Source organism: Hemiscyllium ocellatum, chromosome 31 (genome assembly GCF_020745735.1).
Source record: "Hemiscyllium ocellatum isolate sHemOce1 chromosome 31, sHemOce1.pat.X.cur, whole genome shotgun sequence".
Classification (NCBI taxonomy): Eukaryota; Metazoa; Chordata; class Chondrichthyes; order Orectolobiformes; family Hemiscylliidae; genus Hemiscyllium; species Hemiscyllium ocellatum.
This window is the reverse complement of record NC_083431.1, coordinates 55,481,052-55,553,140: the sequence shown is the minus strand read 5'-3', so window position 1 is coordinate 55,553,140 and position 72,089 is coordinate 55,481,052.

Sequence of the window (72,089 nt, the reverse complement as noted above, 5' to 3'; positions counted from 1 at the left end):
ACCAGATGCCATCCTCTTCCGTGCTTGTTTCTGAGTGTGTCTGTATTTCGATGTGTGTGCGTTTGTGTGTGTATTTATGTAACTGCATGTACATTTCTGTTTTTGTGGCCATGTGAATCACATCATTTTTATTTGAAATCACTTTCACTGTCAGAGACTGCCAGCATCGTCCAGTCGATGGAAGGAGCTCAAATACATTTCAGCTTGTGTGTCTTCATGCAATGTGACTTTACGACTTGACGAAGAAACTTATTCTTAAGAGGCAGCTATCATCAATGCACACGTACAGAGTGTCATTATGAATTACTGAATTCCATTTCAGCATCTAAGGTGATGTCAGGTCATCCTGATAGTTCATGTCAAACCAATGGAAATCCACTCCTTTTCTCTCAGCCTGTAGAGACTCTCTCCCATGTCAACCTGCAGGGCCTTCATATTATTTGGAACCATTCTTGAAGTGCACGCTTTGACCCACCACTAGTTGTCTGACTGCAGGAATCTTAAGATGCCTGAAGCAAATTTGCAAGTCGCATGCTTCCGTTCCATAGACATGCCCGAGAAACATTTGTGTGATGATTTGGGGACTCTCCTTTGAGGTGACACAGAATTCAAGAATTTGTCATGTCTCCTCCAAATATCATTACTCCAACTGGGACACTCTCATCCACATCTCAATTAAACTTAACAATCCCAGTATGAACTGAACAATATGCCTTTTCACCCTTCACTCTGTAATTTCTAGGACCACAAAACTCCTTGCAAGTGCATCTGTGACTCTCAGACACTCAGATTCTCTTGGTTTGTCTGGCTTGAAGTAAAGACACTGACTATTGTTATGACAAAGTCTGCTGTCGGAATTGTGCAGTAAGAAGCCATAATTTATTAGTCATTTCAATAGATCACATACTTGTGGATGAATCATCTCAGTTTCTAAATAAAATGAATTTAACATCACTGGAGCACATTAATAAATTGTAAAACCTCAGCTAATTTAGATTGGTGAAAGGGTATTTTCTGCTATAAAAACACCCTTTGATTTGAACATTGCCAATTGGTGGAGAATGCTAAGAATTGTGCTGATATCAGAATTGATGTGCAGGTGCCAGTGTTGGACTGGGGTGGACAAAGTTAAAAATCACACAACTCCAGGTTATAGTCCCAACAGGTTTATTTGGAAGTACTAGCATTCAGAGCACTCCTCCTTCATCAGGGAGTTTTGTAGCAGAATCATAAGACATAGAATTCATAGCAAATGATTGCAGTGACATCCAACAAACAATATATTTAACAAACTGAGGTTACTGATAAATCTTTCATCTGTTAGAATGGTTTGCAGATATTGGTTGCTGAATATGTAAATCCCAGAATTTTTTAAAGTCACATTCTTAAGATAACTTAAGGTTTTATATAAAAATGTGACATCTCAACTCAGACAATGCATTATAGATGTGAGGTTAGAGTCTGCCTGTATCCCTATTTTGAGTCAGACTGGTTCTATTTCTAAAGTGGAATAATGCCTGCCTACATATTTTATGCTTTTTGAGCAAAATAGAATGTGTCCGTAAATACAATTCTGCAAATTATATACACAGACACATTTCTTCCTTCCTTCATTCCTCCATTTCTTCATTCCTTCCTTCATGCATTCCTTCCTTCATTCCTTTATTCCTTCCTTCCTTTATTCCTTCATTCTTCCCTTCCTTCATTCATTCCTTCAGTCATTCCTTCAGTTCCTCATTCGTTCATTCATTTCTTCCTTCATTCCTTCCTTTATCCGATTCTTCCTTAATTCATCCCTTTCTTCATTCCATCCTTCACTCCTTCCTTCATGCATTTCATACTTCATTCCTTCCTTTCTTCCTTCCTTCATTCTGCCTTTTCTTCATCCCTTCCTTCATTCCTCTATCATTCCTTTGTTCATTCTTCCTTCATTCATTCCTTCTTTACTTACATCATTCATTCCTTGTTTCATTCCTTCCTGACTTACTTCATTCTTTCCTTCTTTCATTCATTCCTTCCTTCATTGCTTCCTCCATTCCTTCTTTCATTCCATCCTTCATTCCTTCTTTCATTCCTTCCTTTGTTCCTTCTTTCATTCCTCCCTTCCTCCTTCATTCCTTCCTTCTATCCTCCCATCCTTCTTCCTTCCTTCATTCCTTCCATCCTTCCTTCATTCCTTCCTGCATTCCTCCTTTTTTCCTTCCTTTATTTCTTCCGAGCTTCCTTCCTTCCTTTCTGTCTTCCTTCCTGCCTTTCTTCCTTCCTGCCTTTATTCCTTCATTCTTGCCTTCCTTCACTTCTTCCTTCCTTCTCTCCATCCTTAACTCCTTCCTTCATTCATTCAATCATTCCTGTTTCCATCGTTTGTTCATTTCTTCCGTCCTTCATTTCCTTCCTTCCTTCATTCATTCATGCCTTCTTTCCATCCTTCGTTCATTTCTTCCTTCCTTCAATCCTTCATTCCTTCCTTTCTTCCTTCCTTCCTCCCTTCCCTTATTCCTTCATCCCTCATTACCTTATAACATCTCCCACTTAATGTAGACTCCTACTTCTTTATGATAGGAACCTTTCTCGCCAGCAGATGCCTAACACGGCTGGATTTGTTTTAGGCCTGTGGGTATGATCAGTCAAATGCACAAAGCCCTGTCAATTAACTTCTCTCCCTTACCAATTATTGCCTTTCACTGTTATCTGATTAATTAAAGGATATACAAAGTTTTTGTAAACATTTCTTATAAAGGAAGCCACTTTGTGACAGTACAGCAGAGTAGCCTGATAGGACTCTTGAAGAGCTGTTATCCTGTTCTGCTGAGTTGTTAGAACCTAGTTAGTTTAGCTTTTAATTATCAGTGTTATGTTGTAATAGTGATGCTATTGCTAAATAAAGAGGATGCCTAAAATTAAGCCAAAATGTCTGTAAGAGGCTTTTTCTTATTATTCCAGATTACCAAACAGTACGATTTCTGGGATGAACCAAACAGGTAGATGAGAATAAATCGGTTGATGTGGTGTATTTGGATTTCAGTAAGGCATTCGATAAGGTTCCCCACAGTAGGCTTTTGTACAAAATCCGGAGGAATGAGACTGTGGGATATATAGCAGTTTGGATCAGTAATTGGCTTGCCGAAAGAAGACAGAGGGTGCTGGTTGATGGGAAATCTTCATCCTGGTGTCCAGTTACCAGTGGTGTACCGCAAGGATCGGTGTTGGGTCACTGCTGCCAATCATTTTTATAAACGACCTGGATGTGGGTAGAAGGGTGGGTTACTAAAGTTGCAGACGACACTAAGGTCGGTGGAGTTCTGGATAGTGACGAAGGATGTTGTAGGTTACAGAGAGACATAGATAAGCTGCCGAGCTGGGCTGAGAGGTGGCAAATGGAGTTTAATGTGGACAATTATGAGGTGATTCACTTTGGTCAGAGTAACCGGAATGCAACGTACTGAGCTAATGGTAAGATTCTTGGTAGTGTAGATGAGCAGAGCGATCTCGGTGCCCAGTATTTTAGCGTTTATTGGTGGAGGAATCGAGTTCCGGAACCATGAGATTATGTTACAGCTGTACAAAACTCTTGTGTACAGTTCTGGTCACTGCATTATAAGAAGGATGTGGAAGCTTTGGAAAGGAGGAGATTTAATAAGAATTTTCTCAATAGCAGAAAAAATTCTATGAGGAAACGCTGAGGGACTTGAGGCTGTTTTTGCTAGAGAGAAGAAGGTTGAGAGGTGACTTAATAGAGACGTATAAGATAATCAGAGGGTTAGATAGGGTGGACAGGGAGAGCTTTTTCCAAGATTGGTGACGGCGAGCACAAGGGGGCATAGCTTTAAATTGAGGGGTGATAGATATAGGACAGATGTCAGAGGTAGACAGGCCAACAAGAGGTGAGGCTATACCGGATTTGGTTCTAGGTAATGAACCAGGCCAGGTGTTAGACTTGGAGGTAGGTGAGCACTTCGGGGACAGTGACCACAACTCGGTGACTTTTACTCTAGTGATGGAGAGGGATAAGTGTGCACTGCAGGGCAAGAGTTATATCAGGGGGCAGGGAAATTATGATGCGGTGAGGCATGACTTAGGATGCGTGGATTGGAAAAATAGGCTTCAAGGGAAGAACACAAATGATATGTGGAACAGCTATTGGGTGTCCTTGATAAGTATGTACCAGTCAGGCAGGGAGGAAAGGGTCTTGTGAGGGAGCCGTGGTTTAATAAGGAATTGGAATCCCTTGTGAAAGGGAAGAGGGCGGCCTATGTAAAGATGAGGCGTGAAGGTTCAGTTGGGGCGATTGAGAGTTATAAGGTAGCCAGGAAGGAATCGAGTTCCGGAACCATGAGATTATGTTACAGCTGTACAAAACTCTTGTGTACAGTTCTGGTCACTGCATTATAAGAAGTCTCTCGGAAGACTTCGCGACGGCTGGTGGGTAAGTTTGGTCGTTTATTTAATAGTTAAAAATTTAAAGTTTTCCTTTAAAAAAGCGGTAGCAGACCCGGAAGGCGCGCTAGGTTACCTGGGTAAGGTTTTTTTCTCTCTCCCCTTATTTAAACGCACAGGCGAGTCACCCGAGGCACTACACGAGTAGTGCCTCCCACCCTTCCACCTCCTCTAACCTAATAATAAGACCAATTGTGACTAGCGGGTAAGTGCTGCATTTTCCTTGTTTGTTTCTTTAGATTTAGTTGTTTTTTGTTGTTTTTTTAAGGAAAGCTTACTTTTAGAGGGATGGCAGTGCAGAGAGGGCAATGTTCCTCTTGCAACATGTATGAGGTGAGGGAAGCCATCAGCGTCCCTGCTGAGTACACTTGCAAGAAGTGCACCCATCTCCAGCTCCTCCAAACCCGTGTTAGGGAACTGGAGCTGGAGTTGGATGAACTGCGGATCATTCGGGAGGCAGAGGAGGTCATAGATCAGAGCTATAGGCAAGTAGTTACTCCGAAAGTTCAAGATAGATGGGTGACAGTGAGGGGGAGTGGGAGGAGGAAGCCAGTGCAGGGACCCCCTGCGGTCATTCCCCTCAAGAACAAGTATACCGTTTTGGATACTTGTGGGGGGGATGACTTACCAGGGGCAAGCAACGAGGTTCAGGCCTCTGGCACGGAGCCTGGCCCCGTTGCTCAGAAGGGTAGGGTGGAGAAAGGTAGAGCAATTGTTCTTGGGGACTCGATAGTGAGGGGTACAGACAGACGGTTTTGTGGGGGCGACAGGGACTCACGTTTGGTATGTTGCCTCCCAGGTGCAAGGGTACGTGATGTCGCTGATCGTGTTTTCCGGGTCCTTAAGGGGGAGGGGGAGCAGCCCCAGATCGTGGTCCACGTTGGCACCAACGATATAGGTAGGAAGAAGGGTGAGGATGTAAGGCAGGCTTTCAGGGAGCTAGGTTGGAAGCTCAGAGTTAGAACAAACAGAGTTGTAGTCTCTGGTTTGTTACCCGTGCCACGTGATAGAGAGTCGAGGAACAGGGAGAGAGAGCAGTTAAATGCGTGGCTACAGGGATGGTGCAGGAGGGAGGGATTCCGGTTTCTGGATAACTGGGGTCCTTTCTGGGGAAGGTGGGACCTCTATAAAAAGGATGGTCTACACTTGAGCCTGAGGGGCACCAGTATCCTTGGGGGGAGGTTTGCTAGTGCTCTTTGGGAGGGTTTAAACTAACTCCGCGGGGGCATGGGAACCAGGACTGTAGCTTTAGGGTACAGGACCTTGAGTGTAGGGAGGTTAGGAATAATGCAGCGATCTCTAAGGAGGGTGCCTGTAACCAGAAAGGTGGATTGAAGTGTGTATACTTCAATGCCAGAAGTATAAGGAATAAGGTAGGTGAACTTGCAGCGTGGGTTGGTACCTGGGACTTCGATGTTGTGGCCATTACAGAGACGTGGGTAGAACAGGGACAAGAATGGCTGTTGCACGTTCCAGGGTTCAAATGTTTTAGTAGGATCAGACATGGGGGTAAAAAAGGGGGAGGCGTGGCATTACTTGTCAAAGACAGTATCACAGCAGTGGAATGGACGATGGAAGAGGACTTGCCATCTGAGGTAGTTTGGGCTGAGGTTAGAAATAGGAAAGGTGAGGTCACCCTGTTAGGTGTTTTCTACAGGCCTCCTAATAGTCCTAGAGAAGTAGAGGATAATATTGCGAGGATGATTCAGGAAAAGAGTGAAGGTAGCAGGGTGATTGTTATGGGGGACTTTAACTTCCCAGATATTGACTGGGAGAGCTATAGCTCGAGTTCATTAGATGGGTCGGTGTTTGTACAATGTGTGCAGGAGGGTTTCCTGACACAATATGTCGACAGGCCAACAAGAGGGGAGGCTATATTGGATTTGGTTCTAGGTAATGAACCAGGCCAGGTGTTAGACTTGGAGGTAGGTGAGCACTTCGGGGACAGTGACCACAACTCGGTGACTTTTACTTTAGTGATGGAGAGGGATAATCGTGTGCCGCAGGGCAAGAGCTATAGCTGGGGGCAGGGAAATTATGATGCAGTGAGGCATGACTTAGGATGTGTGGATTGGAAAAACAGGCTTCAAGAGAAGAACACTAATGAGATGTGGGGAGTGTTCAAGGAGCAGCTACTGCGTGTCCTCGATAGGTATGTACCAGTCAGGCATGGTGTAAAGGGCCTTGTGAGGCAGCCGTGGTTTAGTAAGGAATTGGAGTCCCTTGTGAAAGGGAAGAAGGCGGCATATGTAAAGATGAGGCGTGAAGGTTCAGTAGGGGCGATTGAGAGTTATAAGGTAGCCAGGAAGGAGCTAAAGAGGGAGCTAAGAGAAGCGAGAAGGGGACATGAAAAGTCTTTAGCTGGTAGGATTAGGGAAAACCCAAAGGCTTTCTATAGGTATGTCAAGAATAAAAGGATGACTAGGGTAGGTATCGGTCCAGTCAAGGATAGTAGTGGGAAGTTGTGTGTGGAGGCGGAGGAGATTGGAGAGACATTAAATCAGTACTTTTCATCAGTATTCACTCAGGAACAGGACACTGTTGCTGATGTGAATATGGAATCACAAATAATTAGAATGGATGCCCTGGAAATATGCAGGGAAGAGGTTTTGGGAATATTGGAAAGGATGAATATAGATAAGTCTCCTAGGCCTGATGGCATTTACCCCAGGATCCTATGGGAAGCTAGGGAGGAGATAGCAGAGCCATTGGCCTGGATTTTTATGTCGTCGTTGTCAACAGGAATAGTACCAGAGGACTGGAGGATAGCGAATGTGGTCCCATTGTTCAAGAAAGGGAGTAGGGATAGCCCTAGCAACTATAGGCCAGTGAGTCTGACTTCAGTGGTGGGCAAAGTCTTAGAGAGAATGGTAAGGGATAAGATTTATGAACATCTGGGTAGGAATAACGTGATCAGGGATAGCCAGCATGGTTTTGTGAAGGGCAGGTCGTGCCTCACAAACCTTATTGAGTTCTTCGAGAAGGTGACCAAGGAAGTGGATGAGGGTAAAGCAGTAGATGTTGTGTATATGGATTTTAGTAAGGCGTTCGATAAGGTTCCCCATGGTAGGCTAATGCTAAAACTTCGGAGGTATGGCATTGAGGATACATTAGAGGTTTGGATTAGGAATTGGCTGGCTGGAAGGAGACAGAGGGTAGTAGTTGATGGATTATGTTCATCTTGGTGTGCAGTTACTAGCGGTGTACCACAAGGATCTGTTTTGGGACCATTGCTTTTTGTTATCTTTATAAATGATCTAGAGGAAGGACTTGAAAGCTGGGTAAGCAAGTTTGCGGATGACACAAAAGTCGGTGGAGTTGTGGATATTGAGGAAGGAAGTGGCAGGTTACAGCGGGATATAGATAAGTTGCAGAGCTGGGCGGAAATGTGGCAAATGGAATTCAATGTAGCTAAGTGCGAAGTCGTTCACTTTGGTAGGAATAACAAGATGATGGATTACTGGGCTAATGGTAGGCTACTTGGTAGTGTGGATGAGCAGAGGGATCTTGGTGTCCATGTACACAGATCTCTGAAAGTTGCCACCCAGGTAAATAGTGCTGTGAGGAAGGCATATGGTGTACTGGGCTTTATTGGCAGAGGAATTGAGTTCCGGAGTCCTGAGGTCATGTTGCAACTGTATAAGACTCTGGTGCGGCCTCATCTGGAGTATTGTGTGCAGTTTTGGTCGCCATACTATAGGAAGGATGTGGAAGCTTTAGAACGAGTGCAGAGGAGGTTTACCAGGATGTTGCCTGGAATGGTAGGAAAATCTTATGAGGAAAGGCTGAGGCACTTGGGGCTGTTCTCATTGGAGAAGAGAAGGTTTAGGGGAGATCTGATAGAAGTGTATAAGATGATTAGGGGTTTAGATAGGGTAGATACTAAGAACCTTTTACCGCTAATGGAGGCAGGTGTTACTAGGGGACATAGCTTTAAATTAAGGGGTGGTAGGTATAGGACAGATGTTAGGGGTAGATTCTTCACACAGCGGGTTGTGAGTTCATGGAATGCCCTGCCCGTATCAGTGGTGAACTCTCCTTCTTTATGGTCATTTAAGCGGGCATTGGATAGGCATTTGGAAGTTATTGGGCTAGTATAGGTTAGGTAGGATTCGGTCGGCGCAACATCGAGGGCCGAAGGGCCTGTACTGCGCTGTATCCTTCTATGTTCTATGTTCTATGTTCTATGATCTAAAGAGAGAGCTAAGAGCAGCAAGAAGGGGACATGTAAAGTCCTTAGTTGGTAGGATTAGGGAAAACCCAAAGGCTTTCTATAGGTATGTCAGGAATAAAAGGATGACTAGGGTAGGTATCAGTCCAGTCAAGGATAGTAGTGGGAAGTTTTGCATGGAGGCGGAGGAGATTGGAGAGACACTAAATCAATACTTTTCGTCAGTATTCACTCAGGAACAGGACACTGTTGCTGATGTGATTATTGAGTCACAAGTGATTAGAATGGATGACCTTGAGGTATGTAGGGAAGAGGTCTGGGGAATACTGGAAAGGATGAAAATAGATAAGTCCCCTGGGCCTGATGGCATTTATCCTAGGATCCTCTGGGAAGCTAGGGAGGAGATAGCGGAGCCATTGGCCTTGATTTTTATGTCGTCATTGTCTACGGGAGTAGTGCCAGAAGACTGGAGGATAGCGAATGTGGTCCCCTTGTTCAAGAAGGGGAGTAGGGATAGCCCGAGTAACTATAGGCCAGTGAGTCTCACTTCTGTTGTGGGCAAAGTCTTAGAGAGAATTGTAAGGGATAGGATTTATGAACATCTGGATAGGAATAATGTGATCAAGGATAGTCAGCATGGTTTTGTGAAGAACAGGTCGTGCCTCACAAACCTTAATGAGTTCTTTGAGAAGGTGACCAAGGAAGTGGACGAGGGTAATGCATTAGATGTGGTGTATATGGATTTTAGCAAGGCGTTCAATAAGGTACCCAATGGTAAGCTAATGCGAAAACTACGGAGGTATGGCATTGAGGGTGCATTAGAGGTTTGGGTTAGGAATTGGCTGGCTGGAAGGAGACAGAGGGTAGTAATTGATGGTATAGGTTCATCTTGGAGTGCAGTTACTAGCAGTGTTCCACAAGGATCTGTTTTGGGACCATTGCTGTTTGTCATTTTTATGAATGACCTAGAGGAGGGGCTTGAAAGCTGGATGAGCAAGTTTGCGGATGACACGAAAGTCGGTGGAGTTGTGGACAGCGAAGAAGGATGTGGCAGGTTACAGTGGGATATAGATAAGTTGCAGAGCTGGGCAGAAAGGTGGCAAATGGAGATCAATGCAGCTAAGTGTGAAGTCATTCACTTTTGTAGGAGTAACAAGAAGATGGATTACTGGGTTAATGGTAGGCTACTTGGTAGTGTGGATGAGCAGAGGAATCTTGGTGTCCATGTACACATATCTCTGAAAGTTGCCACCCAGGTAAATAGTGCTGTGAAGAAGGCATATGGCGTACTGTGCTTTATTGGTAGAGGAATTGAGTTCCGGAGTCCTGAGGTCATGCTGCAGTTGTATAAGACTCTGGTGCGGCCTCATCTGGAGTATTGTGTGCAGTTTTGGTCGCCATACTATAGGAAGAACGTGGAGGCATTGGAACGAGTGCAGAGGAGGTTTACCAGGATGTTGCCTGGTATGGTAGGAAGATCGTATGAGGAAAGGCTGAGGCACTTGGGGCTGTTCTCATTGGAGAAAAGAAGGTTTAGGGGAGATTTGATAGAGGTGTACAAGATGATTATGGGTTTAGATAGGGTTGAGAACCTTTTTCTGCTAATGGAGTCAGCTGTTACTAGGGGACACAGCTTTAAATTAAGGGGTGGTAGATATAGGACAGATGTTAGGGGTAGATTCTTTACTCAGCGGGTTGTGAGTTCATGGAATGCCTTGCCAGTAGCAGTGGTGGACTCTCCGTCTTTATGGTCATTTAAGCGGGCATTGGATAAGCATATGGAGGTTATTGGGCTAGTGTAGGTCAGGTCGGCTTTGGTCGACGCAACATCGAGGGCTGAAGGGCCTGTACTGCGCTGTATTTTTCTATGTTCTATGTTCTAGGTAGTTTCTTTACTCAGAGAGTAGTAAGGATATGGAATGCTTTGCCTGCAACGGTAGTAGATTCACCAACTTTAAGTACATTTAAGGCGTCATTGGACAAACATATGGTCGTACATGGAATAGTGTAGGTTAGGTGGGCTTCAGATTGGTATGGGGGAAATAAAATGACAGCAGATGGTGGAAACCAGATTCTGGAACAGAGTCTGCTAGAAAAGCACAGCAGTTCAGGCAGCATCCGAGGAGCAGGAAAATCGACATTTTGAGCAAAAGCCCTTCATCAGGAATATAGGCAGAGTATCTGAAGAATGGAGAGATAAATGAGAGGAGGGTGGGAGTGGGGAGAAAGTGGCGTAGAGTACAATAGGTGAGTGGGGGTGGGGATGGAGGTATAGATCAGGGTGGGAGAAGGTAGCAAAGAGTGCAATGGGTGATTGGGGATGGAAGGAAGGTGATAGGTCAGAGAGGAGAGTGGAGTGGGTAAGTGGAAAGGACGATAGGCCGGTAGGACAAGTCATGGGGACAATGCTGAGCTGAAAGTTTGGAACTGGGGTGAGGTGTGTGAAGGGAAATGAGGAAATTGGTGAAGTCCACATTGATGCCCTGGGGTTGAAGTGTTCCGAGATAGAAGCTGAGGCATTCTTCCTCCAGGCGTCGGGTGGTGAGGGAATGGGGGTGAAGGAGGCCCAGGACCTCCATGTCCTCGGTGCAGTGCGAGGGGGAGTTGAAATGTTGTGCCACAGGGTGGTGTGGTTGATTGGTGTGGGTGTCCCAGAGATGTTCCCTAAAGTGCTCTGCTAGGAGACGTCCAGTCTCCCCAATGTAGAGGAGACCTCATTGGGAGCAATGGATACAATAAATGATCTTGGTGGATGTGCAGGTAAAACTTTGAGGGATGTGGAAGGCTCCTTTAGGGCCTTGGAATAAGGTGAGGGAGGAGGTATGGGTGCAGGTTTTGCAATTCCACTGGTGGCAGGGGAAGGTGCCAGGACGGGAGGGTGGGTTGTTGTGGTGGGGGAGAACGGGAACCTGACCAGGTAGTCACAGAGGGAACGGTCTTTGCGGAAGGCCGAAAGGGCTGGGGAGGTAAATATATCCCTGATAGTGGGTTCTGTTAGGAGGTGGTGGAAATGTCATCGGATGATTTGGTTTATGCGAAGGTTGGTGTGGTGGAAGGTGAGCACCAGGGGGGGTTCTGTCCTTGTTACAGTTGAAGGGGTGAGTATTGAGGGCGGAGGGATGTGGACGAGATCTGTTGGAGGGCATCTTTAACCATGTGGGAAGGGAAATTGTGGTCTCTAAAGAAGGAGTCCATCAGGTGTGTTCTGTGGTGGAACTGATCCTCCTGGGAGCAGATATGGCGGAGGTGGAGGAATTGGGAATACGGGATGGCATTTTTGCAGGAGGTAGGGTGGGAAGAGGTGTAATCCAGGTAGCTATGGGAGTAGGTGGGTTTGTAAAAAATGTCAGTGTCAAGTCGGTCGTCATTATTTCTGAAGATGAGCCTGTGGCACTCGATTTCCCAGACAGTAACAATGGCAGATATTAAAAATTAGTTAATACAGAGGGGCGTAATCTCTTGTTTGACAAGTGAGTCAAAGAATATCAGAAGTAGACCAAAAGCTAAGATCACAATCAGATCGGCCGTGATCGCATTGATGACAGAGCAGGTTCAAGGAGTAAATGGCCCATCTTGCTGCTGAAATGTATTTTCTGGTATGTCAGCATTGTTGAGTAGCTGAGTGAGAATAGGGTTAGTGAAGTAGAAGACAACAGATGTAAATGCAGTCAGAGATCATTGTGACAGATTGGAGAGAAACTTAAAACATGAGTTCAGGAAATGTATGGACAATGCTACATCTCTCTATCTATCAGAAAATGTAGGATTCTCATTAAAATGCTTGAGTTTAATTGTAAAATACATCTCACTTCAGATTTACACATGATGCCACAAATTCTAACAATTGAGCCTCAATCACAACAGAAGTTGCTGGAGAAACTCAGTAGATCTGGCAGTGTCTGTGGAGAGGAAGCAGAGTTAATGGTCATCTCCACAGATGCTGCCAGAACTGCTGTATTTCTCCAATAATTTATTTTCGTTTCAGATTTCCAGTATTCACATTTTTTTGTTTTATTTAAATGGAAACTCCATATTGCTTTTGATTATGCACGACATGGTAGCCTTCTTTTTATTCAGTTGCTGCATCCTTTATTTTCATTTCCAATTCACTATAACCTAATTTAACACCCAGATATGACCAGTTTCTGGACAGAAAGTCTGTGATGTCACCATCACATCATCAAAGCTGCATTTTCAGTTTCAGCTTTAGCTTCTGTGTATTTAGGTCTCTGTCAGTCCATAAGCCTCTTTCTCAGACACGAGACCTTACCTTGTTCTTTTGTTCCAACGCTGCTTTTTTTTTCACGCAGTTTGAATTCTCACTTCTCTTATCTGTCACTCTCCTCTCGATCCTGCACCTCACTCTGGGTGTCATGACGTATTGTGCGTATGTTAGAATGAACGAACTGCATTTTTCCTCACGTCGAATAATCACCACATTCCCCTTTGGTTCTTACAAGAATAGACTGTGCAAGAAAGAGAAAAGAACATCTCTTGTAACTTAAGGCCAGGCGAGTTGAAAGATCGCCATATGTTCATTTCACCACTTGTAATTGTCCATGTGACACATTTGTTACTTCAGTGATCTTCAATACTTGAGGCCCATCCAAATAAATTCCTAAATTTGAAAGACTGCTCTTTGGATTCCGTGACCATAATTTCTCTTACATTCACAAAATGTTTCTCTGGCTTGACTGATCTGACAGAACCACTGATCACAAAAGTGTTCCTTTCTTCGTTGAAAATTCAGCACCTTAATTTCAATTAAGGTTGAATCCGACTTTGTGAAAACTTCGTCCAGGAAAACAAAACATGCTGGGGTCAAATAAGCACGACAAATATGAGTGACAGAGATGGACAGACTTCATTAAGCATTCATTGGACTTCAAATTATATGCGTACATTGCACATGTGTACATAGAGAGTTTTTAGTTCATAAGCTTTACCTGTCTGTGTCCGTCCCTCTTGTGTTTAAAGTGATACAATTCCATCATCTGGTGACCTCCCCACATCACTGCACAAGTGGCAAGCTTATTTTCTGGAATAATTTGTTCCTGTCTGCTGTTCATTCTATTATTTCCGACAGTCTCGCAATGAGCCTAGCGTGCAAGGATCTGCGCTGTGACATACCACAAGATAGTTTCCCACTATGGGGAATGTCTGACAAGGAGGAAGGAAGAGTAGGCAAGAGGTTACCCAACCAGGGCTGAGAGGCGAGGCAGAGGTGGGAGGAGGGAGCAGTGCCACTGTGTAAATGAATGAAACTATTTTTTTTCGGGAAATGTCCCATTGACTCCTCAGGATGACACAGAAGGAACCAATGAGCTTGTGACAGTGGGAGCCAGAATATGTGGGATGGAGATAGAAAGCAAACGTTTGCATCTTCAGAGTTGAGTGCATGGACAGAATTACATGTTCACTGGACCCAACCCCTGGGCTCAGTGCCAGCCCCTGAAGACCAGGATTTGGCACATTGTCTCTTCAGCTCAGCTTCTTAAACAAAAAGACAAACAAAAATAATCAGTTCCCCTGCTTGGCACTTTCTAAATAACATTTTTATTATTCACATATTTATGTTGGAGATACAGTAAATGGCGTGGTACCTTTTCTCACCAGGCCCTCAACTGAGAAAAAAATTGAAAAGTGTCCCTCTTGCCTCCAATAAGGTCAAACAAACCAGCACTACCCTCATAGGGACAGACTGCTTCATTGCTGAGAATTTGAATTAAAATCAGAAAATCCTGCACTGACTGATTAATTAGTGAAATTCATTGATTCATTCATTGATTTGAGTGAAGGGATATTCTAGCACCATCTTCAGTTGCTGCCTGAACTTAGTCTGGGTCACGCATATACTGCAGTGCAACAACTGAGGACCTGCAGTAAGAAGCCCAACTTCAGTCAAAATTCATGAAGATACACAGGCCTGTAACAAACATCCGGCTCCATATAGAATACACCATCAACATTGACAATAATAGAATGAAATTGACGGAGATAATAAACAGTTAGATGATGAATTTTCTTCAGCTTTGAATTTCAGTGCACCCATGAGACTCTCCAATGCTGTGAACCGGGAGGCTCCTTATGGCACTGTTAGTCACTAAAATGTGTCTGACCGTGAAAACATGGAGCAGCAGAATCGGGAGAAATGGGAGAGCCTGGTTTAAAATTCATTGCAATTGCAATCCAGACCTGAGATTTATGAATATCAATTGTTATATAACAAAACCAGGGAATGTTCCACAGGCAATACCAAGCATAAAATACCAGAAAATGTTCTTTTAACAACTCTGCACATTCACTGTACCCAGAACCTAGGCCGCAGTTTTCTTACTGCAATATTTACTTTTCAGCTTCTGGCAACAAATGGCCACAAATCCATCAAGGGTGAAGGTGACCGTGAACCAGACAGAACAGTCAGTGGCTGCATAAAGCAGGACAGAGTGAATATTATACACGGGGATGGACCACAGGAAAATAAAGTGTTCCCAATCAGGTCAAGGATAATGACCAATAGATCCGCCACTACCATGGCCACTTGGAGACAATCCACAATCTTAATAAAGCATGACACAGATTGTCACAATGTTTGCTGTGAGGAACACAAACAAATTGTACATCAATTTGGAGGCAAGGTTACAGTGCCTCAGTGATTAGACTGCCGACTCACAGCACCAGAGATGTGGGTTCCATTCCAGCCTTACTGAACGATGTGTGTTGAGTTTTCTCATTCTCCCTGTTTCTCCTGGACACAGCAGTTCAAAGATATGTGGGTTAGATGGAATTTCCGTGGTGTTGTTGCCAGGAATGTGCAGGTTTGGTGGATTAGTCACGGTAAAGTTTCTGCGCAGAGGCCAGGGGTGTGCCGACTAAGTGGATGAGAAAGTGGGGATAGAGTGGGGGCCTGGGCCTGGCCGCAGTACAGATTTGATGGGCCAGATCATCTCTTTCCATAGTGTAAGGATTCTATTATGTGATTCTATGATTCACAATATTCAGAGAAAAGGGGAAAAGTCTCCTGTCTCTGTAACCAATTGAAATTTTTTTTAAACATAAAAAAAATGTGTTCCCTAGCACTATACACGATTTTTGCTGGATTTGTAAAGAATCAAATTTGAAAGAATTGTTGTTGTAGGTGTACATGACATTTAATTACATTTGTTTGGATTCCTTGGATGACGAGTTGATCCCATATGGACATATACTCTTTGTAGTTTATAAGAAATTGAGACAGAACTGACACTGAGAGGACTTGACATGTTGGTTGCTGAGAGAATGGTTCCCCACATGTGAGTGTGTAGAACTAGGAGACATTGTTTAAAAATGTGGCCTCTACCATTGCAGATTTATATAAGGAGGTTTCTGGCAATGTCTTTCTCAGGACAAGTGAAGGCTGAGTTTGATAGATATTTGATCAATTGGAGAGCCAAGCCTTATGTGGAACAGTTTTGAGGGTTTGTATGTTCTGTTTTTGGTTTTAATTGTTGTTCATCGTGTAACAAATAGGAGGTGGTTTCGTGTGAGGGCAAATACTTTAAAGTGCTCTCCCATTTCAGACTGAGATAAAGATGCTCCATTGTCCTGAAAGGTGTGCTATCTGTAGTATTCTTGTCTGCAGAAAGCAGTGAAAATGGGGTCTTTAAATTTGCAAAGGCTGAGCTCAATTGCTTTTTATGGATAAGGGAGCCATGAACACAAGCTATTTGTTTATAATGAACAAAAGTCTATTCCACAAATGAGCACAAGATTGTTGCACATTTTAATGTAACTAAGACAAACAAGTAAAGTAATGAGTTTGAGAGTTATGCCACAATGACAAAAAGTATCATACAATTGAACACATTGTATTTGAAATTTAACACAGCACTAAGACACAAATTAAGTTACGTTTATTACAGAATTGAACAGAAGTCTATGATAGAACTGAACAAATAATTATCGAACAAATATACTTCCTTCCTATGAACAAGAGACATGACAAAGCACTTGCATATTATCACTTGTCAGTACTGGGAAGTAGCTGCTTGACACAAATTGTGTTGAAGATGTTTAAACTCAGAACAGTGTCAATTACAACACACATGACTAACAACAGGAATCTCCTTCTGCTGGACTCTCTGCATATTGTTCCCTCATACTCCGGCAGTCACAGCATGACCACCCCACCCTCTACGCTGGGGAATGTAAATATTACACAGTGACACTCTGATGTTCCTGCAATATGTCCCCAATTAAATTAATGCCTCTTTATTGATTTTTCCCAACAACTATTGCACTCTGCTGCTGATATCTGTATCTTGGATGACTCCGGGTTGAGATAAGGCAGTTGCATTCTGGTCAGTCCAGGGAAAGCTACAGATTTCAACAGAGCTCTTCCATAAAGAACAAAACAGAATGTTGTAGAAAAACCTCATCCACAGGGGAAGTTCTGGTTCTAATTGGAAAGAGCCTATTCTAGTGAGAGAAAGGCCTTTGGGGACTGAGAGGCACTCTCAGTATACATTGACAAGCTGGAAGGACAGTGTAGGGAGCTTCAAGCAGCTGGACATGTCCTGGATAACTTCAATACTGAGCAATGCTCATCAAGCCCTCGTAGAAAGTGCCAGGACCAAATACAATCCCTAGAGAACAGGGTCTCCACCCACAATATCATAATATGGGTGCAACGGTGGCACGGTGGTTAGCACTGCTGCCGCACAGTGACAGAGACTTAGATTCAATTCCTGCCTCAGGCAACTGTCTGTGTGGAGTTTTCACATTCTCCTCATGTCTGCGTGGGTTTCCTCCCACAGTCCAAAAAAAATGTGCAGGTTGGGTGAATTGGCCATGCTAAATTCACCAAAGATCTTCAGTGTTTGAGGTCACTTCCATCTTGAAAAACAAAGGCAGCAGATACATGGGGACACCACCTCCTACAGGTTCCTCTTGAAGTCAATTATTTTCCTGACTTGAAAATCTATTGTTGTTCCATCAGTGTCAGTGTGACAAAGTCCTAGAATCTTTCCTCGGTAGCATTGTGGGGAAACCTATGGCATATGGACTGCAAAGGTTCAGCCACACTTGCTCAGCCAGTGATGGATGTGTCCAAACATTGAATTAAAAAAAAAATTTAAAATACTTTAAGGTAATCTGTAGTGATAATCAGTATGTGCTAATTTATCTCACCATGACGTGGATGTACTGTAGAGAATACGATTCTCCTGTAAGAATTATCTGAGAGTGAACTAGATTGTTTCTGATGGTTTAAACATTCTCTGCATTGAAAGATTTTTTTGACCATGTGAGTTTTTTGGAAATAGAAGTAACTGAGGCATTCAGGAGGATTTTGGACGGTTATTTGAACAGAAACAGTGTGCAGGGAAATGGGAAAATTGGCACTATATAATACAGCTGGGATGATGAACCAAATGGCCTCATATGGACTGCAATAATTCCACGATTCTCTTTGAGGTTTTTTTTTAGATTACCTACAGTGTGGAAACAGGCCCTGTGGCCCAACAAGTCCACACCAACCCACCCATACACTCAACCCCTTCAATAACACTATGGGCAATTTATCATGGCCAATTCACCTGACCGGCACATCTTTGGACCCTGGGAGGAAACCCACGCAGATACGGGGAGAATGTGCAAACTCCACACTGTCAGTCAACTGAGGCGGGAATAGAACCTGAGTCTCTGGTGCTGTGAGGCAGCAGTGCTAACCACTGTGCCGCCCACAGGTTTGTTAACTGTTTTTACTGAAAATGAACTGACTTTCAAAAAGCAGCTGAGCTAGGCTTTTCAGAAGATAGATGGAATGTGTTGCCTTCATTACTATAAAAACCTGACTATGAGAGAATGAGGGCACCCTTCTGAGTGAATTGTTGCCTTGCATTGATCTCTTTACTAATGAGTTAGGTGTTGCAGAAACAAGATTCTGAATAGAGATTTCACCCTGGAAGCTCTGTCTGAAAATCTCATTTTATTTAGGCAAAATTTCTAGGAACTTAATGGATTCCAAGTACCAGTATTTCTGCCCATTTGGTAAAATCTGAAAAATTGAATTCTTATCAGGCTCTGGAGATGCAAATTAATGTTGGTTGGAATCATGACTGGATATTTGACATAATTCTATAGCTGTTAGAAATTCAGCTTTATCAATGTGAAATGCAGCAGATGTGAGAATGCTTCAGACTCTTCTTCATTCCAATGACTCGAACTATTAACTCTGCTTTTCTTAATGCAGCTGCCCGATCTGCTGCATTTCTCCAGCATTTTTCTGTTTTTATTTCACATTTCCAGTGTCTGCAGTATTTTACCTTCTCTTGCAAAATTGTATTGCTAGGGTTGGAAGAGTCTCATTCCCTGTCAAATTTGTTGGAGGGATGCTGGCAAGTGCGGTTGACACCAACAGCAAAAGAAATATTATCATTTGTTACAACAGACAGCCTACATCATGCTGAATAATGCATTTTGCATCTTTCCCCTGTTAACTTAAACTTATGTCCTCTTGTTTTGGACTCACTTGCCCTGGGAAAAAGACCTTGGCTATTCACCATATCCATGCTCCTCAGGATTTTACAAATATCTGTAAAATTAACCCTCAGCCTTCGATTCTCCAGGGAAAATAACCTGAGCATATTCAACCTCTCCCTATAGCTCAAACTCTCCAACCCTGGCAACATCCACATTAATCTTTTCTGAACCCATTCAAGATTCATCATATCCTTCTTATAGGAGGAAGAACAGAATTGAACACGTTGAAAAGTAGTCTCAACAATGTACAGCTGCAGAATGACATCCCAGCTCCAATACTCAATGCACTTTTGGACTGGCCTGTGTTGTCACTGAGTGAAGTTCCTGCCAACTTGAGGATAGGTGTTAGGAGCTGGAAATATGTGACAGTGCTTTCAAATGCCATGACAGGCAACCTGCTCCACTGGACTCTGAGCTCGAATTCCTGATGCTCTGCTGTAATTACAGAGACATCTGTAATTTATTTTCCACTTTTTTAAAAGTTAGCTGCTGACACAGATCCACTTCCTGTGAAAGCACCATTTACAAATGTGACAACTGCTGGTGATGGGAGGGTGACCTGTGTTTTCTGTATCCATTTTGCCAGAGCGGCGAGGAGAGGCAGAGGAGTGAAGCAAGGGCTGCCGGGGAGTTAAGGGCTTAATTTGTATTTGGGCAGTGGCTAAAACCACGATTCTACACATGTAGTATCTCCCTCCCATCCCCTTCCTCTAACCGGAAGAAAAATACTCTGGAAGGTAAGGCTTTTATTTCTTATCTTTTTCATTTATTTAAGTGCATTGTTTGATTTTAGTTAGTTCTTATAAGACTAAGCTTACAATGGCACGGAACCTCAGACCCGTGGCATGTACCTCTTGCTTGAAGTGGGAGCTCAGGGACGTGGCTGACCTTCCTGACTCTTAAACTTGCAAGGGGTGTGTCCAGCTGCAGCTCTTGCTTGACTGCATGACAGCTCTGGAGCTGCCGATGGACTCACTTTGGAGCTTCTGCAATGCTGAGGAGGTCGTGCATAGCATGTTTAGTGAACTGGTCACACCGCAGGTTAGAATTGCTGAGGGAGACGGTGAATGGTGATCAAAAAACAGATGTAGATTAGGAAGGCAGTGCAGGTGTCCCCTGCGGTCATCTCCCTCTAAAACAGGTACACCATTTTGGATACTGTTAGGGGAGATGGCTCACCAGGGAAGGGCAGCAGTTGTCAAGACCATGGCACCTTGGCTGGCACTGTTGTTCGGAAGGGCAGGAGAAAGACTTGCAGGGCCATAGTCATAGGGGATTCTATTGTGAGGGGAGTAGATAGGCGGTGATGTGGCCGAAAACGGGACCCTCGGATGGTATGTTGCCTCCCAGGTACTCGGGTCAAGGACGTCACTGAAAGGGGAGGCTGAACAGCCAGTTGTCTTGGTGCATATAGGTATCAACGATATAAGTAAAAACTGAGATGAGGTCCTGAAAGAAGAATTCAGGGAGCTAGGAGAGAAGTTAAAGGAGAGGCCCTTCAAGGTCTTGGGATTACTAACAGTGCCACATGCTAGCCAGCGTAAAAATGAAAAAACGGCAGGATGAGCACATGGCTTGAGAGATGGTGTAGGAGGGAGGGGTTCAAATTTGTTGGACATTGGGACCGGTTCTGGGGAAGGTGGAACTACTACAACATGGATGGTCTACATCTGAACCAGACCAGAACCTATGTCCTTGGGGGAGTTTTTGCAACTGCCATTGGGAAGGTTTTAAACTAATATGTCAGGAGGCAGGGAACCAGAAGAGAAAACAAGTAGTCAGTGAGGTAGAAACTGGAGAATGTCAGAATTATGAAGATAGCATTAATAAAGAGAAGAATAGGCAGACAGCAGGTGAATGCAAAAGGACTGGTGGCCTGAAATGCATCTACTTTATTGCAAGGAGTATAGTGTGTAAGGCAGATGAACTTAGGAGTTGGATCGATGCCTGGGAGTATGACATTATTGCAATCACAGAGACTTTGTTGAAGGAAGGGCATGATGATTGGCAACTAAAATGTTCCAGGATATAGACGCTCTAGACAGGAGAGGGAGGGAATTAAAAGAGGGGGTGGAGTTGCATTGCTGGTCAGGGATGATATCATGCCTGTACTAAAGGAAGACACTATGGCGGTCTTGGATGGTGAGACACTATGGGACGAGCTGAGAAATGAGAAGGGTGCGGTTACATTGTTGGGGCTGTATTACAGGTGTGCGTGAGGTAGAAGAACAAATAGGTAAATAGATTATGACTAGATGTAGCGGCAATAGGGTAGTAGTGATGGGAGATTTTAATTTTCCCAACATTGACTCAGATACACTTAGCGTCAGAGGTCTGGATGGGGTAGAATTTGTACAAAGCATCCAGGATAGTTTTCTAGAGCAGTGTGTCAATAGTCCGACCAGGGAAGGGGGTCATATTGGACCTGGTACTGGGTAACGAGCCAAGACAGGTGGTAGAAGTTGCAGTGGGGGATTTCTTTGGGAACAGTGACCACAATTCTGTAAGTTTTAGAATACTCATAGATAAAGAAGAGAGTGGTCCTAAGGGAAGAGTCCTAAACTGGGCCAAGGCCAATTATATCGCAATTAGGCAGGAGCTGGGAAATGTGGATTGGACACAGTTATTTGAAGGAAAGTCCACCTTTGAGATGTGGGAGGCTTTCAAAGACAGGTGAACAGTAGTGTAGGACAGGCATGTCCCATTGAAGGCAAAGGAAAGGAAAGGCAAGATTCGTGAACCGTGGATGACAGGAGAAGTTGTACAACTAGCCCAAAGGAAGCGTACATAAGGGCTAGGCAGCTAAGAACCGAACGGGCTCTGGAGGAATATCGGAAGAGTAGGACAAGTCGTAAACAAGGATCAAATGGGCTAAAAGGGGTCATGAAATAGCTTTAGCTAGCAGAATTAAGGAAAATCGCAAAGCATTTTATTCTTATATAAGAGGTAAGCAGGTAACTAGAGAAAGGATTGGTCCACTGAAGGATAATGAAGGAAGGTTGTGTTCTGAACCTGAGAGAATGAGTGAGATTCTGAATGATTACTTTGCATCAGTGTTCACTGAGGAGAGGAACATGATAAATTTTGAGATTGGAGATAGAAGTTTGATTAGTCTGGATCACGTTGGCATAAGTAGGGAAGATGTGTTGGGATTGCTAGAGGTTATTAAGGTGGACAAATCCCCAGGACCAGATGGGATCTATCCCAGATTGTTAAGGGAGACGAGAGAGGAAATAGCTGGGGCCCTGACAGATATATTTGTGGCCTTCTTCAACACAGGTGAGGTGCTAGAGGGCTGGAAGGTTACTCATGTTGTCCCCCTGTACAAGACGGGTAATAGGGATATTCCGGGTAACTACAGACCAGTGAGCCTGACGTCGGTGGTGGGAAAGTTGCTGTAGAGGGCACTGAGAAATAGGATCTATTTATATTTAGAAAAGAATGTGCTTATTAGTGATAGCCAACATGGTTTTGTGCGGGGGAGATCGTGCCTTACCAACTTAATAGAGTTCTTTGAGGAAATGACCAAGTTGTTAGATGAAGGAAGGGCTGTTGATGTCATATTCATGGACTATAGAAAGGCGTTTGATAAGGTTCCCCATGGTCGACTAATGGAGGAAGTGAAATCACATGATGTGCAGGGTGTTCTCGCTAGTTGGATAAAGAATTGGTTGAGCTATAGGAGACAGAGACTAGTAATTTAAGGGGGTTTCCCGAAATGGAGAAAGGTGACCAGTGGTGTTCCACAGGGACCACTGTTGGGACCACTGTTGGTATGAAGAGGGCGCTGTTGGTATGATCAGCAAGTTTGCAGATGTGGCAGAATGCATAAGTGACTGTCAGAGAATACAGGAGGATATACTGTAGAGTTGGGCAGAAAAGTGGCAGATGGCTTTCAATCCAGACAAATGTGAGGTAATGCATTTAGGTAAGACTAATTCTAGAGCAAATTATATATTGAACGGAAGAGCCTTGGGAAAAGTTGATGCGCAGAGAGATCTGGGAGTGCAGGTCCATTGTACCCTGAAGGTTGCTGCACAAGTGGATAGAGTGGTTCAGAAGGCATATAGTATGCTTGCCTTCATTGGACGGGGTATTGAGTATAAAAGCTGTCAAGTCATGTTAAAATTGTACAAGACATTGGGTCGGCTGCATTTAGAATACTGCGTACAGTTCTAGTCGCCGCATTACCAAAAGGATGTGGACGCTTTGGAAAGGGTGCAGAGAGAAGGTTTAGGGCATCTATTTGTTCTCCTGTATATTAGACAGTCTGAGCGCAAACTCGTGGAATCGAATATTCCTGATCCATAAGTACCAACCAATCCCATCGTTCTCCCACGATAACATGTTGATTCAGAGCTTCCTCCACTGCGTAAACAAGGCCACACACAGAAACTGGCGGATGAACACCTCATCTTCCACCATGGGAGCCTAAAATCATATGGCATCAACACTGAACTCACCAGGTTCCAAATCTCACCTCCACTACATTTCAGACCAACTCACCAACTCAGATCCATCCTCTTGATGTGACCTATCAGTCCATCTTCCTTCCCAATAATCTACTCCACACTTCCCATTGACCAATCACCATCAACTCCTACCTTCTCCCACCTATGATCATCTCATCTATTATTCCCTTAGTCCTACCCCCTCACCCCTGGTTATTTCTCAGCCCCCTCCCCACCCCCAGTCCTGAAGTAATCTCATGTTCCTTGGATGTTGCCTGACTCGTTGTGCTTTCTCTGACACCACACTTTATTAATTCTGACTCTCCAGCTTCTTCAGTTCTCACTTCCTCTTGGTCACCTCATTAACTATCTCCCACACCCAATAGCCTCCTTCTGATTCAATAGCAGTCCAATTCTCCTACCCATCATGGCTGGACATACTCGCCATTGCCCGGATGTCACTGATTATGCTGCGATCCCTGAAACTGTTGCCATGCTTACAGACCATTGGGCACATGTTTGAGCATTCTCTGTGCAGAGCTGCCCTGCATCATTTACCCAGAGCTTCGTAGATAAGGAGTAATTGCACCACAATCTGTGAATAGTCGCACAGAGGTCCTGGTGGATGGGCTAGTACAGAGGAGACAATTCTCTTCCTAGAGAAGGCTACACAACCAGACACATCAAGTATGGTTTATACTCACCACCGAGCTGAGTGCAGTATCTACAGTCTGAAGGAATGTGCAGCAATACAGGACAAGAATCAATAACCTTCCCTGCTCTGCCAGGATAAGTGTCACTGTAACCTCACTGCTCCTAACACCCACTCTATATCTGTTATAGCACCTATGTCAGAAAAAGGTTCATGCTCCACCATTCTCACTTCTACATGCAGTACCTTCCCTCTATCGCTCTCTGGCCTCCACTATATCTCCCACAATAATGGCACTGCACTGTTTCAACAGTGTCAATTGACTCAGTCCAGACACCTCACCATTTCCAGTCCACCCTACCCTCATCTACACCAGCACTAACAGGAGGGTTACCCACACCCAATCTCACTCCCTCTCCGCCTTTCTCTCTTTTCAGGAGAAACAGCCCATAATAAAATGGGTAATAGAGTGCCCAGCATCTGTTCCCTCACCTCCCCACAACCTCCTGGCCATGTGATGAGGATCCTGGCATGAGCCAGAGAGGACAGGGATGACTCTTTGAGATTCTGAAACATCCTTGTCCCAGAAAACCAAGTAAGGAGCAGCATTCAGTGAAGGGCAATTCTCACTTTAAACACACTGTCAGTACTGTTTTCCCTGGCACAGTATAGAAGCCCTGATACCATTTTCCTTTTCTGTTGAGGTACAAATGGAATCTCCATGGTCTCAGTGGATAGGAGATGGGGCTTACAATGCAAATTCTCCACCACCTTCCAGGAAGGCAGCATGGAGGCTCCCTCCTAAACCCTCTCTTGTAAAAAGCTGAGATACTGAAACTAATCTCTAATTTTCATCTGGAAGATAACTCAATAATATATTGTTATACATGTATGTGCATGTGTGTGTATGTGTGTGTGCATTTGTGTGTTTGTGTGTATGCGTGTGTGTTTGTGTGTATGCCTGTGTGTGTGATTGGGTGGGGTGGATGTGTTTGTGTGTGTGTACGTATATAATTTGATGGCTCTGAGTAATATTTAAATATTGGTTGATGTCTTCAACATCCGTGTTAAAATCTCTGCATGCTATTTTTAAAATGTATTCCATGGTTTAGCCTCCTTAACAAGAGAAAATATGTACCCAGTTAAAACAAGAACAAAGGACAAATAAAATTTACAGCCCAGGAACAGGCCCTTCAGCCATCCAAATCTGAGCCAAGCCAAATCTGATGTCTAAACCTGTCACCCACTTCCTAAGCATCTGTACCCCTCTACTCCCCACCTACTCATACATCTATCCAGGCGCATCTTAACTGATTCTACCGTGCCTGAACTCTACTAACTCTGCTGGCAATGCGTTCCAGATGCCCACCATCCTCTGTGTAAAGTACTTGCTGCGTGACTACTCACCTTGAATGCGTGACCTCTTGTTATTGAATCCTTCACCCTGGGAAAAAGCTTATCTCTATCCACCCTGTCTATACCTTACATGATTTTGTAAACCTCAATCTCCGTTTTACAAATGAAAATAAACATAACCTACTCAAACTCTCCTCATAGCTAGCACCTTCCATACCAGGCAACATCCTCGTAAACCTTCTCTGCACCTTCTCAAAAGCATCCACATCCTTTTGGTAATGTGGTGCCCAGAACGGTACACAGTATTCTAAATGAGGCCGAACCAATGTCTTATACAATTTTAACACGACTTGCTATCAATACCTCGTCCGATGAAGGCAAGCATACTATATGCTTTCTTGACCACTTTATCCATCTGTGCAGCAACCTTCAGTGTACAAAGGACCTGCACTCCCAGATCTCTCTGCCTATTAACTGTTTACAAGGCTCTTCCGTTCATTGTATAATTCGCTCTAGAATTAGTCTTGCCTAAATGCATCACTTCACATTTGTCTTGATTAAAATCCATCTGCCACTTTTCCACCCAACTCTCCAATTTATCTGTATCCTCTTATATTCTTTGACAGTCCCTTATGCTTTCTGCTACTTCACCAATCTTCGTGTCACCTGCAAATTTGCTGATCATACCATCAGTGTCCTTTTACAGATCATTTATGTATATCACAAACAACAGTGGCCCCAGCACTGACCCCTGTGGAACACCTTTCTGCATTTTGAGAAACTCCCTTAGACTACTAGTCTCTGTCTTCTGTTGCTCCATCAGTTCTTTATCCACCTGCTAGAACACCCTGCACACCATGTGACTTCACCTTCTCCATTAGTCTATCATGTATATGTGGTGGGTGCATGTGTGCATATGCGTGTGTCTGTGGCATGGATGAGTGCGTGTGTGTGCATGCGTGTGCATGTGTGTATCATGTGTGTGTATCCTGTGTGTGGATATGAGGGTGTGTGTTTGCATGTGTTTGCTTGTGTGGGGTGTGTCTGTTTGTATGTGTGTATGACTTTGTTTCCACATGTGCATATGTGTGTGTGTGTGTGTGAGTGTGTGTGTGTATGGGTGTGTGTGTGTGTGTGTGTATGCGCGCGTGTGGGGAGGTGTGTGTATGTGTGTATGGGGTGGGTTATGTGGGTGCGTGTGGAGTGTGTGTGTATATATGTGTGAATTTATGTGTATGTGTGCGTGAGTGTTTGTGTGTGTTTGTGTGTGGACGGTGTGTGTGTGAGTGTGCATGCATATGTCTGTGTGTATGTGAGAGTGTGAGGGAGTATGTGTGTGTGTATGCATGTGTGTGTGCATGCGCATGTGTGTGTATGTGTGTGCATGTGTGTGTGTCTGTGTGTGGGGTAGGTGTGTGTTTGTGTGTGGTGTGTGTGTGTTTGTATTTGTGTGTGTGTGAGAGAGAGTCAGAGAGAGTAGTCTGAGTGTCGTGTGTATACATGTGCGGCTGTGTGTGGGGGAGTGTGTATATGTGTGTGTGCATTTGTGTGTATATGTCTATGTGTCTGTGTGCATGTGTGTCAATGTGTGTGTGGGTGTGTGTGTGTGTGCGTATGTGTGAGATTGAGAGAGAGTGTGAGTGTGTGTGTTTTTGTGTTGGCACCAACCTCAATCGTCCAGATCCACACCTGTGGCTATCAATGACAAACATATCTCGGTAAGGTGCCCAGCAATCATATCCCTAGCCTCCCACCAAATGCTAGGGCACACTTGAACAGAACCTGAGGATTTAACCATTTTTATGTATTTCAAGACATCCACCATCTCCTCCTCTCTAATATGGACATTTTTTTTCAAAATGTCACCATCTATTTCCCCACGTTCTCTATCTTCCATTTCCTTCTCCACAGTAAACACCGATGCAAGATACTCATTCAGTATCTCCCTAGTCTCCACACATAGGCTGCCTTGCTGATGTTTGAACGACCCTGTTCTTTCTCGAGTTACCATTTTGTCCTCAATGTATTTATAAATTTGCCATAGCTATCTCAAGTCCTCTTTTTGCCCTCCTGATTATCCTCTTAAGTAAAGTCCTACTGCCTTTATACTCTCCTCAGGATTCACTCGATCTCTGCTATCTATACCTGTCAAATGCTCCCTTCTTTTGCCTGACCAAAACCTTAATTTCTCTCGTCATAATCAGCAGTAACCTGAAAAGTCTCCCTAATCCCTAACACCCGACAGAAAGAGCACATCTTTGCATCTTTGCAGATAGTAATGCAGTTTTACTGTTCTTAAAAAACACTCCACCAGGCTAACTTAGTACTATGTCTAATTATTTTTTTAAATTTAATCAACAGACTGATAGCAATAAAATATATGATCAAAGAGTACATTCACTATTGGTGATTTACAAAGAAAAGGTCAGCAATGCCACCCTTAAACACTGGGTACTTACCTGCTGCCATGAGCCCTCCTACCTAGGTTCCTCCAATGTCAGCTGTAAATGTTGCTGTACCTAATTTTTCTTAGATGTACTCCGATGTCCAGAAATACTTCCAGGTACCATATTCAATGTCCAAAGGTAGTGTCTGTGCAGATTCATTGCTGTGGCAGACAGCAGTGTGGGTTTCTTTCTTGTTGATTCACTGACCATGTGGTCCCTGTCTTTCTCTCTCTTCCTCCTTTTTAAAAGTGTTGTTGTCTTGATCTCTTTGTTCCCAAAGTTCCAAAGCAATGCAACCAGCTTTATAAGACAGTAATAAGTGCTCCTGGAATTCATGGAAATCAGCTCCAACATCTAAAATTCATCAGAAAGGAGTAACTCTTAAGTCTACAAATAGTTCTGTCCTCCATTTTGGATTACTCAGAATTGGGATGTGACAGATTCAGAGAAAGTTGGAGAATGCAGTCATTGTCAGCTGATCATCGGGATAGCATGGTGACTCACAAAGCCAAGGACCTGGGTTCAATTCCACTCTCAGGTGGCTGTGTCCGTATGAAGTTTGCACATTCTCCCTGTGTTTGTGTAGGTTTCCTTCAGGTGCTTGGTTTTCCTCCCACTGTCCAAAAATGTGCAGTTTGGTGGAGTGGCCATACTAAATTTCCCCACAGTATCCAACGATTAGCTACGGGAAATTCAAAGTGTCAGAGCAGGAAGGGTCTCTGGTGGGATGTTCTTTGGATGGTCAGTGTGGACTTGATGGGCCGAATGGCCTGTTTACACACTCTAGCGCTTCTGTAATTTCTATTAAGTTGTCTGTATTTGGCAACACTTCCCAGGACATTATCTATAAAACTTGCCCTGATTTGCCTTTTCAAAAGGCAAACCTCACTTTTATCTAAAATAAAATCCACGTGCCACTCCTTGGTCATTGGTCCCATTCTACTCTGAGATAACCTTCTTCACTGCCAACTACACCATCAATTTTGATGTTATGTGAAAACATATTAACCATTCCTATTCTATTCACATCCAAATCATTTATATAAAAAGACAAAATCCAATGGATCCAAACACCGATGCTTGTGGCAAGATGCTAGTCACACGCCTCCAGTCCAAAAAACAAACCTCTTCCAACCCCGTCCCCAGTCAAGTCTCTTACCTTCAAGCCTCCAACTCTCGCTGGATTCCATGTGTTCCAATTTCACTGACAATCTATCATGTGGATAAAATACCTTTTCGAATACCTTACTGAAGCCCATATGGACAACATACTCTGTTCTGTGTTCATCTATCCTCTTCGTCACTTCTTCAAAAATATCAATCAAATAATGAGACAAGATTTCCCATGCACAAAGCCATGTTGACTATCCGAATCAGTTCAAATACAAGCACTTTCCAAGTATAGTAAATCCTGTCCTTCAGAACCCCCTCCTACAGCTTACCCGCCACTGATGTCAGGCTCGCTAGTCTAGAGTTTCCTGGCTTTTCCTAACTACCTTTCTGAAATAATGGCACAATAATAATCACCTCACAATCATTTAGCACCTTATGCATGAGTATGCATTGTACAAATATCTCAGCAAGGGGCCCAATAATCACTTCCTTTGTTTCCCACCAAGATCACTTGATCGAGTCCGAGGGATTTAGCCACATTTATGTAATTTATAACTTCCGCCACCTCCTCTTCTGTAACATGGATACTTTTTGCAAGTTATCCAGACTGATTTCCCCAAGTTCTGTACTTTCCATTTTATTCTCACAATAAAAACTGACGTGAAATGCTTGTTTAGTACCTCATCCAACTCCCGTGGTTCTATACACATGCAGCCTTACTGACCTTTAAGGGGCCCTATTCTCTCTAAGTCACTCTTTTTACCTTAACGTGTTTAGAATCTACCTGACCCCATTTGCCAAAGCTATTTCATGTCCAAATCTTGCCCTCCTGATTTCCATCTTTATCATTATTCTACTGTCATTGTATTCCTCGATGGATTTGCACAATCCTTGCTCTCTGCACGTTATCATATGCTTCCTTCTTTTACTGAACAAAAGCCTCATTTTGCTAGCCATTCAGTGTTCCTTAGATCTACAGCCATGCCCTTCTCATGCTCAGGAACAAATTGTCTTTGTACTCTCAAGTCCAATTTTTGAAGGCCTCCAAATTTCCAAATGTCCCTTTACCTGCAATCAGCTTCTCTCAGGCAGCTTTTGAAAGTAATTGCCAACAATGTTCAAAATTGACTTCACTCAATTTGGAGCTTTAACGTTTATATCAGCCTTATTCTTCTCCATAACTGTTTTAAAACTAATAGTGGCTGTTTAACAAGCTTGAGAGACTGAAATGCCTCTTCTTGTCTCTCTTGTCAGTGGCTCAAGATGTTAATTCATGCAGCATCTTGTGGATTATGAGCAGCCGTTAAACGGTATCTAATGGATCCCTTCTTTCTCAATTACAGAAACATAAATAACATAGTATACTCCAGGCGCCCTTTCAGTAACACTGCATGGAGGTACAGTAACACTTGTTTATGTTTTGAATGATTCCATTTGCAAAATGTGCCAAAATTCCAGTTTTCCAACTCTTCAAGTGGTAATAGTGTAAACTGGACAGAAAGGTGTATCCTATTCCTCTGTAACAGGTCCATGGAAACAGAAAGGCTCTGAGGATTATGAAAGAATTTGATAATAGACTACGTTACAACTAGGAGCAGTATTACACAAAGTCAAGAAGTCAAGGTTAAATATATAAAAAAATCCTGGTTTATTGTCTCTAGAAATTTTATGCAACTGATCTGTTACATTATTGCTATCTCCTTTTATAAATAGAGTGAAACAGATCCAACCCTGCAGTGTTCCAACACTACTCCAACACACAAGGATAAATGATTAAAAAGATTGAAAGTTTTATGGTTCATTCCTCAGCAATCCTCATGCATTCCATTCAGACTGATTCAATGTTCCTTTTTATTGTGATATGAAAAGTGATGCAAGGAAGGGGTTAAGTGAACTTGTTTGTTTTGTGCCTGCGATTAAAGTCAGTCTCCATGGATTCTAATTATCCCAATTGATGGTTTCCATCTTTCAATGATAAACAGGCTCCGTTCAATGTGTTATCCCATAGTGTGAGAGGGAGCATCACCAACAGCACTAACAGGGTTCAGCAGTTCCAGAGAGAGGGGGAGGAGAAATTAGAACCAGAGAACGTTAGACAGAAATGTTCCAACAACTGAAACTTGCCAACAATGTGGCAGGATCTGAGAGCAATAGACTGTAATGTGACAACAGTAGAGAGAAGTTGATTCTGGAATGTTTGGTAGTCTTTGGTATGACAACGGAATGAGGACATGCCACAACTCAAAGGACTAGCCATGTTGCCATACATCAAGAACATTTCTGAACTGATAGCCAGACTACTACAACCACTAGGACTCATAACAGCACACAAACCAACAGCCACTCTCAGACAACAACTCACCAGGACAAAAGACCCGATACCCAACATGAGCAAAACCAACGTATCTGGAGTATTGTGTGCAGTTTTGGTCGCCATACTATAGGAAGGATGTGGAGGCATTGGAACGAGTGCAGAGGAGGTTTACCAGGATGTTGCCTGGAATGGTAGGAAAATCTTATGAGGAAAGGCTGAGGCACTTGGGGCTGTTCTCATTGGAGAAGAGAAGGTTTAGGGGAGATTTGATAGAGGTGTATAAGATGATTAGGGGTTTAGATAGGGTCGACACTGAGAACCTTTTACCGCTAATGGAGTCAGGTGTTACTAGGGGACACAGCTTTAAATTAAGGGGTGGTAGATATAGGACAGATGTTAGGGGTAGATTCTTTACACAGCGGGTTGTGAGTTCATGGAATGCCCTGCCAGTAGCAGTGGTGAACTCTCCTTCTTTATGGTCATTTAAGCGGGCATTGGATAGGCATTTGGAAGCTATTGGGCTAGTGTAGGTTAGGTAGGATTCGGTCGGCGCAACATCGAGGGCCGAAGGGCCTGTACTGCGCTGTATCTTTCTATGTTCTATGTACAAAATCCCATGCAAGGACTGCACAAAACACTACATAGGAAGACAGCTAATTATCTATATCCATGAACACCAACTAGCCATGAAACGAGACAACCAGCCTTCCTTAGTAGCCACACACGTGGGCGGCACGGTGGCACAGTGGTTAGCACTGCTGCCTCACAGCGCCTGTAGACCCGGGTTCAATTCCCAACTCAGGCGACTGACTGTGTGGAGTTTGCACGTTCTCCCCGTGTCTGCGTGGGTTTCCTCCTGATAGAAATTTTAATCAAGATGGAGAGTGAGGTAGTTGACTTGGAGCCTGGGGTGCTGAATCTTAGCAAGGGAAACTGAAGATATGAGGGGTCAGGTGGCCTATGATTGAGGAGAGTGAATTAAAAGTATGACACTGGATAGTCAAGGAACACATGCGGGAGCTACAGCAATTGTTTATTCCTGTCATGAATGGTTTACAAAGGAAGTTTGAGATAGAGTCTGATCCAAAGAAGAAGCATGCAGATTGGCCAAGAAAAATCTGATGATTGGGAGCAGTTTAGAATTCATCAAATAAGGACCAAGGGATTGACTATGAAGGGGGAAATTCAGTATAAAAGTAAGCTTGCAGGGAACATAAAGACTAACATTAAGAGTTTCTAAGACAAAGCAATTGGTGAAGACAAATATAGGTCCTCTATAAAAAGAAACATGGAAATGTATAATAGGGACAAAGAAATGGCTGAGCAACTTTGGTTCGTCTTCACAAAAGAGGACACAAATCAGACACCAGACATGTTGTTGAGTGCAAGATTTAGAGAGAGTAAAGAACTGAGGGAGATCAATAAACGTAGAGAAATGGTGGTGGGAAAATTGAGGGAATTGAAGGCAGATAAATCTCCAGGGCCTGATAATCTTCATCCCAGTATACTTAAGGAAGTGGCTCGAGAAATAGAAAACATATTGGGGGTCATCTTCCTGGATACTGCAGGCTTTGGAAGAGTTCGTGCAGATCGGAGTGTACCTAATGTCATTCCAATATTCAAAAAGGGAGGCAAAGAGAAATCAGGGAATTATAGATCAGTTAGTCTAACATTGGTAGCAGGGAAAATTCTCAAATCAATTATCAAGGTCTCTATAGTGAAGCATTTAGAAAGCAGCAGCAGGATCAGACAGAGTCAGCATGGATTTATGAAGGGTTGACATACCCTTGACAACTCTGAGAGAATTTTATGAAGATGCAATTGGTAGAATTGAAAACAGGGAGTCAGTCAATGTGGTATATTTAGATTTCCAGAAAGTGTTGGGCAAATTCCTGCACAAGAGATTATTGTGCAAAGTCAAGGTGCTGGGATTGGGGAAAGTATATTGTGATGGATAGAATACTCTTTGGCATTAATGGATCCTTTTCAAATCGGGAGGCAGTAACTCGTGGTGTGCCACAAGGATCACTGATGTGAGGCAAAAGTGAGGACTGCAAATGCTGGAGATTAGAGTTGAGAGTGTGGTGCTGGAAAAGTACAGCAGGTCAGGCAGCATCCGAGGAGCAGGAAAAATCACATTTCGGGCAAAAGCTCTTGACCCCAGCTATTCACAATATACATTGGATGAGGAAACAAAATGCAACATCTCGAAGTTTGCAAATTATACCAAGTTGATTGAAAGAGTGAACTGTGACGAGGATGCAGAGATCATTCAGCATGATCTGGACAGGTTGGATGAATGGGCAAATCAATGTTAGTTGCAGCATAATTTGGATATATGTGAGATTATTCACCTTAAAAGCAAAATCAAGGAGGCAGATTACTATCTGAATGTCTGTAAATTGGGAGAAGGGTATATTGAGGTAAATTGAGCTGCAGCAGGCAGTAGTCAAATGCTATGTTGGCCTTCATTATGAGATGTTTCGATTAAAGGAGCAGGGATGTGTTATTGTAGTTATACAGGGTCTTGGTGAGGCCACACCTAGAATATTGTGTGCAGTTTTGGACTCCTTTTCTGAGGAAGGATATTCTTGCTCTTGAGGGAGTGCAGCGAAGGTTTACCAGGCTGATTCCAGTAATGGTGGGATTGATGTATGAGGAGAGATTGACTAGGTTATCATTATTTTCACTGGAATTCAGATGAATGAGGGGCATTGCATAGAGACTTATACACTTCGAACAGGACTAGATAGCAGAGATGCAAGGAGGGTGTTCCTGCTGGTTGGTGTACCCAGAACCATGAGTCACAGTCTGAGGATTCAGGGTGGATCATTTAAAATGGGGAGGAGGAGACATTTCTTCACTCAAAGAATGTTGAGCCTGTAGGGTTCATTAGCACAGGAAGGAGTAGATGCCAAGTATTGAATGCATTCAAGAAGTGGCTAGTTATAGCACTTGGGGTGAATGAGATTCAAAGGTTATGGAAAGAAAGCAAGATTAACCTACTGGGTTGTGATGAGTGGGCGAACGACATCTTCTTGCTCCTATCTTCTTTGTTTCCATGCTTAGTAATAATTCTAATTTGCAGTTCCTCATTTTCACCAATATTTCTTGAATATTTTCTGTTCTTTTCTCTGTGGACCACCTCACTGGACAGTGATGGCCTTTGTCAACTCGTAAATACATCCGAAGATGGCAACATAACTCATGACACATATGTCATTGAATCCTGCCTGGAAAGTTCTAGAAATAAAGCAGTTCACTTCATGATCAGTATCAACACAGTTGGCTCCCTGGTGTAAGATATAATTTTACCAAAACAAGGGGCAGCACAGTGGTTCAGTGGTTAGTATTGCTGCCTCACAACACCAGGGTCCCAGGTTTGATTCCAGCCTCGGGTGACTGTCTCCGTGGAGTTTGCACGTTCTCCCCGTGTCTGCGTGGATATCCTCCGGGTGCTCCAGTTTCCTCCCACAGTCCAAAGATGTGCAGGTCAGGTGAATTGGCCATGCTAAATTGTCCATAGTATTAGATGCATTAGTCAGAGGGAAATGGGTCTGGGTGGGTTACGCTTCGGAGGGTCAGTGTGAACTGTTTGGGCCGAAGAGCCTGTTTCCACTGTAGGGAGTCTTATGCTGAAGGAGGTGACATGGCTCTGTAACCGCCTTAATGTTTAATCAAACTGGTTTCACACTTTTGAGCTGGAGTGGGTGCAACATTGAAAATATTACTGAAAAACCCAGAGTACAGTGTGCTGCTTCTCTCTGTTTACGGCTTTTTGCCCTCTATGTTGTCTGCATATGTTAAGCACGCTGCAGACCCATATACAATGTAAATGCTGTCCCCATACCTCATCCACAGTGGGCTCACCAGACCCTCAGGTCTCACTGAATAAATACAGCAGCTGACAATACCACCCTGAGAAAACCATCCAGCAAAATCTCCACTAACTTTCCAATGGCAGGAGCGAGTCAAGTATAAATGGTGCACACATGCAGTGTTGAAAGTGTCTTCCTATCCTCTGTATCTTTTCCAGGCTGATACATCATTCCATCTCTGCACAGTCCCAATATCCTGAAATATCAACAGTTCCACTCTCCATAGAAGCAGTTGACAATGCAACTGCACAATTTTCTGTCTCAGTCACGATGACAACAACACCAATGTTGATGATTGGAGATGTTGGGGAGGTGATGGTCTCGCCGTATTATCTGTGCTGTATTAATCCAGGGACACAAGTAATGAACCCTGGATTCAAATCTTGCCGTGGCAGATGGTGGAATTTGAATTCAATAAAATAATCAGGAATTAAGACTCCAATGAAACTACAAACCTGTTGCTGATTGTGAAGGAAAACCCACCTGGCCCTCTAACGACCTTCAGAGATAGAAATCAGCCATCTTCACCTGGTCTATCATTCATGTGACACTAGACTGACAACAACATAGTTGATTCTCAACTGCCCTCTGAAATGGCCAAGCCAACCCACTCAGTAACATCAATTGCTACAAAATCTCAAAGAAATGAAACCGGGCAGACCTAGGAATCTGCAATTTACAACACGTTGATTGCAGTGGCTCAAGAAGACAGGTCACCAACATCTTCTCAACGGACATCTGGTTAAGGTAAAAACATTCTCGCTCAGTTAGCAACACGTCTTATCATTTCAATTTAAGTTCCGCTGTCAGCTTTGGCAGGACTTGAAACATTGTCTTTAGTGCACCCCCAGTGACATTTCCATTTTGACACAGTGTCTCTCATGTGAAGTAACTTTAGTGACAAGAACCAGTTTGTAATTGAAATACTTGTAACTGGAAGAGTAGTCAGTGGAGAGCTGGAACCACAAAGTCTGAATTTTACGAAGTGCACAGATAATGGATTATTCAGCAACAGCACTGGCATAGAGGTGGAGACTGGGGATAATATGGATCTTGTAGTAGACAGTTTTGGTGATGGAGAGAATGCCGAATCATAATTCAGTTCAGGGAAAAGGCCTTTCGAAGTTGTGAACAATCTTGTTTTCAGCTATGTGAGAGTGTGGCCTGAAATTCATGGATAATGAATGGTGTTTGTTCTTGAAACTGAAAACAACCGTTTCTATCTTTGCCAACATTAAGTAAGAGAAATAGCAATGAAGTTCAGCATAGCTTATGGAATTAATAAATGTACAGAAACAGTGAAACTTACCAGGGACACCGACAATAGCAAGGATGGGATAGTAACCCGCCTGAATAACCATCAGTACACCTTCTATCCGCTCTGGTAATGTTGCCACAGATGTGGAAAGATAGATAAGACCTCTGGATAAACTCCGGTCCATTGTTGGAACATTCAGGTACATTGTTCTCAGATACTGATCCCTCCTCTCTCTGTCTCAGCAGCTGCTCATTCCTGTTAGTATCAGAGATAATCAATCTGCTGCTACAATGGGATAGCACTTTGAAAGAAGCCTCTTACAAATCAGGGAGGAAAGCCTCCAGTGAGATAATTGCAATCCATGGAGACTGACATCAATGATGGTCACTGAATAAACATTTCCTGTTAACCTCTTTCAAAACAGCACCTTCGGGTCACAATAATAATTGAACTGACATCACTGGCTACTTGTCTCATCTCTCATCACCAAGTGCTCCAGAAAAGTCAGTTGTGAGGCGGAATGATAGGTGTTTTTTCTTCAATGCCTAGATGACTCTGCTGCCTTGTTCATGTATAATGCTGTAACCACCTGTCCCCCAACCCCCCTCCCCCCGCTCCACACACACACAAAAACAAACAAGACCCACAATTAACAGGTTATTACTGTGCTGATCATCCCTCCACAAGAACAATCGCCAATCAGACGATTATTGATTAGAATATATACCTGACCATACAGAGAAAGTATGGGTGTGCCTGGACGTTCCTCTCACTGCTGTAATAAGGCAAAGGTTGTAACTTCAACATGCTATGTGCGTCAGTAACTTTTTAAAACAAATTTATAAATGTCGCTTGCAATTTTATTTGAATTGAAGCAGTAATATTCATTTTTTTAACTTCAGTCCGAAGCAAAATGTGACATATTCAATGAACTTAGTCATTAAAACCAATGAATCAATACTTAATGGCAGAATGACAATGGCATTGTCTAGCAGACAGAAAGGAATAGTTGCAGTGGCTGTGGAGACTGGGGGGGTGGGGGGGGGAGTACAATGACAATCTACAGTCACCATTACTCTTTCTGACAGAGGGAATAGAATGTAATGTGGTGTTAGGTGAAGGGGTAAATGTAGTGGAATGTCTGGCTAGGTTGCTCTTTGGAGGGTCGGGATGGACTTGGGCTTGTTTCCACACTGTATGTAATCTAATCTAATCTAATATATATATTTGTATATTGGTATATTTGGCTTATCAGTGATAGGCAATATGGTTTTGTGTGGGGTAGATCGTACCTTACCAACTTAATAGATTTCGTTGATGAACTGACCAAGTTGATAGATGAAGGAAGGGTTGTAGATGTCATATAGAAGGAGTTTAATAAGGTGTTTGATAAGGATCCCCATGAAAAAGTGAATTCACATGGTGTGCAGGATGTTCTAGCTAGATGGATGGAGAACTGATTGAGCAACAGGAGATAGAGAGTAGTAGTTGAAGGGAGTTTCTTGAAATGGAGAAAGGTGACCAGTGGTGTTCCACAGGGATCAGTGCCTGGGCCACTGTTGTTTGTAATATACATAAATGATCTGCAAGAGGGCATTGTTGGTATGATCAGTAAGTTTGCAGATGACACGAAGATTGGTGAAGAAGCAGAAAAGGGACTGTCAAAGAATACAGGAGAATAAAGATAGACTGGAGAGTTTGGTGCAGAAGTGGCAGATGGAGTTCAGTCCAGGCAAATGTGAGGTGATGCATTTTGGGAAGTCTAATTCTAGAGCGAATTATACAGTAAATGGAAGAGCCTTGGGAAAATTTCATGAGCAGAGAGATATGGAGTTCAGGTCCATTGTACTGTGAAGGTGGCTGCACAGATGGATAGAGTGATCAAGAAGTCATATGGTATGTTTGCCTTCATCAGACGGGGTATTGAGTATAAGAGCTTGCAGGTCATGTTAAAACTGCACCAGACTTTGGTTCGGCCACATTTGGAATACTGTGTACAGTTCTGGTCACCACATTACCAAAAGGATGTGAACGAGGATGTTGCCTGGCATGGAATGTGCTAGCTATGAAGAGAGGTTGAACTGGTTAGGATTGATTCCATTCGAAAAAAGGAGATAGGGGAGTGGTTGGGAGGGGTGGCCTGGGTCTTCAAAATCATGAAGTGTATAGACAGGGTATATAGAGATAAGCTTTTTGCCAGCATGAAGGATTCAATAACGAGACTTCACACGTTCAAGGTGAGAGGTGAAAAGTTTGAGGCGGGTATACACTGCAAGTACTTTACACAGAGGGTGGTAGTTGCCTGGAACGCATTGCCAACAGAGATAGTAGAGGCAGGCATGGTAGATTTATGTTAATATGCGTCTGAACAGATGCATGAGTAGGTGGGGAGCAGAGGGATACAGATGCTTAGGAATTAGGTGATAGGTTTAGCCAGTGGATTTGTATTGGCTCAGACTTGGAGGGGTGGAGGCCTGTTCCTGGGCTGTAAATTTTCTTTGTTCTTTTCTAATCTTGCAGATTTAACTCTCTGCTGTTTCACATGAGTTCTCATTACTTCAGGAAGTGAATTTTTGAACTTTTCCAACATAATCGTCTCGCAGAACTTTATTAATTTTAAATTATTTTAAATTTCCTTATTCACCTTTCAAAATTGCCTTATTTGATCCTTTCAAACTCAACGTATAATTGACTAGGATCCCTCCTTCATTTCTGAAATGTTGTATGACACAAGCTCATATGCACTTAAGATGGCTATCCTCACCTCTTCATACTCCTCAGATACCTCTTCTTATAGTGACGCAAATATCTCACTAGCTCTTCCTACCAACTTTACTTGGTCAACAAAACTCACATGGTCATTGGCCATTTCATTTATTTCGCATCTTTCTCAAATGAAATGAAAAAGTCTTCTACATCCTTCTCATCAAATTTAGGCAATTTGTGTCTATATTGGAGATGAGCGTTGAGTATCAACTCAAATTTGCGTCAGCAGGTTTGAGGCTGGGAGAGTGAGCACCAGATTATTGGCAGATCATTAAGATTTCATAGAACAAGGTTCAAATAGCAGATGAAATGAGTCAGTAAAGTATATTTTGGTGGTGTCAGAAGTTAAAATTAGTCAGTATTTGACATCAAGAATCCATTCATGGCCAAAGGGATCACCACAGCTGTGATTCATCCGTTTCAGATATTGGCCAGGGATGTGATGGGGTCAGATAAGGGAAATGGAATTGAATGGAACATGAATAGAAGAGAGTAACCTTCATTCTCCCATGTAATGACAAGCGCAGTGATAAAATGAACCATGGATCATAGCTGAAAATGAGTCGGTAAACATAGAGACCCATGGGGTCAAAAGCAAAGATGGAGAAGTGAATGAACAAGTTCACTGATGCAGTTAGTAATGGTTGTAGAGTAAATACCTGAATTCCAGAGTCTCAGCAAGAACAATAACAGCAACAGGAAGTGCAGACTAAATGAGAAGAACAGTAATACAGTTGAACATGATTTAAGGAAATAATAATGACTGCACAGTGACATTAACCGGAAGCACCAAAATATAGCCAGGATAGGATAATGGAAATATTGAATAATCAAAAGTGCACAATTGATCCTCAGTGCTAATGATCATTGATCATAACATACCAAAGGCTTTCAAAGTTTGTGAGAAGATTTGTAGCTCGGGTGCTTGATGTTGTGATTCTGTTCGCCGAGCTGGGAGTTTGTGTTGCAGACGTTTCCTCAGTGCTAATGATCATTGATCATAATATGCCAAAGGCTACCAAACATACCAGAATCAACTTCTCTCTACTGTTGACATATTCCAGTCTATTGCTCTCAGATCCTGCCACATTTTTGGCAAGTTCCAATCTATTGTTCTCAAATTCTCATCCATTGTTGGAACATTTCTAGCTAACGTTCTCTGGTTCTAATTTCTTCTCCCCCTCTCTCTGGAACTGCTGAACCCTGTTAGTGCTGTTGGTGATGCTCCCTCTCACACAATGGGATAACACATTGAAAGATGTTTATCATTAAAAGATGGAAACCATCTAATGGGACAATTACAATCCATGGAGACTGACTTTAACCGCAGTCACAAAACAAACAAGCTCACTTAACCGCTTCCTTACATCACTTTTCCTATCACAATAAAAAGGAACATTGACTCAGTCTGAATGGAATGCATGAGGACTGCTGAGGAATGAACCATAAAACTTTCAATCTTTTTAATCGTTTACCCTTGTGTGTTGGAGTAGGGTTGTATCTGTTTCACCCTATTTATGAAAGTAGATATCGATAATGTAACAGATCAGTTGCATAAAATTTCTAGAGACAATAAATCAGGATTTATATATATATATATATATATATATATATAAAAAACCTTGACTTTGCTACCTAGGGTCAGGTAGATTCTAAACATGTTAAGATCAAAAGAGTGACTTAGGAGAGAATAGGACCACTTAAAGGTCAGTAAGGCTGCATGTTTATAGAACCACGGGAGTTGGATGAGGTACCAAACAAGCATTTCATGTCAGTTTTTATTGTGATAATAAAATGGAAAGTACAGAACTTGGGGAAATCAGTCTGGATAATTTGCAGAAAAGGTCCATATTACAGAAGAGGAGGTGGTGGAAGTCATAAATTGCATAAAAGTGGCTAAATCCCTCGGACTTGATCAAGTGAACTTGGTGGGAAGCAAGGGAAGTAATTATTGGGCTCTTTGCTGAGATATTTGTACAATGCAGTCATGTGTAAGGTGCTAAATGATTGTAAGGTGGTTATTATTGTGCCATTATTTCAGAAAGGTGGTTAGGAAAAGCCAGGAAACTCTACATTAGTGAGTCTGACATCAGTGGCAGTATGCAATTGGAAGGGGTTCTGAAGAACAGGATTTATTTGTACTTGGAAAGGCAATGACTGATTCGGATAGTCAATATGGCTTTGTGCATTGGAAATCGTGTTTCATTAATTTGACTGATATTTTTGAAGAAGTGACGAAGAGGACAGATGAACACAGAATAGAGCATGTTGTGCATTTGGACTTCAGTAAGGTATTCGAAAAGCTTCCACATGATAGACTAGTTAGTGAAATTCGATCACATGAAATCTAGTGAGAGCTGGAGGTTTGAAGAGACTTGACTGGGGAAGGGGTTGGAGGAGGTTTGCTTTTTGGACTGGAGGCGTGTGACTAGCATCTTGCCACAAGGATAGGTGCTAGGTCCTTTGGATTTTGTCTTTTTATATAAATGATTTGGAGGTGAATAGAATAGGAATAGTTAATATGTTTTCACATAACATCAAAATTGATGGTGTCGTTGACAGTGAAGAAGGTCATCTCAGAGTAGAATGGGACCAATGACCAAGGAGTGACACGTGGATTTTATTTTAGATAAAAGTGAGGTTTGCATTTTGAAAAGGCAAATCAGGGCAAGTTTTATAGATAATGTCCTAGGAAGTGTTGTCAAATATAGACAACTTAATAGAAATTACAGAATCCCTAGAGTGTGTAAACAGGCCATTCAGCCCATCAAGTCCACACTGACCATCCAAAGAACATCCCACCAGACACAGAGCCTATCCTGCTCTGACACTCTGCATTTCCCATAGTTAATCCATCTAACCTGCAAATCGTTGGATACTGTGGGGAAATTTAGTATGACCACTCCACTAAACTGCACATTTTTGGACAGTGGGAGGAAAACCAAGCACCTGGAGGAAACCTACATAAACACAAGGAGAATGTGTAAACTTCATACGGACACAGTCACCCGAGAGTGGAATTGAACCCAGGTCCTTGGCTTTGTGAGTCACCATGCTATCCCGATGATCAGCTGACAATGACTGCATTCTCCAACTTTCTCTGAATCTGTCACATCCCAATTCTGAGTAATCCAAAATGGAGGACAGAAATATTTGTGGATTTAAGAGATACTCCTTTCTGATGAATTTTAGATGTTGGATCTGATTTCCATGAATTCCAGGAGCACTTATTACTGTCTTATAAAGCTGGTTGCATTGCTTTGAAACTTTGAGAATAAAGAGATTAAGCCAACAACACTTTTAAAAAGGAGGAAGAGAGAGAAAGACAGGGACCACATGGTCAGTGAATCAACAAGAAAGAAACCCACACTGCTGTCTGCCACAGCAATGAATCTGCACAGACACTACCTTTGGACATTGAATATGGTACCTGGAAGTATTTCTGGACATCGGAGTACATCTAAGAAAAATTAGGTACAGCAACATTTATAGCTGACATTGGAGGAACCTAGGTAGGAGGGCTCTTGGCAGCAGGTAAGTACCCAGTGTTTAAGGGTGGCATTGCTGACCTTTTCTTTGTAAATCTCCAATTGTGAGTGTACATTTTGATCATATATTTTATTGCTATCAGTCTGTTGATTAAATTTTAAAAATAATCAGACATAGGGCGGCACGGTGGCATAGTGGTTAGCACTGCTGCCTCACAGCGCCTGTAGACCCGGGTTCAATTCCCGACTCAGGCGACTGACTGTGTGGAGTTTGCACGTTCTCCCCGTGTCTGCGTGGGTTTCCTCCGGGTGCTCCGGTTTCCTCCCACAGTCACAAAGATGTGCGGGTCAGGTGAATTGGCCATGCTAAATTGCCCATAGTGTTAGGTAAGGGGTAATGTAGGGGTATGGGTGGGTTACGCTTCGGCAGGTCGGTGTGGACTTGTTGGGCCGAAGGGCCTGTTTCCACACTGTAAGTCTAATCTAATCTAAAAAAAAAGTACAAAGTTAGGCCATTCCTGAAGAAGGGCTCATGCCCTAAGTGTCGATTCTCCTGCTCCTTGGATGCTGCCTGACCTGTTGCACTTTTCCAGTGGCACATTTTCAGCTCATAGTACTAAGTTAGCCTGGTGGAGTGTTTTTTTAAGAACAGTAAAACTGCATTACTATCTGCAAAGCTGCAAAGATGTGCTCTTTCTGTCGGGTGTTAGGGATTAGAGAGAGTTTCCAGGTTACTGCTGATTATGACGAGAGAAATTAAGGTTTTGGTCAGGCAAAAGAAGGGAGCATTTGACAGGTATAGATAGCAGAGATCGAGTGAATCCTGAGGAGAATATAAAGGCAGTAGTAGTTTACTTAAGAGGATAATCAGGAGAGCAAAAAGAGGACTTGAGATAGCTATGGCAAATTTATAAATACATTGAGGACAAAATGGTAACTCGAGAAAGAACAAAGGCCTTCAAACATCAGTAAGGCAGCATATGTGTGGAGACTAGGGAGATACTAAATGAATATCTTGCATCTGTGTTTAATGTGGAGAAGGAAATGGAAGATAGAGAACGTGGGGAAATAGATGGTGACATTTTGAAAAAATGTCCTTATTAGTGAGGAGGAGATGGTGGATGTCTTGAAATACATAAAAATGGATAAATTCTCAGGATCTGTTCAAGTGTGCCCTAGCATTTGGTGGGAGGCTAGGGATATGATTGCTGAGCACCTTACCGAGATATGTTTGTCATTGATAGCCACAGGTGTGGATCTGGACGATTGGAGGTTGGTGCCAACACAAAAACACACACACACACACTCTCTCCCTTTCCCTCTCACACACACACACACACACACACACACACACACACACACACACAGTTAGTCACACATGCACACAGGCACTTAGACATATACACACACACTCCCCCCCCACACACACGTACACACACCACACTCAGACTACTCTCTCTCACACACACACCCCACACACAAACACACCCCACATACAGACACACACATGCACAATCACACACGCACATGCACACACATGTGCACACACGCATATGCACACACACACGCATACACACAGATGCACACACGTACCCCCCACACACTCGCATGCACACACCCTCCACACACAAACACCCATACACACAAATTCACACATGTATACACACACACCCACACACACTCCACACACACGCACATACATCTACCCCACACTCTCAAACACACACACCTCCTCACGCACACACACACAATCACACATACACACATGGAAACAATGTCACATGCACCCCCACATACACATAAAAATGCACACACCCCACGCAAGCAAACACACACCCTCACACCCACACACATGCGTACACATACATGCACAAGTATATTCACACACACACACATGCACTCATCCACACCACAGACACACGCACATGTACACACACCCACCATACACACATGATAGACTAATGGAGAATGTGAATTCACATGGTGTGCAGGGTGTTCTAGCAGGTGGATAAAGAACTGATTGAGCAACAGGAGACAGAGACTAGTAGTTTAAGTGAGTTTCTCAAAATGGAGAAGGGTGACCAGTGGTGTTGCACAGGGGTCAGTGCTGGGGCCACTGTTGTTTGTGATCTACATAAATGATCTGGAAGAGAGCACTGTTGGTATGATCAGCAAGTTTGCAGATGACACGAAGATTGGTGGAGTAGCAGAAAGCATAAGGGACTGTCAGACAATACAGGAGAATACACATAGACTGGAGATTTGGGTGGAAATGTGGCAGATGGCTTTCAATCCAGACAAATGTGAGATAAACTTCTGAGTTGGGGGGAAGGGAAAGTGAAAGTGACAGGGAGTATGGAGTTAAATGGAAAGATAAGCAACAGGATAGTATATGTGCAGGCGGATCTAAACTTGAGGCAGACTGGAATGCAGCAAAAAGGAAGGATAACTTAGGACATCTTATGACTTCCAATATCTCTAATGATAAAGTTAGCATTAAGGCACTTTACCTGAATGCTCGTAGCATTTATAACAAAGCAGATGAACTAATGGCACAGATCATAGTGAATGATTATGATGTGGTAGGCATCACAGAGACGTGGTTACAGGGAGGTCAGGACTGGCAGTTAAACCTCCAAGGATTTTCAACTCATCGAAAAGACAGGGAGGTTGGCAGAGGGGGTGGGGTTGCCTTGTTAGTTAAGAACAAAATTAAATCGATGGCACTGAATGACATAGCGTCGGATGATGTGGAGACTGTGTCAATGGAATTGAGGAACCACAAAGGCAAAAAAACCATAATTGGAGTTGTGTACAGACCTCCTAACAGTGGTCAGGACTAGGGATGCAACATGTACCGGGAAATAGAGAAGGCATGTCAGAAAGACAAGGTCACAGTGATCAAGGGAGACTTCAATATGCAGGTGGACTGGGTAAATAATGTTGCCAGTGGATCCAAAGAAAGGGAATTCATGGAATGCTTTTTGGAACAGCTTGTCGTGGAGCCCAGAAGGGAGCAGGCTATTCTGTACCTAGTGCTTTGTAATGAACCAGACTTTATAAAGTAAAGGAACCCTTAGGAAGCAGCGATCATAATATGGTAGAGTTCAGTCTGCAGTTTGAAAGAGAGAAGGCAAAATCGGATGTAATAGTGTTACAGTTAAATAAAGGTAATTATGAGGGCATGAGAGAGGAACTGACAAAAATAGATTGGAAGCAGAGCCTAGCGGGGAAGACAGTAGACCAAAAATGGCAGGAGTTTGTGGGTATAATTGAGGACACTGTACAGAGGTTCATCCCCAAGTAAAGAAAGATTATCCGGAGAGGGATTAGACAGCCATGGCTGATAAAGGCAGTCCGGAAATGTGTTAAAGAAAAAGAGAGATCCTATAAAGTGGCCAAGAGCAGTGGGAAATCAGAAGATTGGGAAGGCTACAAAAACAAACAGAGGATAACAAAGAGACTAATAAGGAAGGAGAGGATCAAATATGAAGGTAGGCTAGCCAGTAATATTAGAAATGATAGTAAAAGTTTCTTTCAATACATAAGAAACAAACGACAGGCAAAAGTAGACATTGGGCCACTTCAAACTGATGCTGGAAGCCTAGCGATGGGAGATAAGGAAATAGCAGGAGAACTTAACAAGTACTTTGAGTCAGTTTTCACAGTGGAAGACATGAGTAATATCCCAACAATAAAAGGGAGTCAGGGGGCTGAGTTGAGTATGATTGCCGTTACAAAAGGGAAAGTGCTAGAAAAGCTAAAAGGTCTTAGAATTGATAAATCTCCTGGCCCCAATGGGATACATCCTAGAGTTCTGAGAGAGGTAGCTGAGGAAATAGCAGAGGCATCGGTTGAGATCTTTCAAGAGTCACTGGAGTCAGGGAAAATCCCGGATGATTGGAAGATTGCTGTTGTAACCCACTTGTTCAAGAAAGGATCAAGACAAAAGATGGAAAATTATAGGCCAATTAGCCTAACCTCGGTTGTTGGTAAAATTCTAGAATCCATCATTAAGGATGAGGTTTCTAAATTCTTGGAAGAGCAGAGTCTGATTAGAACAAGTCAACATGGATTTAGTAAGGGGAGGTTGTGCCTGACAAACCTGTTGGAATTCTTTGAAGAGGTGACAAGTAGGTTAGACCAGGGAAACCCAGTGTATGTGGTCTATCTAGACTTCCAAAAGGCCTTTGATATGGTGCCACGCGAGAGTCTGCTGAGCAAGGTGAGGGCCCATGATGTTCGAGGAGAGCTACTGGTAGAGATTGAGGATCGGCTGTCTGACAGAAGACAGAGAGTTGGGATAAAAGGTTCTTTTTTGGAATGGCAGCTGGTGATGAGCGGTGACCCACAGGGTTAAGTGTTGGGGCCGCAGCTGTTCACATTATATATTAATGATCTGGATGAAGGGACTGGAGGCATTCCAGCGAAGTTTGCCGATGATACGAAGTTAGGTGGACTGAGGAAGTGGGGAGGCTACAGAAGGATCAAGACAGTTTGGGAGAGTGATCCAGGAAATGGCTGATGGTATTCAACATGAGCAAATGCGAGGTCCTGCACTTTGGCAAAAAGAATAAAAGCATAGACTACTTTCTAAAAGGTGAGAAAATTCATAAAGCCAAAGTACAAAAGGATCTGGGAGTGCTAGTCAAGGATTCTCTAAAGGTAAACATGCAGGATAAGTCCGTGATTAAGAAAGCAATTGCAATGTTGTCACTTATCTCAAGAGGGTTGGAATATAAAAGCACCGTTGTGCTATTGAGACTTTATAAAGCTCTGGTTAGGCCCCATTTGGAGTACTGTGTCCAGTTTTGGTCCCCACACCTCAGGAAGGATATACTGGCACTGGAACGTGTCCAGCGGAGATTCACACGGATGATCCCTGGAATGGTTGGTCTAATTTACGAGGAACGGCTGAGGATCCTGAGATTGTATTCATTGGAGTTTAGAAGATTAAGGGGAGACTTAATAGAGACGCACAAGATAATACATGGCTTGGAAATGGTGGACGTTAGGAAATTTTTTCCGTTAGGCGAGGAGACTAGGACCCATGGACACAGCCTTAAAATTATAGGGGGTCAATTCAGAACAGAAATGCGGAGAAATTTCTTCAGCCAGAGAGTGGTGGGCCTGTGGAATTCATTGCCGCAGAGTGCAGTGGAGGCCGGGACGCTAAATGTCTTCAAGGCAGAGATTAATAGATTTTTGATGTCTCGAGGAATTAAGGGCTACGGGGAGAACGCTGGTAAGTGGAGTTGAAATGCCCATTAGCCATGATTGAATGGCAGAGTAGACTCGATGAGCCAAATGGCCTTTCTTACACTCCTATGTCTTATGGTCTTAAGTCTAATTCTAGAGCAAATTATACAATGAATGGAGGAGCCTTGGGAAAAGTTAATAGGCAGAGAGATCTGGGAGTGCAGGTCCTTTGTACACTGAAAGTTGCTGCACAGGTGGATAAAGTGGTCAAGAAGGCATATAGTATGCTTGCCTTCATTGGATGGGGTATTGAGTATAAGAGCTGGCAAGTCATGTTGAAATTGTACAAAACATTGGTTTGGCCGCATTTAGAATACTGTGTACAGTTCTGGCGCCACATTACCAAAAGGATGTGGATGCTTTGGAAAGTGTGCACAGAAGGTTTACGAGGATGTTGCCTGGAATCGAAGGTGCTAGCTATGAAGGGCGATTGAGTAGGCTATGTTTATTTCCATCAGAAAAAAGGATATTGAGGGGGGGGCCTGATTGAGGTTTACAAAATCATGAAGGGTATAGACAGGGTGGATAGCAATAAGCTTTTTCACAATGTGAAGGATTCAAGAACAAGAGGTCACGCATTCAAGGTGGGAGGTGGAATGTTTAATACACACGGCAAGTACATCACACAGAGGGTGGTAGGTGCCTGGAATGCATTGCCAGTAGAGGTAGTAAAGGCAGGCACGGTAGATTCATTTAAGATGCGTCTGGACAGCTGCATGAGTAGGTGGGGAGCAGAGGGATACAGATGCTTAGGAAGTGGCCAATAGGTTTAGACATCAGATTTGGATTGCTTCAGACTTGGAGGGCCGAACTACCTGTTCCTGGGCTGTTAATGTTATTTGTCCTTTGTTCTTGTTTTAACTGGGTACATATTTTCTCTTGTTAAGGAGGCTTAACAATGGAATGCATTTTAAAAATAGCATGCAGAGATTTTAACACGGATGTTGAAGTCATCAACAAATAGTTAAATATTACTCAGAGCCATATAGACATGTCATCAAATTATATATGTATATATACACATACACACGCATACACACAAACACACACGCACACACTCACATAGGCCCACCCCCCCCCACACACACACAGACACACACGCACGGACACACACACACACCCCCACAGCTGGTGTGAAGAGGTTTGTAATTGTACTGAGGCCCTCAGGGTCAATCATGCTCCTGTGGAGAATTGGGCAGTATTCCAGAAACACGGTGTACACATTAAACAGTATTTTCATTGCAATTATATCCAGGATACCCAGAGTGGGCCATTTTTAAATGAGATTAATTTTATTGCACTTTCTGTAACTTGCAAAGTTTAGTGACTTACTCTTACAACTAATCTTACATGTGAGAAATGATTGAAAAGTCCTAAAACAGACCAACAGGGTGTGGAATTGTATCACTTTACACAAAAGAGGGACAGATAGAGAGGGAGTTAGATAAGTATTGATCCCTATTTTAATGATTCACCCCAAAACCAAAACCATTTGCTATGCGCAGAGATTCAGAGAGATGACAAAGAAGGTTGATGAAGGCAGTGTAGTAGATGTTGCCTATATGGACTTCAGCAAATTATTTGCCAAGCTTCTACAAGGTAGACATAGCATCCATTGGCAACTAGTTAAGTGAATACAAAATAGCCTTGAAGGTTGAAGACAAAGTGTGGTGGTGCAAGGTTACTTTTTAGATGGAGGCATGCAACGAGCGGTGTGCTGCACGAATTGGTGCTGGGTCCACTGTGTTCCATCATTTTTATACAAATGACTTCAATGATAATATCAGATAACATCACAATAGATGGTGTAGTGGACAGCGAAGAGCTTTATCTCAGTAAAATAATAGGATCTAGATCAGATGGGCCAATGGCTGCGAAGTGGCAGATGGAGTTTGATTTATATAACTGTGAAGTGCTGCATTTTTGGTAAAGTAACTCAGGGCAGGACTTATACAGTTTTAATCATAGCACCTTTAGAAATGTCGCCGAACAAAGGGATCTAATATGAGATACATAATTCTTTGAAAGTGGAGTCACATGTAAACAGAATAGTGAAGAACATGATTGGCACACTTGTCTTTATTTGGTCATTACATTGAGTGTAGGAGTTGAGAGGTCATATTGCGGCAGTAGAGGATATTGCTGAAGCCATTGTGAGATTACTGTGTAAAATTGGATAGCCCAGTCAGGCCCTGTCCAATTAGACAAGGAAGAAGGTACTCAATCCCTGAATCACTTACACAGGAACAGGAGGATGTCATTTCTCTCCTCGATTAACTTGTACAGGGACGGAATGAGATAATTAATGCTCCAACATGGAACAGAAGCTGCACAGACACACTGCTCCACTTTGTTCCTCATGCTTCCATTGTCTATGGTACACGTGGGGGACTTTAATATCATTTTATAACAGCGAGTAGGGAAGCCAAATTTTTTTTGCAAAGTCTCAAGGAGGCATCTTTTATCTCTGAGAAGACAGACTGGCATTCTCTTTGAAGATCAGAAGCTAATGGGAATGATTAACTATTTCGGAAGGAAGAGATTAGGTGGGGATTGTGAATAACATGACATTCAGTATAGGGTCACTGACCGACTGCATATTAATATTGGAAGAGCTCATACAGAGCCTGTACCTCTCTCTCAATCGCTTGGGGCTATGCAGAGATGCATAAACTATTTGGAATGCCCTATTAGGCTGATAAATGGACTCTCTCACTTCAAATAATACTTATCTTGTTAATGGTGATCTTGTCTAGTGTATGTCCTGTGCAGTGTAATCTGTACCTTACTCTGTCCAAGTTTATTTTTCCCCCATGTCCTATATGTACTTACTTTCTATGATCTGCCAGTACTGCTCACAAACAAAGCTTTTCACTGTACTTAAGTACATGTGACAATGAATCAAATCAAGCAATCCTAGGTAAAGTGTGGAATGTCTCAGCCATCAATGTCTCTTTTAGAAACATGTGATTGTTGCCAACCCTGAAATTTCAACAGACACATCTCTTCTTCCCTTGCAGCACTGCAGATTAGACACTCTGCTTCCTCATTCTTTCTCATGGTACCATCATCTGTGTCTGTGGAAAGGAGATCATTCCTTACAAAGCAGATTGAATCTGTGCACAGTGCTGCAAATCCTTTTGGCAAGGTTCCAGAATTGCAGGAAGATGGCTTTACTAATGTACTTGAATCATCTAACAATGGAGGACAGCATACCATTTACTGCCCTCATTACTTACACTCCTGTGTGTTCTATTTTTGGTGACTCATGATCACGGACATGCCGGTCTTTTTGAACAATGTTTCTCAACCTTTGACCATTTAATCAATACAAAATTAGACCATTGCTGTTTTCTCCCATATCCAATTAATTTGTCTGCCGTGCAAATTGCTGTGGCCCAAAACAAGAATAACAGCCTTCAGTCCAGATAAGGGCGCTGATCTCTTTATTGCCTCCATCAACTGATTCTTAACCCATATTGTATATGTTCCTCCTTACCCATGGACATTGGCTCACCTGTCAACAGCCATGTCAAAAATATTCTGCAAATTCAAATGCATCATTCCCATTGGTTCTCATTTGTAGATAGATTAAAAACAATGATTGCAGATGCTGGAAACCAGATTCTGGATTAGTGTTGCTGGAAAAGCACAACAGTTCAGGCAGCATCCAAGGAGCAGTAAAATCGACCTTTCGGGCAAAAGCCCTTCATCAGGAATACCGGCAGAGAGCCTGAAGGGAAATCATGATGTAACTTGGCAGTCAGATTTGCTTCAGGAAAGGGGAATCAGATTTGATAAACATGCACAGTTTGTGTGAGATGAGGCATCTATAAATGAGATTCTGGATTATTGGTGCTGGAAAAGCACAGCAGTTCAGGCAGCATCTGAGGAGCAGTAAAAGCGATGTTTTGGGCAAAAGCCCTTCATCAGGAATACAGGCAGAGAGCCTGAAGGATGGAGAGATAAATGAGAGGAGGGTGGGGGTGGGGAGAATGTAGCATAGAGTACAATAGGTGAGTGGGAGTGGGGATGAAGGTGATAGGTCAGGGAGGAGAGTGGAGTGGATAGGTGGAAAAGAAGATAGGCAGGTAGGACAAGTCATGGGGACAGTACTGAGCTTTCTCCCCACCCCCACCCTCCTCTTATTTATCTCTCCACCCTCAGGCACTCTGTCTGTATTCCTGATGAAGGGCTTTTGTCCCAAACGTCGCTTTTACTGTTCCTCGGATGCTGCCTGAACTGCTGTGTTTTTCCAGCACCACTAATCCAGAATCTCATTTATAGATGCCTCATAAAAGACAAACTGTGCATGTTTATCAAATTTGATTTCCCTTTCCTGAAGCAAATCTGACTCTACCAAGTTATATAATGATTTCCCAAGTGTCTAGTTATCACATTCCTTGTAAAAGATTCCAAGACTTTCCTCAGCATTGACATTAAGTTGTGCAAGATTTAATTTTTCTTTTGTTTACCCTCCCACTGTCATTTTTAATATTTAGGGTTACAAACGTTACTTTCCAGTCTGCAGGAACCAGAGGTTTGAAGGATGATCAATAATTCTTTTTGTAGTTATGGAGTTTAAAAGTTATTTGCATAAGGACATGAATAGGATAAGTTGAGATGGATATGGGTCAAGCACAGGCAGTTGGGACTACGTTTGTTTGGGATTGTGGTCACCATGGACTGGTTGGACCGAAGGGTCTATTTCCATTCTGTATGACTCTATAAAGCTTCAACTAGCTCTATTGCCACCTCACTAAATACTCTTGTCTAGGTCTCATTTGGTACAGCAAATTGCCATCATTCAATTCAATTCATTTACTGAGTCATTGATTCAAATCTCCCACAAGTTCTCATTTTCACCTGTCACTCTGTCCTGTGGTACTTCTGGAAGATTTAGTGCATCTTCCTCTGTGGAGGCAGAACTAATGTAAGACCCTCAGCAGGGGCACAGATTACCTCTGTCATGAGTGGGTACATCAGAGCACTACACTTGGGAGATGACAGACATGGTACCCACTCCTGTTCAGAAAGTTTAAGAATAAGAACAATTCAACGAAATAGTCATTTCCCGGCCACTGACGGCAGTGTCCTCTCCCTCGTATAAGGTGACAGGCTATACTGAAAGAGGTGACACAAAGCTGTGACTATCTCATTTTAGAATCAACTGACTTCACACTTCATGCTCGGCGCAGGTTCAAGGAGAGACTAGAATAATTTTGCGATGAAAATATTTGTAACTGGAAGAGTGGCCTGAACAGAACAGCAAAGAGAAAGGTGTAGATAATGGTTTATTTAAAAATAGCACTGAGACGGAAATAAAGACTGGGCTATTATAGAGGTAGCTGTGCACAAGTTTCGTGATACAGGGAATATCGAGATATAAATCAGCTCACCACAAAATCATGGTCATGAAAACATTTGTTCAGCCTTCGATCTTTATAAGTGAAGGGTATGAAGTTCATGGAATAGTAATGGAGTTTGTGAATAAAAGTGAATACCATATCTTTGTCAAATGTAGATAACAGAGATAGCAGTGGCGTTCACAATGGCTGACAGAATTAATAAATGCACAGACTTACCAGGAACACCAACAATATCGAGGATGGGATAGTAACCTGTCTGAGTAATCATCAGCAAACATTCTATCTGGAATGCCAACGAAACCAATTCGAAAAAAAGATAGTAAAGACCATTGGATAAAGCCCTGTCCATTATTGCAACATGCCAATCTATTACTCTATGATTCTGGTACATTGTTGTAACATTTCACTCTATTATTCTCAGATTCTGAGCCATTTTTGGATCATTCCAGTCTGTTATTGTCAGATTCTGACCTCTCCTCTCCCTTTCTCTGGAGCTCCAGATCCCAATCATCTTGAGGGTGATGCTGCCGCTGACATTATGGGATAACATGTTGAAAGAATCCCCTTATTAATAGAGGAGGGAAACCCTCCAGTGACATAGTTAGGATCCACAGAGACTGACATCAATTACAGTCGATGAACAAAACTCTCCAGTTAATCCCTTTCACTGCAACACTTTTAATGTCACAATACCTGACCTGGGTTAAGTTGTTGAAATCGCCCATCTCTAATTTCTCTAACAATGTTAGAGGTAAAGGAGAAAAGTGATGTTTTCTGTTCACAGGCTCGATGAGTCTGCTCTGTTATCCATATACAGTGTTTTATGTAACCCCATTCCTAGAGCAAATTGAAAGGTTATTACTGCACTGAATTTGCCTCCTCTCAACAACTGCCAGTCTAAAAACGGTCTCTGGGCACAACTGTCCTGAAAACATACAGGAAGTGTGAATTTCTTAGGATGTTACTCTCAGTGCTCTAATAAAACAATGGTTTATGTTTAAAACAATGCACTTCAATTTTTTTTATGAAGTTGCAAACATCTTATTGGACAGTTTATGTGCCTTTTCTTTTTCAAATGTTTTGGTCTTTGCCTAAAAGTAAATGTTACATTTACAATCGTCTTGTTTATTGGGATTAAACGGTCAGAGACATATGTATATGTCATTGGTCAAGAAACAGAAATGAGACAGTGGCTGTGGAGACTGGAGAGGAGTAAAGTGATAGCTCCTAGACATTAATACCTCCTTGATTGATGGAATAAACTACAATGCAGAATATATTTGAAAGAGGGAATGTTAAGTCTCAATATAATTTGGGCAGCACAGTGGCACAGTGGTTAGCACTGCTGCCTCACAGCGCCAGAGACCAGGGTTCAATTCCCCCCTCAGGCAACTGACTGTGTGGAGTTTGCACATTCTCCCCGTGTCTGTGTGGGTTTCCTCCCACTGTCCAAAAATGTGCAGGTTAGGTGAATTGGCTGAGCTAAATTGCCTGTAGTGTTGGGTAAAGGTAGGAGAATGAGTGGTGGGTTGGTGTGGCTTGTTGGGCCAAAGGGCCTGTTTCCACACTGTAACTAATCTAATCTAATATAAACTAAACAGGATAATTTGAAATAGAATGGAGGAAAATAGTGATTTTCCATACAGTGTTTAATCAGTGTGTGTACAGATAGGTAAGATTACTTATATGTGCATAATGCATTCAGATTGAAAAACGGACACACAGCTAACAAAATATCATGCATATGTGTCAAGAATTTATGAAACATTGGAACATTATTTGATCTTCAGCTGAGAATGTTGTGTTCAACTTCTCTTAACTTTCCCTTCCTTTCTGGGATTCATTGCTCTAGTCTGTCATCCTGATCAGGAAGCATATTTTAAATGCCTGGTATCCTACCTTATTTCAATTAATCCACTCTCTACTGGGAAATAAGTATATTACCCTGCTGGGTTCTGTCAACAGGTGGTGCATATGTCATATTACTGGAGTTAAGATTTCTGGTATCCGGCCCAGCTTTTGAACATATTACTCTGTTGTACATACACAGTACCAAGGAACACAGCACACAGAAACTGGCAAACAAAATAGAGATGTACACCTAGAATTCTGTCAATAATTCAGATTTCTCTATTTTTACATCTTCTCAGCTATATGCTCTCTCTCTCTTTATATTGAATTTATAAATCCTCTGATCATTCTCTGTGCCCCATCTGTCAAACCTCCCTTTTTCAGTTGATATCTATTGCTCACTTTTCGATGTGACGTGATTATCATTAACGTCATGACAGAGACAAGAGGGAGGAACTAGCCAAAGTTGGTTGGAAAGGGAATCAAGCACAGAAGATATTAAAGCAGCAATGGCAGGAGTTTCTGGGGATAATTCGGGGGCACACCTGAAATGCATTGCAAGGAAGAAGAAACATCTCAGGGAGGATAATGCAACCACAGCTGATAAGGGAAGTCAGAGACAGCAAATACCAAAAGAAATAGCATGCAATACGACAAAGATTATTGGAAATCCAGAGCATTAGAAAGTCTTTAAATACTAGCGGAGTCTTTAAATACTAGCGGAGTCTTTAAATACTAATAGAACATAGAAAAGTACAACACAGATGGTGCACGATGTTGTGCCAAGGTTTAATCCTAATATAAAATACAATAACTTAACTTACGCACCCCTCAACTTACTGCAATCCATGTGCATGTCCAGCAGTCGCTTACGTGTCCTTAATGACTCTGCTTTCACCACCACCGCTGACAATGCATTCCATGCATTCACAACTCTCTGGATAAAGAGAGTTTATCCAGTGGTAAACTCTGACGTCTCCTCTATACCTTTCACCAAATATCATAGAATTATGACCCCTCGTACCAGTCAATCCTGCCCTGGGGAAAAGTCTCTGGCTATTGACTCTACCTATTCTTCTCATTATCTTGTATACCCCAATCAGGTCTTCTCTCTTACTACTTCTCTCCAGAGAGAGAAGTCCGAGCTTATTCAAGATCTCTTCATAAGGCAAGCCCTCCAGTCCAGGCAGCATCCTGGTAAACCTTCTTTGCACCCTCTCCAAAACCTCTGTATCTTTCCTATAGTAAGGCGACCAGAACACGACACAATATTCCAAGTGTCGTGTCATCAGGGACTCGTAGAGCTGCAGAAAAACTTTGCGGCTCTTAAACTCGAAAGACAAAACACCATATGCTTTCTTAACCACCCTATCCATTTGGATGGCAACTTTGAGGGATGTATGTGCTTCCACACCCAGATCCGTCTGTTCCTCCACACTGCCAAGAAGCCTGTCTTTAATCCTATATTCAGCATTCGTGTTCGACCTTCTAAAATGCATCACTTCGCATTTATCCAGGTTGAACTCCATCTTCCATTTCTCAGCCCAGCTCTGCATCCGGTCTACTATCGAGGCACCTCGATTTGTATCATCTGCAAATTTACTAACCCACCTCTCAAACTCCTCATCCAAGTCATTTATAAAAACTACAAAGAACAGAGCCTTGTGGGACCCCACTCAACACTGACGTCCAGGCAGAATACTTTCCATCTACAACCACTTCTGTCAGCGAACCAATTCTGAATCCAAATAGCCAAATCTCCCTGTATCCCATAGTTCCTGACTTTATGAATGAGCCTACCATAGGGAACCTTATCAAATGCCTTGCATAGGGAGGAGAAGATTGAATATGATAGTAAGCTTGTCAATAACATAAAATAAGATTGTAAAAAGTTTTCAGATATTTAATAGGAAAGATAGGGAGGCAAGAGCAAACAATGAACTGGAAAATGAAGCTGGAGAAGTTGTTCTGAGAAACAATGAAATGGCAGAGGAATTGAATAGCTATATTGTGGAAAATATCAGCAGCTGACCAGAACTTCAAGAGTGTCAGGAGGCAGAGGTGAGTGTCATGTTCACCACTATGGAGAAAGTGTTAGGGAAGCTGAAAGGTCTGAAGGTGGGTAAATCACCCAGACCAGATGGATGACACCCCTTGTTCTAAGTAGAGGATGAGGAAATTGTGGAAGCATTGCCGGTGATCTTTCAGGAATCGCTGCAGTCACAGAGGGTCCCAGAGGACTGAAAAATGTAACCCCACCCCCACCCCACCACCCCATATAAGGAGAGGGTGGGAAATTATCGGTGACCAGGCAAGTTGAAACTATCGTTAAGAAGTCTTAGCAAATCCTTGGGTTTATGAATACAGGTGTAGAGAACAAAAACAAAGAAGTTAAGGAGTATATTTAAAGTTGTGCGATTAAGCACAAGAGTTAAATTTACAAATGTCATTGCTGCTCACAGTGCAGTCTCTTTTACATTGGCGAGATGAAACAGAAACTGCTTCAAGGAACATTTCCACTACAGTTGTAGGAATAACCCTGACCTTCTTATTGCTTCCTATGTCAATAGCCTACCTTGTAGGTGACACGTTGGCTCAGTGGTTGGCATTGCTGTCTCACAGCGCCAGTGCCCCGGGCTTGATTCCACCCTCGGGTGACTGTGTGGAGTTTGCACATTCTCCCTGTGTCTGCATGGGTTTCCTCCGGGTGCTCCGGTTTCCTCCCACAATCCAAAGATGTGCGGGTCAGGTGAATTGGCCATGCTAAACTGCCCATAGTGTTAGGAGTAAATGTAGGGAAATGGGTCTGGTTGGGTTACCCTTCGGAGGTCGGTGTGAACTTGTTGGGCCAAAGGGCCTGTTTCCACATTGTATGGATTCTATGAAGTCTTGCTCTCATGCTAACATTTTGTTTCTAACTGCAAAAAATTTGAACTGAACAAGTTCAAAAGACATATTTCAAAGCTGTTCAAATGCCGTGTCCAACATGGGAACCATACACCAGGAAGTGAATGGTACCAAAAGGTGCACAAATTGATTGTTTCTGAAACTACATAAGGCTGACATATTGATGCCACAGAGTTCTTTATTGTGGCTCATGAGAGAAAAAAAAATTGAGGAAACACAATCACTTTAAATGCAGAAGATGACACTCCAGGAAGCGAAAAGATTCAGATGAATATGTTAAAGGGTTTTCAGGAATGTGTAAAATTGGAGGCGTGACACCATGGAGAGACATTCAGGAGAATGACAACATTAAAATGAAAACTTGACCAAATCAGATATCAGAGTAGGTTATTGAGGAAAGGGGTGATGGGTGGATGGGTCTCGGTGTGATTTGGGGGATGGCCAGAGAACTGGAATACAGATATTTCAGTTCAAACCTGGCATTCATGAGGTACAGTGGTTAAAAACAGTGGTAGAAGCAGAATTGTATTTAAACACAATCTGTAAGCTTTTGCCCAGGGTAATCCCTCAGTCTACTATTAACATCAAGCCAATCTGTCATTTAGTGACGAGTGTGGGTGAACATGCCAGGGTCAGAACCATGTGTACCTAAAACTGATGACAACCTGTTTAAGCTAAAACATTTGCTGTTTACCTTCCAAAGAGCAGAACTAATATCTGTTAGAGAGGGCAAAATGATTCCAAGGCCAACAGATCAGACCTCAGATCTGCAGTCATGCCACATCCAGTCATAAATGGTGATGGAATATTAAATAGCTCATTGGAGGAAGGGGCTCCACAAATATTCCCTTCCAAAATCATGGAACAGCCCTGCCCAGCAGTACAAAAGACAAGGATGTAATATTAGCATCATCCAAAACAGTAGTGTTGAGTGGATGATTCACTTCAACCTCATCATGATTTCCACAGAATCACAGAGCCACTCTTTGATCCTTTTGATTTGCTGCACTTGACATCGAGAAAAAGCTGAATACAGTGGATACGACAAAAACAGTTGGCCCTGACTCCACCCATGTAATAGGACTGTGCTGCATGACAAGCCGTGCCCCTGGGGAAGCTGTTTCATTCCAGCCCCAACTCTGACACTGAAATGGCAATGTCCAAAATTGCTCAATTATGTCCAGTCCCACAAGAGAAGAATAATTACAATCTGACCAATTACCATGCCCTCAGTCTTATCATGTTAGTCAAATTGGTGGAAGTTATTTTAGACAGAGCTGTCAAGCAGCACAGACATGACTTATTCAGTGTGGTTTCCAATGGATCCCCATGTGGAGATGGTGCTGCCATGGAAATGCCACTGTATTACTAATCCAGATCAGGCTAATCCTCTGCAGCTGGTGGAAGTTAAAAACAGCTAAGAACATATTGAGGTCTCAGTAATGTCTTGTCTCAGTAATACTTACTTTGAAACCAATGACGATTGAAAACACTAATTTGCTTCACCAAAGTACTTTCATGAAGCAAATCTGCTGTACTTTCCTGGTCTGACCTAAAAGTGACTCCAGACACCACAGACATGTGATAAACTCTTCAATTGTGTCTACGAAGAAAAAGGAGCAAATGTCCCTTCATAGTTCCTCATTTCTAAACCAATCTCTTTCAAATGAAAGGCTGCCATGTTATTGTTTCCGCCAAAGTGCCCAAGCAAGACACTCAATTATGTCAAACTGTTCTGCGGCCTATCACCAATCAGAACATCCGGCACCAGCGTAGGCATCAGAAAAGACAGTGGAAAATGTTCTTACAACCCTGCAGAGATCTCCTTCCTAACATCAGAGAGCTTGTGACAACGGTTACAGAGCTTTCTCACAGATTGCACAGAAACATCGGGAAATGAGTCGAGAATATTACGCTGGAAAAGCACAGCGGGTCAGGCACAATCCAAGGAGCAGGAAAATCAACATTTCTGGCATAAGCCATTCGTGAGGAATGAAGCTTGTGGGCTGGGGTTGCTGAGAAATAAATGAGATGTGGAGAGGAGCTGGGGGGAAGGTAGCTGAAAGTGCAATATGAAGGTGGGGGAGAAGGTGATAGGTCAGAGAGGAGGTGAAGTGGATACATGGGAATGACGGTCAAGAGGTTGGTGCCATGTTGAAGACTTGGGACTGGGATCAGGTGCAGGGAGGGGAAATAAGGTAATTGGTGAAATCCGTGTTAATCCCATGTGGTTTCAGGGTCCCAAGATGGAAGATGGCCCACACTAACTAACCACACCACCCTGTGGCTGAACACTTCAACTCCCCCTCCTACTCTACCAAGGACATGGAGGACCTAGGCCTCCCACATTGCCATTGTCTTTCTGATCTATCCAGTTCCTCTCTGACCTATCACCTTCTACCCCACCTTCATCTACCTGCACACCCCAGCACCACTCCCGCTTCCATTTATTTCTCAACCCCGTGGCCCACAAGCCCCATTTATCATGAAGGGCTTATGCCCAAAACGTCGATTCTCCTGCTCCTCGGATGCTGCCTGACCTGCTGTGCTTTTCCAGCACCTCAGTCTTTGACTCTGATCGCCAGCATCTGCAATCCTCACATTCTCCCAGTCAATATATTGAGCCTCGCCCTTTCCAATAAATTCAGAATGTCTCTTGAAACCACTTGAACGTTGCAATGTATAGATCATACAATATGATTAATCACCGAAAAAATATAAAGTAAGAACTGCAGTAGTCCCTTTGGTCCATTGATTTTGCATCGCCTTTCATGATAATGATATCTGATCCATCATTTCCACACTCTATTCCTGCTCTCTCCCCATTCCAGTAATGTTTAGAAATCCGCATTCAGATTTAGTGCCTTCGCTTCCATAGCCTTCTTTGGAGCAGACTGCCACAAACAAAAGATTGTTTTATTTCCACTCACTGTTTCCTGTAAGCTCTCCTATTCTAAAATGTCCATATATTAGCCCCAGTCCCCTTAAGATTTGATTTTGCACACTAGGGGTTTGGAACTTTATCAATGATCTTTCTGAAAATCCAAATGCATTGTATCTATTGCTTCTCCATAATTTATCTACCAGTCAATTACTCAAATATATTTACCATTTCATAAAACAATGTTGACTTTGTGCCCATTACTTTCAGGTCAGAATATAAAAAAATAGATTTTAGTTCAAGATTCTTCGGAATCATAGAAGGAATTTGCAGCATATTCGAATTGCCCAGTTCTGCATCCTGTCAATGTCCCATTGCAACCTACAACTGCCCTACACACTATCTACCACTTCACCAAACTTTGTATCGTTGGCAAACTTAGTAAGCCATCCTTCCACTTTTTCATCTACGTTATCTACAAAACTCACAAAAAACAGAACTGATCTGTGCGGAACACCACTGGTCACCAAGCTCCAGGCTGAATACTTTCTATCTACCACCACCTTCTGCCTTCTATGGGCCAGCTTTCTCCGCATTTCATGTCTCCTTATTTTCTGAAAGAGCCTACCGGGGAGCCTTATCAAATGGCTTGCTAAAATCCACGTACACCACACTTACTGCTCTACCTTCATCAATGTGTTTTGTCACATTCTCAAATAATTCAATAAGGTTTATGAGGCATGATCTGCTCCTCACAAAGCTGCTGACTATCTCTAATCAAACTACAACTTTCCAAGTAATCATAAATCCTACCACTCAGAATCCTCATCAATAATTTACCGACCACAGATGTGAGACTGACTGGTCTGTAATTCCCAGGATTATCGCTATTCCCTTTCTTGAACATTTGCTATCCTCCAAGCATCTGGCACTACTTAAGATCATTACCAAAGGTGTAGCAATCTCTTCCCTTGCTTCCTGTAGTAACCAAGCGTATATCCTGTCTGGCCCAGGGGTCTTATCTATCCTCATGAATTTCAAAATTTTCAACACATCCTCCTTCTTAACATCAACCTGTTCTAGCATATCAGCCTGTTTCACACTGTCCTCAGAAACATCAAGAATCCTCTTAGTAGTGAATACTTGTGAGAAACAAAGCTCACACACTGCAATAATTTCAGTCCGAGACAAGATCTGAATCAGCAGAGCTCTTTATTTCACATTTGCAAGTGGGTGTGATGTCCACAAGTCAGGGACAAAACACACTGAATTCAACAAATACTCGATATTTATACAATTTGGTTCCTATATGTTTTTTTCTTATTTCATTGTTTCCCCCCCTGTTTACATCCTCCACTTCCCTTAGACCCTCCCGCTTATCTCGTGTCTTATCCAGTCTTGTCTGTGAAAAACATGCTCATTCCTGTTCTCAGGCCATTTGCCCTTTTCACAGCATCTTATCACGAAGCCTTTCTAAATGGGGATACCATTTGTTACATTCTTAGCAAACCAATTAGCATTTCCTCCACAGAGCTCCCATTCTTGTTGACTCAGCTCCTGGCTGAAACAATTACGCACTGATGGAGTTCAGTTATTTTTTATATAATGAATTTCGAATTGCAGAAGAAACATAAATTTCCTATATCCCACAATTTCCCCTTTTTCTTTCTTTACCATTTGTTACCTTCTGCATTTTGTTCTTTTAAGCATTGCTCCCGAAATTCGCAAGCATCATTCCGGAAATTTCATCCATCGTGGTCTCACTCATCTCCTCAATATTTAGTTGATAAAGTTCTTCTGTCTGATTTCCTTTTAAGGGCATCTGTTTCATTAAGGCTGTCTCAATCAGTCTTTGGGTGAACCCTCGTATACAGGGTATGATACAACAGCCAATGGTCGCCAATACCCCGACTACTATTATCAGGGAAGTAAGGATGGAAACTACCACCTCCTTCCATCTTCCAAACCAGGATTCAAGCCATCCCGTGAGAGCTGTGTCTACTCCTGAATTCTCAGCCAGTTCCTCTGCTAAGGTAGTCAATCCCCTTAAGGGCCGAGAAATTGAACCATCAGGTGCAGTGTTATTAGGAATAAAGGTACAACAGCTTCCTCCTAACATCACACCCACTCCCTTTTTCTGCTAAAATCATATCAAGGCCCATGCCATCCTACTTGTCGCATCAAGCTGGTCTGATATTTCTTTAACCGCATCCATTGTATAATTTATAAATCGCTGTTGATTATAGAAAATGTAATTTATCCAATCTACATTTTTATTAATTGTTACCTACCAAAAGACTCAAAGCCTGCTGCAATCAGGTTACGAGCCTTGAACTCATCGGGTTACCCCCTAGGGACTCCTACCGAATCGAGATAAATCCTGTCATCGAAAGAAGTGTCTAACAGTGATCTCTTACCCCTTCCCTGTTTCCCTACTATCTTTTCCTTCTCAAATGCCAGGGTAAATGGAATTGCCAACTGTACAATTGCACATATCTCTTTCCAATCCGGAGGTAGGGTGGGCCTCAACATTTTGCCTCCACAGTACCATCACAGATCCGCTCGGGGAACCTTTAGTGCTGAGTAGTTCCCTCCTTTCTTCGTTTCGGTAACATTTTTAATCTCTGTACACAATTTCAGCTCCCTCAAATCTCTAGACCGACTTGTATCTCGTCTATGCACACATGATGTGTGCTTTCCAACTGCAGCGGAAAATGCGAGGGGACCTTTTGCATCTTTCTTCTCCAAGGGAGGGAACATCAGAGATAGGGAGGTACAATTCCTATCATTTCATGCAGTCTCATCCTGATACAGGGCTATCATACATTTCATGCCCTGCCTGTCTCGCTTCCACCTGAGCGGAAAGGGAACCACCTGGGCCACTGGCCTACCGGAGGCACATGCATAGCAATTGCTTTTGTTCAGACTTTTTACAGTATACTTTACCCATTCAACCCAGGCATTTGCATCTCCGTACCCAGTTTCTATTTCAATAGTCTGTTTCAAGTCCTTTACCTCTATAATTTTTACTACTTTAGGATCAGTGGGAGGGGTGAAAGGTTGTATCTCATTATCCAGTAATTCCGCCCGTTTTCCCTGTCCTACGCTAATTCAAAAACAACAGCCCACGAAATGTTTCCCATGTTCTTTCAGTTCTATCCCAAATGTTTCATTTAATTGTATCTCATAGGTGCCCCCGCCCAAAATTGCTTCGTGCCATGTGGTTTTCTTTATTGTCAGGTATATTGGGTAACACTTTTTATTGGGACAATCGCGAGCTGGTTGGAAGGGGGTCCGGTATACTGTGACGAGACTATTATACCAAGTACCATCCCCAAGGTCATCCCCATAGGACTTAAGATGTATCTCTGAACTGCAGTACTGTCTCTAATTATCTACATCCCCACAATTTACTAAGCTGCATGTATCAGCGTCTATTACTTGTGGATTATCAGACTCAGGAACCATTAATAATACATATGAAAAGGATATTTGACTAAATCCCAATACTAAGAGGGCTAGCATCATAACTCTAAACAGTCCCAGTACTTTAAACATCATGCTGAAGCACACAACAACTTAATATATAATCTTACAGAAATAATCCCCGCGCTCGGGTCGCCACTGTATAATCAGTTACTCAAAGTCTCTTTAGTCTGAGTTTCAGTGGATCTTGTGTTGATTCGGCTGTCCAGACTTCTTCCTCAACTGGAGAGTCCACTGGCCCTTTGATCCAAGTGTAGTGAGTCCAGCCTTTCTCCGCCGTCCTTATTGCTGTTTCGGTAGTCAAAAGAGCCCGGTACGGCCCTTCCCAGTCCGGCTGCAATTTAGTCTCTGTCCATGATTTTACTAAGACCCAATCTCCCAGCTGGATGGGATGAACGGTGAATTCAAGGGATGGAGTCTGTGCCAATAAACTCTGTTTCCTGAGGAAAGACAAAGAGGAGGACAAGCCCAGTATATACTTGTTTAAGAACAAATCTTTAGTTTTGGGAATTGGCAATTCTCCATTCGTTCCCAGATAAGCTAATCTAAATAAGATTACAGGGATAGTCCCAAATCTTTCCTTGGGGCTGTTTGTACTTGCAAAAGAGCTATAGGTAAACATTTGGTCCAAAGGAGTCTGGTTTCTATTATCAATTTAGAGAGCTGTTGTTTGAGTGTTTCCAATATTGTTTTAAACACCCCACTCGCAGTAGCTAGGGGGTATGCCTCAACCCAACCGGATAAATGATCTACTACGACCAACATATATTTCAGTCTCCCTACCCTGGGTAACTCAGTACAATCTACTTGTATACTCTGGAAGGGTCTCAATCCTGGGTCTCTTCCTCCCGGGGTCTGTTTTCTCAAGACTTTTTTATTTACCTTTCTGCAGATTATCAATTGTATATATTCCTTTACATCCATATTCCCTAAGAACTAAATCACACATTGCTTGTACTCCCCAATGACTGCCTTGGTGTAGGACAGCCATAATCTCTCGCATCATCAGTTTGTTCAACATTTGTCCAAATAAATTCGGGGATTCTGTAAACCCCTGGGGAGCACATTCCACCGGTATTGCTGTTTCCGTCCTGTCTTGGGGTCTTCCCATTCAAAGGCGAACAAATTCCTACTTTCCTCCACCAAGGGACAAGCCCAAAAGGCATCCTTTAAATCTATCACACTAAACCATTTGTGGTCATGAGGGATCTTACTCAATCTATAATCAGTCCCTCAATTACTGGCTGCAGTCCTCGTTTACCCTCTATGGAAATGGGATATTGTCACTCACAGACAATGTCCCCTTTCCTTTCTAAATTTACTTCAAGGGGAGGGATCTGTAGTTCTCCACGATTCCCTTCCCTAGCCCATACAATAGGGTCTATCTCTCTCTATATATATCCTCTGTCAACATTGCCATTTGTACAACTAATTCTTTTTCCTGAATTCCAATCTCCAGTCCTAAGAGGATAATTAAGTCTCTCCCTAGTAAGTTACTTCCTATATCAGGGATATAAAACAATTCCCCTGTGACCCTGTCCTTAGGATCTTCTATCATCACAGGTTCAAATACTGGGACAGTAAATCCCTCCTCTTTCACCCCGGAAACAGTAATTGACTGTGTCGACATGTCTACTTTCTTTGGTTTAAAATTCAGCGATGACTATGCTGCCCCCATATCTACTAGGAAGACTACCTCTTCCCTATAGGGTCCCACCTTCAAGTTTATCAAGGGTTCCTGGTGGATCCCCGAGGGCAGGAACCCCTGACAGCCCTATTCATTATCAAAATTCAGAAGCGGAATGGCCCTTGCTTCCCTTTGTAGATCAGGACACTTCCACCTAAAATGCCCAACTTTCCACAATAATGGCATCCTGCCTGTGGAGATCCCCATCTCTGCCCCTGTCGCTCAAACCCTCTATCAAATGCTCCCCCTTGTCTCTCCCTCTCCCTTTCCTCTCTGCCCTACATGCTGTCACCCGCTGCTCCGGTTGCTCACTATTGGTTCCATTCTTCTCTTAATTACCTCATCAACCGCAGCTACCATCATTTTTGCCTTCTGTTTCTGTCTCTCATCCTCTCTCTTTACAAACACTTACTGTGCCTTTCTTAACAATTCATCTAATGGTTTTTCACTCCACCCTTCTATCTTCTGTATCTCTCTTTGTATGTCTGGCCATGCCTTTGTCACAAAATGTACTTTCAAAAGACCCTGTGCCACTGGGTCCTCAGGGTTCATTCCAGAATATTTCCACATTGAGTCTCTTAATCTCTGCAAGAAAGTTGAAGGAGTCTCATCTTTCTCCTGGCTAACTTCAAAGGCTTTAGTCAGGTTCTGCGACTTCGGAACTGCCTCTCTTATTCCTTTTAGAATCAGGTCTTTCAATTCCCTCATTTCTTCTCTATGCTCCGGGTTTTTTTTAGATTAGATTACTTACAGTGTGGAAACAGACCCTTCGGCCCAACAAGTCCACACCGACCCGCTGAAGCGCAACCCACCCATACCCCTACATATTACCCCTTACCTAACACTACGGGCAATTTAGCATGGCCAATTCAACTGACCCGCACATCTTTGGACTGTGGGAGGAAACCGGAGCACCCGGAGGAAACCCACGCAGACACGGGGAGAACGTGCAAACTCCAAACAGTCAGTCGCCTGAGTCGGGAATTGAACCCGGGTCTCAGGCGCTGTGAGGCAGCAGTGCTTCCCACTGGGGGTCTCTGAGGGGAAACTTCATCTCTCCCTGTCCAGCATCCCCATATAAGTCCCCTCTCCTCCCCAATAAATAGTATATTCAAAATAGACATTAACTCAGCCCACGTATACAGACTTGGCCCCAAAAATTGATCAATTTGTTCAGACAATCCTACCGGATCCTCAACCAGGACCATCATTTCCTTTTTAAGTGTTCTGACCTCCACACTGGTGAGGGGGGGCACACACAAACCCAATCTCCTTGTCCCCTATTGGTACTTCCCGAAGGGGATAAGTCGTTACGTTCTTCCCTTTTTCTTTCTTTTAAGAAATATTGCAATATTTCTAGCTCCCCATAACTTCAAACACCAATTCATCAATTCATGCTTGACTAACTTTAAAGCCTGTTCCTAACTTGTAAATATATTTATATATTTACTTTCATTTATTCAGTATTTAATATTTAAAATGTAAAATGCATACAGTTCCCAATTTTAACTACTAATGCATGAACAATGGCCGAATCCAAGGTCACAGATATTAACCATAGAAGTTTTCATTTTTACTACAATCTACTGTTGAACTGAAACTTCAACTGTCCTCCATAAATCGCCTTTATGTAAAGATAAAAGAGATTAGTTAGAAACTGATAGTAAGGCAGTCATGACCTGTAAAAAGAACAGGAGTTATCATTTATTTCCATAATCACTATAGAATCCTTAACCTTAAAAGAAATCATGTTAAGATTCCATAAAAAAAAATCAGATTCAAAACAATCCTGGAACTCAAGCTCCAGGGAATAAAACTCAAACATTCAATCACCAACAAACAACTGTGCATTCAAACCAAATCACGAAGGGTTAAACATTCTACCAGCTGTATAGTTCTTTTCATTCTCTCTCTCTCTCACACATTGACATATAAATTCAGATACTTACAAACCCAGTCTTCATCCGACCCGTACTTTGGCCTAAGATGGCGGGATGAAGAATGGATGCCTTAGTTCATACAAAGCAACAATATTTAATCATTTTCTTTCCTTGTACGAAAATGATTTTTCCAATTCCACAACATCCTGCCCAATGGACTTTCTGGAGGTATGTTGCAAGGGACCCCGCCTCCATCTCCATTGCTTTGTTCTTTGTCTGTTTCCCTGGAGGCTTTTTCCTTACCCACAGCACAACCCATATTGAGTTCCTTCGTTAGTCCCTTATTAACTACTAAAACTCAATCCCGGCCACCAAGGCAATACTTAAAAGTCAATTTTCTTACCTTGGTCTGTGCACAGAGTTGCCTGCCCTTTTCCGCCGTATTTTCTATCAACTGCCTGTCACTGTCTGATTCAGACGTCTCTCTTGTGGGATTCGTACCAGTCGCCCAAGGGAGCAGACCAAACCGGGACACGAGACCGCTCCTCAATGGGGAACGGGATGCGTCTTCCCAGTGTCCAGGGCCAGCCACTCTCCCCCGGCGATGGAAGAACTTCCCGGACTGCCGCACGTTGGGCGCCAATTGTGAGAAACAAAGCTCACACACTGCAATAATTTCAGTCCGAGACAAGATCTGAATCAGCAGAGCTCTTTATTTCACATTTGCAAGTGGGTGTGATGTCCATAAGTCAGGGACAAAACACACTGAATTCAACAAATACTCGATATTTATACAATTTGGTTCCTATATGTTTTTTTCTTATTTCATTGTTTCCCCCCCTGTTTACACCCTCCACTTCCCTTAGACCCTCCCGCTTATCTCGTGTCTTATCCGGTCTTGTCTGTGAAAAACATGCTCATTCCTGTTCTCAGGCCATTTGCCTTTTTCACAGCATCTTATCACTAAGCCCTTCTAAATGGGGTTACCATTTGTTACATTCTTAGCAAACCAAGTAGCATTTCCTCCACAGAATTCACATTCTTGTTGACTCAGCTCCTGGCTGAAACAATTACGCACTGATGGAGTTCAGTTTTTTTTTATATAATGAATTTCGAATTGCAGAAGAAACATAAATTTCCTATATCCCACATACTGAAGCAAAATATTCATTAAGGACTTCCCCTATCTCCTAAGACTCCAAGTGCAAGTTCCTTCCACTATCCCTGATTGGCCCTACCTTCACTCTGGCTATCCTCTTTTTGCTCGCGTTAAGTATAGAATGCCTTAGGGGTTTCCTTAATACTACCCACTAAAGCTTTTTCATACTCCTAGTAGTTCAGCCCTCGGTTCTTTCATGGCTACCTTGTAACCTTTTAGAGCCCTGCATGAGCCTTGCTTCCTCCACCTGAAGTATGCTTCCTTTTTCCTCTTGAATCGGTGTTCCACATCCCTTGTCAGTGTCGAGAGTGTAGAACTGGAAAAGCACAGCTGGTCAGGCAGAATCCTACCTGAATATCCTTGTGAGAATTTCTCCACATTCATGACCTGACCAGTTTTGGAGGGTCATTACCAGCCCCACTACGTGACTGGTTATAACAAATTTTAAGTAGAGTCATAGACATGTGCAGAACGGAAACAAACTCTTTGGTTCAATTTGGCCATGCCGACCAGATATCCCAACCCATTCTGGTCCTGTCTGGGAAAGGTGGGTCCTTACATGAAAGACGGGTTGCACCTGAATTGGAGGGGCACAAATGTCCTGGGTGGGAGATTTGCTCGTGAGATTCAGGAGGGTATAAAATAGTTTGGCGGGGGTGGGAATCAGAGCCACATATCTGAGAGGGGGACGGTTGCAGATGGGACAGTGACACAATGTAGTGAATCTATCGGGACGGTTTCTCATGCGATGAAACAAAGGGATTGGTTAAAATGTGAGTGCTTTAACGCATGGATCAGTACTTGGGGCTACGATGTTGTGGTTATAGTGGAGACGTGGATATCACAGAGGCAGGAATGGTTGCTTGATGTTCCAGAGTTTAGAATGTTTAAAAAGAACAGGGAGGGTGGAAAAAGAGGAGGGGGTGTAGCATTGCTAATCAGAGAGTGCATCACAGCTACAGAAAAGAAGGTTGTTGAGGAAGGTTTGTTACTGAGTCAGTATGGGTAGAAGTTAGGAACAGTCACTGCATTGGGGGTTTTCTACAGACCCCCTAATAGCAGTAGACAGATTGAAGATCTCATAGGCGGGCAGATTCTGGAAAAATGTAGATGTAGCAGGGTTGTTGTTATGGGTGATTTCAACTTTCCCAATACCGACTGAAACCTCCTAAGTACAGATAGATTGGATGGAGCCATTTTTGTCCACTGTGTTCAGGAGGGTTTCCTTATTCAGTATGTGGACAGGCAGACGAGGGGAGAAGTCATTTTGGATTTGGTGCTTGGCAATGAGCCAGGACAGGTGCCAGATCTCATGGTGGGAGAACACTTTGGTGACAGTGATCGCAACTGCCTCACATTTACCATAGTCTTGGAGAAGGAAAGGAGCAGTTACCAAGGGAAGATATTTAGTTGGGGAAAAGGAAATTATGATGCTTTTAGACAGAAGTTGGGAAGTACAGACTGGGAGCAATTGTCCCACAGAAAGGGTGCAACAGACATGTGGAGACTGTTTTAAGGAGCAGTTGTTGCGAGTGATGCACGTATTTGTTTCTCTGAGACAAGGGGTAAGGTTAAGGAACCTTGGATGATGAGAACAGAGGAGCTTTTCGTCAAAAGGAAGAAAGCAGCTTACGTAAGGTGGAGGAAGCAACGATCTAGCACAGCTTTAGAGGACTACAGGCTTGTAAAAAGGTGCTCAAAAATGGACTGAGGAGAGTCAAAAAGGGGCACAAAAATGGCTTGGTAAGAAGGATTAGGGAGAACCCAAAGGCATTTTACTCATACATAAGGAAGAAGAGAATAATCAGGGAGAAGATAGGGCTGATCAGGGATAGCTGAGGGAACTTGTGAGTGGAGTCTGAGCAGATAGGGGAAGTTCTAAATGAGTTTTTGATTTGGCTTTCTCTAAGGAAAGGGACCTTGTTGTGAATGAAAACTTTGAGGAGCTGGGATACAGGCTTAACCAGATCAAGATTGATGAAGTTGATGTGCTGGAAATTTTCAAAAACATTAAGATTGATCAGGCCCCAGGGCCAGACCAGATTATCCTAGGCTGCTCTGGGAAGTGAGAAAGGAGGTTGCTAAGCTGCTGGCGAGGATCTTTGCCTCCTCACTTTCCATGGAAATTGTACTGGAGGATTGGAAGGAGGCAAATGCTCTTCCTCTTTTCAAGAAAGGTAATAGGGAAATCCCTGGCAATTACAGAACAGTCAGTCTTACGTCTGTGACCAGCAAAGTTTTGGAAAGAATTCTGAGGGATTGGATTTATGGCTATTTGGAATAGCATAGTGTGATTAAAGGCGGTCAGCATGGCTTTGTGAGGGACAGGTAGTGCCTCACAAACTTATTGAATTCTTTGAGGAGGTGACGAGACAGGGTGACTAAAGTCGAGCAGTGGTATTAGATTAGACTTACAGTGTGGAAACAGGCCCTTCGGCCCAACAAGTCCACACCGACCCGCCGAAGCGAAACCCACCCATACCCATACATTTACCCCTTACCTAACACTACGGGCAATTTAGCATGGCCAATTCACCTGACCCGCACATCTTTGGACTGTGGGAGGAAACCGGAGCACCCGGAGGAAACCCACGCAGACACGGGGAGAACGTGCAAACTCCACACAGTCAGTCACCTGAGTCGGGAATTGAACCCGGGTCTCAGGTGCTGTGAGGCAGCAGTGCTAACCACTGTGCCACCGTGCCGGTGAACTTCAGCAAGGAATTTGATAAGGTTCCCCACAGTAGGCTCATTCATA